Below are 59,074 nucleotides of genomic sequence, written 5' to 3' on the forward strand. Positions count from 1 at the left end.
AATCGAAGTTGAGCCGGTTCGAATGGGACCGGTGGCGTGGCCAGATGTGGCTGGACGGCGAAGATATGGCCGGAAAATGGATTTGGGTTGGGTCGGCTGTTTAGGAGAGAAACTCGAATCGGATTTCCGTTTTTGGAAACTAGGTGTTTTTCTTTTTTCGTTGACCATAACTTATATATACGAACTCCGATTTTCGCTTTCAACATATCCACAAACTCTTATGGACGCGTTCTACGACTTTCGCAAAGGAAGTTTTTGGAGAAACTTAACAAATAATATGTCAACCTCTTGATTCCTCGAAATAAAATGTTTTTGATTAATTATTCATCCGAAACACTTCCACTCCCTCCCCGAACCACGAAATTGTCCAACAATCAACTTAATAATTTTTAGAAAATCATTAGAAATTAATAACGACTTTCCGGGGTCTTATAGAGTCACAAACTAGATTTGGTATTTTTGTTGGGTACCTTTCATCTGGTTACTATATATTGAGGAGCTCAATATCAAGTGATTGTTGAAAATACATTGATTTATCTGGCACAAATTAGATGTCCTAACATTGCCTACGTTGAGTGTTGTTAATTAGTTCATGCATTATCTTAGTAAGACTCATATAGAAGTAGTGATCTCTATATCGAAGTATGTAAAGTCTGCACCATGATAAAGGGCTCATGTTCTCCGAGCATGAACACTTACATCTTAGTGGATATACTTATACAAATTAGATTGGTTACAATACTGATCGAATATCAACTTCAGGATAATTCACTTTTTGGAGGCAATCTTGTTAATTGAAAGAAAAAATCGAAGGTGGTAACTCAATCCAATGCTGAAGCTATAGTGTCATGGTATGACACATGGTATGTGTGAACTCTTGTGGTTAAGAACTCTTCGCTGAGACTTGGGGTTTTATGACTAAACGAGCTATGAATTTGTATTATGATAGTAAGAAGACATTGTAAATAACACATAATCTAACTCAACATGATCAAACTAAGCACATTGAAGTTGATAAAAATAATATTAAGGAGAAGGTTAATGCCAATCTTATTTCCATTTCTTTTATCAACTCAGAAGAACGAATTGCCTGTATTCTAACCAAGGTTATTTCAAGTAGAGCCTTTCATGACTCATAATTAGCAAGTTGGGCATTGTTAGAGATAAACTTCTATCTCAAATAGAGTTCTCACCCTTTATACGATCAACTCATCATCCAAATAAACTTATATGTTAATAATTACTTTTAATGTTAAGTTTTCTGACTATAGATAGATAAGCAGTAGCCTAGCAGTCATTGAAGCAATCCAGGTTGCTTTGGTTCGTCGTTGGACTCATATTTAGTTAGGAACATATTCTATTTTAGTGCTCACTTACATCAAAACACCCAGTTTGATTCCATGGAGATTGCATGTTCAATGGATAGATTGCTTGAACCTGATTACTCAATTAGCCTTTCGTATTTCACATGTTTATCGGGAGGGAAATGCATTAGCTGATAAGCTTGCTAGATATGGTGCAGCGCATGATGGAGCATTTTGGTGGAGATCTTTGCCTAATTCTTTTGCTGCTGAGTATGGCAGGGACCGGGCTTCTTCAATTAATTATAGGTTCTCTTGATCTGGTTATAGGCTCTTGAATGTGCCTCGTTTCCTTTTGTTTAAGTTCTCTGGTTGTTTCTACAAGAGCTAATTTCATTTTACCTCCCTGACCTTTACACATTCAATCAGTTGTGGCCCTGCACTTTTAATTTCATCACATGTACCCCAATGCTCTCCAATTTAATCAATCATGTCCAATCATTTGTTTTTTTGTCAAGTTTATTTTGTAAATTGAAAATGTGGGTTTAATGGGCTCCCATGTATAATGAAAATTCACTAATGTGGCATTCAAAATTATATTGTATGTGACTACAATTTTAAAATACATCACACAATAGTTGGCAAGAAAGCCAAAGGTTAGACAAGATTGATTGAAATTGGTAAGCACAGGGGCACCCGTGATGAAATTAAAGTGCAAGGGCAGAAATGATTTAGGGTCTAAAGATCAGGGAGGTAAACTGAAATTTGCCCTTTCTAGAATGTTCCATCATATTGTGCTCGAATTTTTCTGTAATTTTCTGGGATTGGACTTGGCTTAGTCCTCCACCCCATTTATACTATTTTATTTATTAATAATTTTCCGAGGGAGGACTTGGTTTTTGTCCTCTGCAGTAGCTAGCCAAAAAAGAAAAAGAAAAAGAAAAAAAGATAAGCAGTAGCTAGCCACTGGCAATATAGGTTATTGAACAAAATTATCAAATTCTTTGAATTCTTCAAGCCTATATGTGATTGTATGCTCCAAATTGATGTGGAGTGTCAGCGTGAGTCATACTTATAATTTATTGTACACAATTCTACTTGGAGGAAATATTCTGGTGAGAAGAATAGGATTTACAAAATATTATTCTCTTGTAAAAGTGAATGGGAATTGGTCTACTCATTTCATTTCATAGTCCTTTTATATAGGGATAGAGTTACAACGGAAACATCAATTACAATAATGATATTAAATGTTGATTGAACTGTGATTGTAATTCCTTGATTCCTTCTTCGTCAGTTACTTTAACACTCCCCCTTATGCCAAGTCAAAGACGAAATGGTGCATGAGTTGCTGTCTCACTAAAAACCTTGCCAAGTAACAATAAAAACTCTGTGGGACAAAAAATACACCTTGGACGAAGGAAAAGAGCACAACGCACCTTTTACATTTGAGGATGGCATGTGTGTGTTAGACTCCCCCTAACGTCTACACCTTCCTCTGATTCTTACATTAATCAAGGGAGCTTGGAAAGTCTTTGCATTCCTTTTTTTTCATATGTTTCTCAAATATGGCCTTAGGCAATAATTTGGTGAACAAATCTGCCACATTATCCTCAAACCTTACTTGATTCACTTGAATCTTGAGGAGGGCCTGTTGTTGCTGATTGTAGAAAAACTTTGGCGAGATGAGTTTTGTATTATCACCCTTGATATAATCTAGCTTCATCTGTTCGATGCAAGCTGCATTATCTTCATAAATGAAAGTAGGCTCTTCAGTGGTAGAACTCAAACCACTAGTCCCTCGAATATGTGTAATGATAGCTCTTAACCATATACACTCATGAACTGCCTCATATAAAGCAATGATCTCAGAGTGGTTCGAGGAGATAGCCACAAGGGTTTGCTTGGTTGATCTCCAAGATATTGCCGTGTTCCCAATGGTAAATACATAACCAGTTTGGAAACTACCTTTATGTGGGTCAGAGAGGTACCCAGCATAAGCAAAACCAACCAAAACATCATTTGGGGTTTCAGTGTAGTGAGTGGTGCTTCTGCCATTTACATATCCTTTAGGGATTGCAGTTCTATTTGCAATCCCTCTTGTCTCTCTGTAGGGAAAGAATAGTTCCAAGTCAATGGTTCCTTTTAGGTATCGAAAAATGTTCTTGATACCATTCCAGTGACGCTGTATTGGCGCTTAGCTAAATCTAGCTAATAAGTTCATTCAGAATGTAATGTCTGGTCGAGTACATTGGGCTAAGTACAATAATGTACTTATTGCACTTAGACAGAGAATTTCAGCTCCCAACACCTCTTCGTGATCTTCCTTTGGACGAAATGGATCTTTCTTTGCATCCAAACTTCGATCGATCATGGGAGTACTAGCACGATGCGCTTTGTCCATGTTAAATCGCCTGAGCATCTTTTGGACATACGCAGACTGGTGGATTAGTATTCCACAAACTCGATGTTCTAGTTCAAGGCCTAGATAGAATCGAGTTTTCCCAAGATCCTTCATCTCAAATTTGGATTTCAAGTAGCTTGCGGTTTCTCTTATTTCATCAAGAGTACCTATTATGTTCATATCATCGACATATACAGCTACAATTGCAAATCTAGAACTTGTTTTCTTTATGAATATGCAGGGGCATAATTCATCGTTCTTATATCCCTTCCCAATCAAGTAGTCACTTAGACGGGTATACCACATCCGCCCGAATTGTTTCAATCCATAAAGTGAGCGTTTCAACCTAATTGCAAAAGCACTCCGTGGTTTAGAGTAACTTGATTTGGGTAATGTAAGGCCATCAGACACTATGATATATATCTCTGAATCAACATCCCTATAGAGATATGCAGTAACTACATCTATGAGCTGCATTTCCAGTCATTCGGAAACTACCAAGCTAACTAAGTAGCGGAATGTTATAACATCCATTACGGGAGAGTATGTCTCCTCGTAGTCAATTCTAGGGTGTTGCAAGAAACCTTGCACCACAAGGAGAGCCTTGTACCTCAGGACTTCATTCTTCTCATTACGCTTTCTGACAAAGAGCCTTGTACCTGCCTCTTTGCCACAAAATCTAGTTCTACATGGATTGGTTCTTTCCATTTTGGCCAATCTGCTCTTTGTTGACATTCTACAACAGAGCGTGGTTCGATATCATCGTGGTCTATGATTTCTTGAGCAATAGTGTATGCAAATACATTATCAATGTGTGTGGAAGATCTTTCCATCAACTCATATGCATTCTCATAATCCATTGAGATTTCTTTGTTCTCTGGAATCATTTTATTCATCAGAGCGTTCTCCAGTATTGATTCACGAACACAACTGTAATCAAAGATGATCTCATGGGAGAGATTCTTTACATTGATGATTAATGGATCGGTTTGTACCTTACTCCCCCTCTTCTTCCTTGGGTGAGTGTCAATCAAACCAAGTGGCCTCCCCCTCTTCCTTTAGGGAGCCACGGCCTCAACCACACCTCCATTAAGTACGGTTGCAGCTCCTCTCTCTGCGGTGTCGTGCCCCTTGTTGGGACTTCTAACCTTGCAGGCACATTTGCAGCTGGTATATGTGATCTCGTCACTTTTGTGATATCAGTAAATGCATCAAGCATCGAATCTGCTACGTTCTGAAGGTCGATTATTCTTTTCACTTCACTTTCACATTATGAAGTGCAGGGATCAAAATGAGACAGAGTAGGAACAAACCACGACAATTCCTGTCGTTCCCTTGGAAAATCATTTTTCCTATCTCCCCTTAACGATGGGAAGAATGTCTCATAGTGACAATCCGCAAATCTAGAGGTAAAGAGATTGCCTATCAAGGGTTTCAAATAGTGGATAATGGTTGGAGATTCGTATCCAACATAAATACTTAAATTCTCTGAGGACCCATTTTTGTGCATTGTGGGGGAGCAATAGGCACATATATTGTGCAACCAAATTTGCGTAAATGTGAAATGTCAAACTCATATCTAGTTACCAATTGGTACGCAGAAAATTGTTGGCTAGCAGTGGGTCTGAAACGAATAAGTAAAGCTGCGTGTAATATTGCATAACCCCAGACATATATAGGCAGGTTGGTGTGCATAACTAGTGCCCTAGCCACCATATGTAGTCTTTTGACGGTGGCTTTTGCTAGACCATTTTGTGTATGCACATGGGGTAGAGGATGCTCTACATCGATCCCAATAGACATGCAATAATCATCAAATGCTTTTGATGGAAACTCTCCAGCATTATCAAGCCTTATAGACTTGATAGGGTGATCAGGGTGGTGAGCCCTTAAACGTATAATCTGTGTAGGAGTTTTACAAATGCAACATTTCTTGTGGACAATAATGCGACATGTGACCAGCGTGTCGAAGCATCCACCAGAACTATAAAGTACTTGAATGCTCCTCATTATGGATGGATAGGTTCACAGATATCTCCTTGTATCCTTTGTAAGAATGGAATGTTTTGTTTTGTGTCTTTAGCATAGGAATGTCTCGACCCTGTTTTTGCTAAAGAGTAGGCTTTGCAAAACGAGTGATGTGCTTTTGAAATAGTCAATGAGGCATAATAGGAGGGAGGCGGTGCTTTTGGAACTTCAGAAGGCAATGGCTGCATTTGAGCAATACTATGACCGATAGCATATAGTGTGGCAGATTTTTGTCTCATTTTATTTTTCATTCGAAAGAAGGGATGTCCGTGTGAGTTCTTTAAAATACGGATCATCATGTCACGACTGGGGTGCCCTAGGCGGTCATGCCAAAGCCTGTATGAGTCAGTGTCCCACATTTCATTGTTGGTGATAGTATAGGATTTAATGATCCGAATAGTAGTGAGGTATAATCCACTAGATTGACTCAAAAGTTTCTCTAAAATGTGTTTCCTTCCACATTCATTAGAGTTAATATAAATGTATTCAGTTCCATTCTCACAGTGTATTTCTACATGATAACCGTTGGCACAGATATCTTTGAAACTTAACAAGGTTCAATTAGCTCTTGGTGCATTCAGAGCTTCTGTGACTTTAAATGTTGTTCCGTTAGGCAGCAAAATTTGGCAGTTCCTAGCTCTTTTATTACTTGTGATGATCCAATCATCGTAGTCATACAGGAATTATAGGCTATTAATTCAATGAATAATTGCCTATTCCTTAATATGGTGTGGGTAGTCCCACTATCAACTAAGCACTCAAGTTCTCCTCGACTCATTCCTACAAGTAAATGGGAGGTATGGTTAATTAATTCGAAAATATATCTCATATTCTTTAGATTATTTCTATTTAGGTAGAATGATAATATTTTCATTCTAATAATTTTTTTTTTCTAGATGTATTGCTTTACATCTTTATAGTGCTATTCCGAACCATGTATATATGTGTAGTAAATAAAATCAAATAAATTCAATGCTTCAGAATAAAATCTGAATTTTATTAATAAGCCAACGATAATCAAATCAAGGTCTTGTTCTGAAATCTAATTCATCAAACCATTATTTAAATAAACTTTAAGACCAAACAATAGTCTAATTAAAAATGAGGCATTATGCCTTCACAACTATTTTTGGAAAATAAATAAAGTAGATCAGTTAATATCTGGAGCATCCATTGACTGAGCAAGTTCCTTGTTGCCATTGGACTATGCAATTGTGAGGTTGACGTCTGGGTCATGGCCTTCTTCTTCCATATAGTGAGCCTCTTGTTCTTTAGACTCCCTATACCTCTTGTAAGTGGCTGCTACTCTGTTGCTTGCTTGGTAGTTCTTGTACCAATACCCAATGACTCCACACCTTTAACATGGTTCATTGCCAACTCTTTCCTTTTTGACTGAAGGGTTCTTAGGTGCCCTTTGCACCTTGTTTCCATGACCACTAGGGCTAGCACCACCATCTATGCGCCATACATTGGGAGGGCCTCCACGGCCCATACCACGACCCTCACATCCTTTGCCACATGGTGCATTGTTGCCCTGTGGGTAGGGATCAGTACATCCAACCCCCTTTGCATTGGGGTTCTTTCCACATTTCACTTTGCCATAATTAGCCTCGGGAATTTTCTTTGTCCCAACAGGCCTGGCATTGTTGGTCAAAAGAACCTCATTATGCCTCTCGGCCACTTGCAGAAGGTTGATTAGCTCATTGAAGGTTGTGATTCTTTTGTTGTCATACTCCAGGCTATACTGGTTCGCTAGTATGAGTGCTGAAGTAGGAAAAGTGGACAGAGTCTTTTGGATCATATCATCTTCTGTGAGTTCCCTTCTACTGAAATTGAGACGTGCTTTTAGGCACAACATGTCCTTGTTGAAGTCATTGACCCTTTTGTAGTCAGGCATGTAGACCCCCGTACTTTTTCTTGTTTATTTTAATTTGTCGCATAACGTATGAAACTACGTATTCGTAAGGTACAAAAGTATTCGCTCTTAGGTTAAGACTTTGAGGCCATTTTAAAGGATTAAGAATTTAGAGAAAATCCAATTTGGGTTTAGGAAACTATTTTTAAAGTATCGAGGCTTAGGACAAGCCCGAAAAATTTTCCCGAAAGGATTCAGTGAAGTGTCAGAGAAATAAGGATGTTTGAAGTGTATTTTCGGAGTGGGCTTGAGTGAATTTAAGAGAAAAAGAAAATTGGAGCAGTTCAAGCCCACTTGGCCCAAAAGGAAGGGCAAGACAGACTTTTCACATTAATTAATGGGGGACGTATTTAAACATCACATTCTCCCAACCCTAGCCTCAAACATCACTTTTCTCACTTCCCTCTCTCTCTCTCTCTCTCTCTCTCTCTCTCTCTCTCTTCAGCTCTCTTTCTCTCTCATCCGACTCCTTCTCTCTCCGGAAGCCTCCGGAAGCTGCTGTATCGCCGGCTGCCGCCGTCGCCGGAACCCCAATCTTCACCAAAATTTCCAGATTTTCTCCTCTTCATTCCCTCTTCCCATTTCTCCAACCAAAATCATGAAATTTGGCCATTCAATCCCCCAAAAACCCTAGAACCCGAAGCCAATTTGGGGGGTTTTTGTGATTTCTTCATTCTAAGTTCAAATCAAGGTAATCTTCCACTATTCTAGCCTCTATTCATCCTATCTATACTTATTTCATCCCAAATTCAAGTTTTTGATTTTTATTTCTGATTTTGGTGCAGGAACTCGATTTTGCCTTAACCCATGATGCTAGGCTACGAGTTTGGCAATGATTTGTGGTAAGGATCTATCCCATGCAACCTTGTCTTGAGTTTTTGGTTGTGATGTTGATTTTGGACGGATTTGTAGGTGAAGAAGGCCAAGAAGGAGGAATAGGCCGTGCGTTTTGAAGAAGAAAGGGTAAGGAATGGGTTTTGGACAAACCCTAGAATTTTTGGAATTTGTTTGGTTGATTTTGATTTTGTTGAGCTATTGTTGTTGTTGGAAAAATTGTGAAAATTAGATATTTAAGGAGGGTTTAATTAGTAGGAATTTGTTGGCTTGATTTTCAAAGTATTGGAATTTGGTGTTGAAGATTTTGGTGTTGTTGTGTAAATTAGACCAGAAAAAGAAAAAGAGTGATGCTACGTACCCCAAATATATTTACCAAAATTTGATCCCAAATGATGTGGCAAGTGATGTGTCAACTGCCACATAATGACCTTAACTTGATAATTTCCAACTTGTTTTATTATTTTCACTTTGTGCCTATTATTTTCATCTATTTTCAGGGAAAAAACTTAAGATCATAAACGCATCAAGTTTCTTTCATATGTAGGCCATTGTTTTCTCTCTTTTCAAACCCTAGAATCGAAGACCATTCTCTTGTAGCAATTACTATTGAAAAAGACATTCTAATTGGTTCCATAGATCTTATCTTCCCAATATGCTCATTCTCTAATTGAAGAAATAAAAAATTCTAAACATCTTTAGTTAGAAAATTGATGGGCAAGAGCAGAAGATGCAAAACTATCTCTTCAAAGATCAAGCATCTAGTAAAAGAACTTGCTCATCTCTAGTTGAGCTAGTTCCATTTTTGTGCAGCATATATAAATGTTATTAAATTGAGAAAAAATGAACGTGCTCTTAGGTTGGATTCATGAATCAATGTTCGGGTAGCTAGAACCCTAAATTTGAACATTGAAGATAAAAATACTGGAGTTTTTTTTTTTTTCCAAATGAAAAGAAATTAATAAAAAAGAAAGTGGACATGTCAGAAACTATTGGGATGAAAATGATTACGGGGCAACTGCCACATCATTTGGGACTCAATTTTGGTAAAAATATTTGGGATCCCAAGCATTTTTCAAAGAAAAAGGGAGAAGAAAAGAAAATCTTTGTTTTTGGAAGAAAAAGAAAATAAAGAAATAAGTGAAAGTTGGATTAAATGAGTTTTATCGTGGTAAAGTGGTAAAAAGTGAAGAAGCTGAAAGTAAAGATAAATTCGGTAAAAAGGAGGTAAAAGGTAAAAGTGAAAGTGTGGAGATAAAAATCATGGTAAAAGTGAAAATGTGAAAAAGGAGGAGTAAATGGGTAAAAGTAGAAGCAAAACTTTATTTATAATTATTTACTTATTTATTTTTAATAAAAAAGAAATAATGGTAAATAAAGAGACACTTGGTCAAAAGTCAACTCGAGAGTTGACCAAGGTTGACCGACTTCGTAAAACGAGAGGATCGACTCAACTTTGGTTGCTCGGATTGGCGATACACTACTACAAAAATCGAAACACACAACACTCATCATACAACAAACTAAAATTAATTTGTTGTTGTGTGTTAACACAAACTCTATCATACAACAGTACAAATATGTTTCTGTTGTGTGAATGTAAGCAAATTGAAAACTTTTTTTTTTAGGAAGATATTGCACAACTGAGTTAAGAAGTTTTTGTTGTGTGAATGTGAGGCCTAGATGGAGGGAAATAAGCACATAATTCCTTCCCAGAAGGAGCTCAATTTGAACTATCCACACAAAAGTTTTTTTTATATATGTTGTATAAGAAATGTTGTATGAACTTTGAGAAATCCTCTAGGTACACCTAGTGCAAGATGCACAAATTTGTACAACAGATTGTCATAGTTCTGTTGTCTGAGCATGTAAGCAACTCAGCCAGTTGCATAGCGCGGCAAAGTTTCAATTTGATGAAACATATGTAGGCACAAGCGGCAAATTTTCCCTCCCAGCCTGCTTTTTCATCACACTCTCACATAACGGTCATTTTCATCTGTTGTGGGAGAAACTAGAGACAAATTGAAGTGTCCCACCAAACAACTTAATTGAAGCCCGACAACCACTCTTATTCCTTTACTTCCCCCCCCCCCCCCCCAATTACTCCCACCAAGCCCGACAATCCCTAGACCTAGCCGCATATCAACCTAATTGTAGAGAAAAGAAAACAAAAGCTCTCGACCCTCTCGACCTTCTCTCTCTCAGTCCTCTCTCAATTCTTGAACCCTCTAGGTCCTCTATCTCTTTCTCAGACCTCAGCGCCGATGGAGGTCGTGGCGTTTGTGCTGTGCTGGTGGGACGACATCAACGAGTCGACTTAGTGGCAAGACGACATCTTCTACGCTCTCTGCATAGCCGACCCCCCTCGGCTCCTCTGTCGTTCTGGTCTCTCTTTCTCTCTCTCTGTCTTCTATTTATGATTCAATTTCGTGCTTGATTTTCTATGGATTTGAGTAGAGGTTTGGGATCAGTGAAATTGATGAATAGAAGTTATATCATTGTGTAGTGCAAATTCGATAACCCAAATCCTCTACTCCGATTTACTCTCTATCCTTGAAATCCTAATTCACCGATTGTTCTTGCTCTCCAGCGAGAGATTAGGGTTCGAATTGGGGCTCGCTCTTCACTTATCCAAACCCACCTCCAACTCCGTCTACCCAATTGATAATCGATAATCGAAGCTCCATTTTGTGTTACCCTCACGTTCTTCTTCATCGATTCTCATCATTACTCTCTCTATCTCTAAAGATCTAAATCAATTCAAGGCTTCTCGACCTAGTGATATTGATGAGCGCGAGGTTGTTACTCCTGATGTCATGACCAAGTATTTCATAGGTAAACCAAAACTACTTCAGTTCAATAGTATGTTTACTGTACAACCATTACCCCCAGTCCCCCAAGTCCCCAGCTAAGAGGAGTCTTGACTGGGGTGGTGATTGCATTTTCCAAGTAGAAACGGCGCAAGCATGCATTGGACATTTGGCGAGAATGACTCCCTTAGGGTGACTAGTCCCCCAGTTTCCCGAGATAGAGGTCAGAGGGTTTAGACCAAGGTCTGCTAGCATATGGCAACATATATGCTAGATATACGGTGTACTCATACACTTGGTGTCTGCAAGGATAGCCTTGGCTATGTCAGAGCATTTTTGCATTTGGCGATAGTAATAATTTTGGCGTGAAGCTGATAATCGCTATAATGAATGTAGCCGATAGCGGCTGGAATGTACATGGTGATACCGTTGTTGTTAAGCTTAGCACATCCGTTTGTTTTGTATGTAGTGGCATGCAATAATATAATGGATAAAGATGAGATATGGCGATATTGTATGATGGAGAGAAGACATGGTGATATCTTATCATGTAATGGACAAATAAAATGTGGCGATATCATGTAATAGAGAGATGACATATGGCGATATTGCGTATAAAGGAGAGTATGTCGTGATCGCATTTCATTTAGGCATTTTGCCGTGCTCGCATTTCATTTAGGCATTTCGCCTTGATTGAATTTCATTTAGGCATTTCGCCTTGATTGAATTTCATTTAGGCATTTCGCCTTGATCGCATTTGATCGCATTGGAGCATTTCACATTGAAGCATTTCGCATTGATTGCATTGGCGGAGTATCGCGTAGCATTCATTCATTCGGTCGCATATCGCGTAATATTTATTCATTCATTCGTTGGCGTATCGCGTAACATTCATTCATTCATTCGTTGGCGTATCACATAACATTCATTCATTCACTCGTTGGCGTATCGCATATCATTCATTCATTCGTTCGTTGGCATATCGCGTAACATTCATTCATTCATTCATTCATTCATTCGTTGGCGTATCGCGTATCATTCATTCATTCGTTCGTTGGCAGAGTGTCGCATAGCATTCATTCATTCATTGGTGAAGTGTCGCGTACCATTCATTCATTCATTCGTTGGCGTATCGCGCTTAAGCATTTCACATTGATAGCGTTGGAGCATTTCACATTGATCGCGTTGGCACTACAAGGGTTTGCGACTGATAACACGTATAGTGCTATATCAGCACAACCATGCCTTTAGCGATATCGAATTATATAGCCATTTCAGCTTGTTCGCGTTAATCCCATTTGAGCATTTCTCATTGATCACGTTGGTAATACAAGGGTTTGCGAGTGATAGCACGTATAGTGCTATATCAGCACAACCATGCCTTTAGAGATATCGAATTTTATAGCCATTTCAGCTTGTCCGCGTTAGGCAGTTATTTGGGATTGCTATAAAGCTTGCCCATGCCTTTAGCGATATTTTGGTAGAGAGAGATAAGAAATGGCAATATCAAGCCAATTTCATTGAAAACTGCCAAAGGCAGTGACAGAATATAAGACGATCGTGGGTGAATACATGACGATCATTGGAGGAGACATGGCGGTCATCTGAGAATATATGGTGATCATTGGAGAACACATTGCGATAATTGGAGAATACATTGAGATCATTGGGGAACACATTACGATCGTTGGAGAATTTTGGTAGAGTCCTAGAGGGGCAGGTTTGTAAGAGTATAGTCCTGAGTGCCACTAGGGCACGAGGGGGAGTTAAGAGAGTGCCTGTTGGGGTATAAGCGTGAAGCTAAAGTATAGGCGAGTATATGGCACTAAGGCATGGTGAGTACGTTGATTATGTCACTGAAGTATGGCAAGTGTGCAGTTGAGGCATGGCGAGTGTGTCCTGCGAAACATGGTGAGTATGCCGCATTGAGATATAGCAGATATAGGTCGCCTGAGACATGGGTGAGATGCCGCCGAAGCATGAGTAACATATCGCGGGGCTTGTATATGACATCGCTGAAGTATGGAGAGTGTATCGCTGAGGCATAGGTGAGATACTGCTGAAACATAGATAAGATACCGCTAAAGCATAGAGATGATATCGCTGAGGCATAGGTGAGATACTACTGAAACATAGATAAGATACCGTTGAAGCATAGATAAGATATAGCTGAGGCATAGGTGAGATACTGCTGAAACATAGAGAAGATACCGTTGAAGCATAGATAAGATATCGCTGAGGCATAGGTGAGATACTGCTGAAACATATATAAGATACCGTTGAAGCATAGATAAGATATCGCTGAGGCCTGGATAATATATTGCTGAGGCATAGGTAAAATATCACAGAAACATAGATGGTAGACCACTGAGGCGCAAATAAGATGTTGTTGAAGCCAAAATAAGATACCATTGAGGCGTAGCTGAGATACTGTTGAAGCAGAAGTGAGATATCTCTGAAACATGGCGAGTATAGCATGGCGATATGTCGCTGAAGCATGGAGGGGATGTGTCATACACGCACGGCAGGTAGGATGTGCAAGTCCCCCAGTATTGAGAACATTTATCATGGTGAGTGTATGTCATTCATGCATGGCGAGTGTATGCCCTTTAGGTATGGCGAGTGTGTGACATTCATGCATGGCAAGTATGGTGTACAAGTCCCCCAGTGTGGAGAATATTTGTCATGCCGAGTGTATGCCATTCAAACATGGCGAGTGTATGCCATTCAAGCATGGCGAGTTTGGTGTATAAGTCCCCTTACTATCAAGAACATTTATCATGGCGAGAGCGGGGATTGATCTCGCTAGTGGGATTTCATGTAGATATGAGCAATAGAGGTGCTAAGCATGTAGCAGTATATGGAGCAAGTATCGCATATGTGTATGTAGCAATGTAATCAAGATAAGATCATGGCGTGTGTTTAGAATGTAATCACAGTGGAGATACTAATATCATGGTGCATTTGAGTCATGCTTGATAATCATGGAGACATTTAAAACATTGCATCAACATTAAGGCATAGTAAATATGCTACTAAAATTATCACATTTTGTAGGCATGCTTAGATTGTAGTAATCAATGAAGCATGTGAAGTATAGCATTAACTCAAATTAAAAGAGAGTAGATGAGAACTTATCTGGAGCCATTCGCGAGTGGTGAAGATAGAAGCTTAATTGCTACTTCCATGTGCATGGCAATACAGTATGGAATGACAATTGGAGGAGCCATGGTATAAGCAGCTAAGTGTGTTTGTCATGCACGTATGGCCGTGCCATTCTTGACATGTGTACTTTCTAGGATGATAATAAGCTTGGGCTATGGCTTTGTAGTAAGCATGCCCTTAAAGAATGATCACACTCATATACATGTTGCCTTGCGTGTAGTATAACTAAAAGCAAGTATAGCCATCGCATGGGAAGCATGCTGAACTTTCATAGATCTGAAGAGATTAGTTTAAGCATAATCAAGACAAGGGACTTGTCTGAATGTAGATATTGTTCTGGAGTGTAGAGGAGCACAACGAATCTGAAACCATGAGCGATACCGAGAAGAAGTATAACAGTGATGAGCGATACTGAGAGCGACACTTTGAGAGGGATGAGCGATACCAAGAGCCATACTGTGAGAGAGATGAGCGATACCGAGAGTGGAGATGCATAGTGGTAATACCGAGTTAGAGTGGTTAATTAGAGGCAATGGATAAGAGAGACTTCTGTGTAAAGCAGCTGCCGATTAATGAACAATGGAGAAATCTGCGATGCTCAGAGAAGAACATTACTTAATCCCCGGATGGAGATTGCAGATGGGTGCCAAAATATATATGTATGCACTTTTGAGTTTAGCATTAATAGCTCTTGCTTGTAAGAAGGGGTTGTTGCACGAAGCAAAATGTGTAGCTTCGAGATTCTCGAGAGTTTATTCTGAACTTGGAGAAGAGATGCCTCTTGATTGCGTCTAAAGCATGAAGGAGCATTGCCCAGAATTCGAAGGACTTGGTGTATACTTAGGGTGTCCGGAACAGTTGTCTTAGGTGCCCAGAGCAGACCCGGTTCCTCCATCTTCCTCATTTTTTTTAAATCCCTGATGAGTTAGTCGATGAGGACAGCAGCAGAAGAAGGGTTCAAGGAGGTTCCCATATAGAAGAAGAGACTTCAGATAAGCTGGAGATTGTTTCATTGGCAATACCGAGAGGGGATAACTGTGATACGGAGAGGGAGTTGCTATGTTGAGTTGTTGTCACAAGAGAAGATGCCGAGATGCCCAGATAGGAGAAGTGTGCCATTAGCTAGTGTGTGCTCAGGACAGGGTGATAGAATCACTTTGGCGTGCAAGTATAGCTGCTGTGTTTTCATAAGGGTGTCCTTCAGTCTATGGGTGCCAAGATCGAGTTCATGACTTCCAAAAGTGCTCATCGCATCTGGGTGCCGAGACCAAGGGGGATATCAATATAGGGAGGGTGGGATCACTTGTAGGATACCAAGAGCGATAGCGGCGAAGACCAGAGATACCGAGGTGTGTCGGGGCACCGAGATCCGGATGGGTTGGCGAGACTAAGATGGTTTAAGGTGCCGAGAGCTAGATGGGTCTCCAACACTGAGTGCCATGGGGATTCTGAGATCGAGTTTGCACCATCGCCGAGACCGAGTGCAGGCTTTTGAGAGAGATTATTGGGTGCCGAGACCGAGTGTGGGTACCATCGCCGATACTGAATTGCGACACCGAGTCACGATACCAACTTGGAGTCGTGAGATTGGAGCTATAAAGCTTCTGTTCCTTTGAGATAGGAAGACTTGGTGTAACCGTGTATGACTCGTAAATACCAAATAAGAGAAATTATGGATCGTAATCATCTGATAACGGTTTCACTCCTTGAATCATTGGGTGTCTCCAACACCCATGCCCAGATTGACATGACTCTTGAAAGGAGTCGATACCAGGAGACGAAGAATACGTGGATCAGCGAGGCCAAGATAGGTCTCTGAGATCAAATATGGGTGCGTAGACCAAATATGGATGTTAATCTCGGGCTCTTGAATGAGAGATCTGTTGGGATCAATAATGCAATCTCCTAGGTCTTCTGCTGGGAAGAGATGTTGGGTTGGTTGCCGAGACATGAAAGTGTCGCTGGGAGGTGCTGGCAGCGAGATGAGTAAAGGAAAGAGCTTTGTCGAATAGAGGGAGGAACCAGAGCCCGAACCCTTTTCTACTCCATCTCTCTTTCTTTCATCTGAACCCAGAATTGCAAGATTTGCATATGTAAATGATTGATGGAGAAAGAAACTTGTGACGGTGCTGTGTTAACGCGAAGAGCAGGGAGAACGGATGCCCTGAAGGGATTTGGGTGTCCAAATCAATTTCAGGTGTCGACGGTGCCAGCGCGTGAGTCGTCGCCGGACGACATGGTTGCTATATTGAACTCGTCGGAGGGGACCTGGTACTGTAGTGGTGGAGGTGAGCTACGTTGTGGTGTTTGTAGAGCAGCAATGGAGGAGAGAGAAACTCAGATCTACTTTCTCTCTCCTCAAACTCTCTGTAAACAAAAACCAAGAAGCTAACAGAAGCTTGATTTTTTTATGATAGGTTGTTTTCTGAGCTTGATTTTCAAAACCCAGAACCCTTTGATGTTGAGTTGAGAGTGTGTAGGGGAGGTGAGTTGCGTAGAGACCAATTATGGAGGAGAGAGAGAATCTCAGATCTGCTTTCTCTCTCCTCAAAACTCACTATGAACAGAAACCCAGAGGCTAAAAAACTTGATTTTGATGTGGAAGGATGTGAGAATCTAGAGAAATATGAGCTTTTTGGTGCATTAGTAGAGAGATGTAGGATGAGAGAAAACATCGGATGCGCAAAAAGAAAAATTTTATGGCTAGATGACATTTTTCTGGCTAGATGATGAAATTGCTCCGTGGTGAGCTCGTGGCACCACCGGAGGTCTCCTTCTAGAGCCAAATGTTTCTGTGGTAGAAACGGAGTTGTTATGAGAGCTTCCACTTCCAAGATCCGTACCTGCCAACCATGAACAGAGGTCAGAATGAAGACCGGGTGGAAGACTACATGTAAGAATGTAGTCTAGGTAGGAGTAAATGGAGAGTGGTGGCTTACCTTGAATGTGTGGAGAGACATGTATTTATAGTGTGGGGATGGGCTTGTCACCCCTTTGTTTCCAATGTGGGACTAGCTATGGTCCACCCGATACCACTAATGTATGGTATTGGCATCTTGTCTGGGCATTATCGGCATCATTTCACATAGCTAGTGAGTCTTGTGCTTCCGATATTTGTGCCTAGGCGGTATATATACCAACATTTACCAATGCTCAGTACCCATTTTGTGCTATTCAAGTACTAGTTTTGTTTCTCGTACAGTTGTGCTATGGTTATTGGCTTTATTAGTTTACCGCAAGATAAGCAATTGTTTAACTTGCTTATGTTGAAGATATTGAACCATAACCAAATGAGAAATGAGATGGTTTGGAGTTTGTACAGCTAATGTTTAGTTTTGGTGGCTTGTTTGTGTTTGCTGTTTAGAACATTGGACAAGTTTTGATATTTGCCATTAATGCATAGGTGTCACACTAAAGGAAAGATCTCCAGACAGTGTTGGGACGTTAGTTGATGTGGGCTTGAGTAAGGTATTCTCATTGTCTGGTTTTGCTAGTCTTTCACGAGTTATTGCCTGATACTTTTCTTAAATCCTGGGAGTTAGCGATTAATTGATTTTGTTGACAATATGCAGAATGTCGTCGTTGATCAAGTACTTGATCTTGGAGGAAGAGTTACAGTGGCTATGGGAGACAGCTGGAATTTGGATGTTGGTAATGAATGTTTTGTTATGAATTCTTTTAACTATTGTGATTCCTTTCTTAACAGTTAGTGAAGGTTTCTTTTCATCTTTTAGTATGAATCTTAGATACGTTATGGTTTCCTTTTCCTATGGCATTTATCTAGATATATCCCGGCAGGTTGTATCATCATCCAAACCAAGGGAAGAAGCAGGGATGTATTGGGTTTACAAAGTGCACTATGCTTCCAATATCACTTCAGTAATGACTGAACGTCCATACGAGGTATCCATACATTGACTCTATGCCTCTCTTTGCCTTATCTATTCATGTTGTCTCTCTAATCATTCGGATATGACATTCCTTACCAACTTCTGTTATCTTAATGACATGGTGGCTATGATCATTTGATTGGGACCTCAAAGCATGGTCAGATTATCAATTCCTCCGATCTCATTATACCCACTTTCAGGTACTAACCATTAATTGATAAGATTGTACTTTTAGATGACGCGGGTATTGCTTTTCCTGGGTAGCTGGTCTTTAGCCACAAATGGTGGTTGTTCTCTTTACTAGATGCCTACTGTGTTGTGCGGAAGCGTAACAAACAAGGTATTGATATGAATTCAACAGTAACAAACAAAGCAAAAGAAAACAACTAATAAACAAACCACAAAGAACATCAAGATTTATAGTGGTTCACTCAATCAGTATGATTGAGCTACATCCACTTTCGGAGCCGGCAAGATATTCCAATATGATCAATTTGGAGAAACATACAACTAGAGTTTATGAACAACTCTTTCTACCCAAATCCCCAATACACCCAAACCTATTAACTCTCTTTTGATTCAAATAGAGAAGAAAAGAATACTTACTTCTCATATACAATACATAGCAACACCATCACCTAAGCTCAAGAAGCTTCAACTATGGAGTAGCTAAGTCACCAACAAAGAGAGGAAGGCACAAGGAGTATTCAAGGATGGCTTCTTATGTTTCTCTCTACTTCTAATTGATCCCCACTTTCGGCTGCCAACTTCAAAGTCATATATATATATATATATATATATATGTCTACATATGTGCAATTAACCTAGCACGTGCAGCTCACATGGGATACCAACTTGGGCCAAGCCCATCAAGTGAAAGCCAATATCAACATACTGTGTCCATAAACTAGATTGCTTATTTATAGGGAGACTCTTGATGTATGTGGGACGGGTTTTAAACATCTTTCAATCTGTCGACCTCTGATTTCTTTCCGGGCCAATTGCTTATTTATAGGGAGACTCACCTTTAATATCCTACTAAATGCATCATGCCAATTGAAATTTCAAAAGTTGGAGCCATGACATATTCTTCCTTCAATTTCATTTTTGCTGCATCTCTTTGCAACTTAAGGACTAGCTGGTGATAGCTCTGTGAGGAACATCTCATCTCTTTCTCCATCAGGCTTTCACAATTGAAGAAAATCCTTCCCTCCTGTAACATGAGATAGATAGCGCACCCCACCCCACCCCACCTTCTCCATTTCCTTTTTTACTTTTCTACAAGTGCTTGAATTGCTCCTTTAAAAATTGCTGGTTTTTGTTATTTTCCAATCAAGTAGGTGCCCTAGTAGCTTTTTCAAAGATTTGACGTGAGGCAGCCATTCCTTTTTTTTTTTTTTATTACTTTAAGAAAATATATCTGTATAATATATATATACACACACACACATATATATACATATATGTAAAGATGCATCAAGGTTAAAGGGGTTAGTAGGCTTAATTCCTGTTGAATATTTTGGTTTAACAATTGATTGCTCTGAGTGTATTTAAGAGGACCATGGACCTATAATTAGTATCAATATATCAGGTTCCATTGCTTTTCTTTAGGAAAAATTAATTGAGACATGAAGCTAATGTATAGTTATATAAATAGAGATTTGTACCTGCTTATCCGCTTATACTTGTTATTTGACTGAATGAAATTTGTTAGGCATCTATTGATTGCGTTCGGTGGACTTGCTGGGTTGGAAGAGAGCATTGAAGAGGATCGTAACTTAAAGGTATGGTTGCTTAGGGATTTGGTTTGGGACTTGAATGTTAAACGCTGGGCAGGTGCAAGCCTTTGCTTCCTGTAATGCTAGAAATTAGCTATAAGCTCTGTGAACAGTTTTATGATCTTGGAAATGTTTGCTTGACAACTTGTAATAGTTTGTTTAACTGAAAGTAATAAGGTAGAAAGGGAAAGGTATTTAATACTTTTATTCACACAGGCAAAGAATGTGCGCGAGGTGTTTGACATATAGCGGCCGGGTGGTTATCTTGTGGAACTGAGTTTGCTTGACTACTGCTGTGTTCTTATAGCAGGTTCATTCCTGGGTAAGAAACGATGTAGCGGACTTAGTAATTGTGAGCTTGTGAATTTTATCAAGTTGAATTAATCTTGCAACTTAATACTGATTGAGACTGTTAGAAATATTTTGAAGATTATTGACCATCTGACTTGCTGGTTATAAACCATCTTACTTACAAGATTGTGTCCTTGCCCTTCATGACTTGCAGCTGAATAAATAAGGAAGCAATTTGCAAGCAGTTAAAGATAAATATATGCAAGCAAAGGTAATGTAGTTTTATGTTCAGGTAATTTGCATCTTGAAACTGTCCCATGCAAATTTGTTGATATTCTGATGATGGTTCTGTAAGTGACAGCTGATGGTCATCAACCGCCATTAAGTATACATTTACTAGGTATGTGGTTCTATAACCATTCTTGCATCGTGATTAGCATTACTCTGTAGGAACCTAAGTCCTGCCACTACTAATCATTGCACACAGATTGAGATATGTACTGAAACTTTACTTCAGCTATGCTCAACTGCCCCATTGGGAATTCCATATCAATCGTAGCTCTTCCACTGGTCTTTAATATGCTCTACAAGACTATATGAAACTGTGTTTAAGAGTGATCTCTTGCAGTAAATTAAAGTCCTCCGTATACTAAAGCATCCAAACATTGTGCAGTACTATGGTAGTGAACAAGTCACTGTATATGGTTTTCTTATTAATATGGTAGCACTGTGGTAGTGAAGAAGTCAAAATCTGTGTGCAATAATATATGTGTTCTTTGTGTCAGCCACAAGCTGTGTTCAAGGTTCTGCACAGAACCCCGGATATACTAGAAATATTATCTGCAGAAGGAAAGGAATTCCTCAGTTTGTGCTTCAAAAGGAACCCTGCAGAGAGGCCATACTTGATCATCCTTTTGTACGAAATTCAAATGATCAAAATGTCTTATCTCATACTCGGGCTTTTTCTAGTAAACCTATTGGTAAGGATTTATTTATTTATTCATCTTTTGTTTCAATCTACAATAAATGCAAACAATATGATAAGTACTGAACTACATTAATTAACAGATTCTCCTAATGGTCTATAAAGTAAATTTTAGAAGGAAAGCATGAAACTGGTAACAAAGGAATGGGTGAAAACATGTGCTCTACTTGGCAGTAATGGATCTAAATCTAGTTTTTGTCATCTTATTGGTTGTTGGCCTTTTCTTCTGTTGTCATTGTTGTTCTACGTCCTTGCAAGTCATTTAGCTGACATCAAGAGTAGGTTATGTAGAAGGTATTTCAATTTCACATGATCTTTGTTTTAGGAGATTCTGTTGGATAGCGTTTCATGTTTCTAGACTAGTCCATTCAAACATAAAAGTCTTTCACACCTTGATATATAATTATATAAGTCATATTAGTTTCCTCACTTTCTTGTATATATAAACTACCTACTTGTGTTATTTATTGCATTTACCATTTGACAATATGGAGGGACCTTCTGCGTTGGTTCCTAAGCTCCATTGCCAGTTTGCCACACCCTTGTGATTTTCTCTCAACCTCCAAGCACCTGCTCTTAATATTTCCAGCACGTATGAGGATCCCTCACCGAAGGATGAGATAGTGAGGCTGGCAAAGGAACCAAGCATAGCAAAATGGATGAAGGATGTGAGGAGAGAAATCCATGAAAGCCCAGAACTTGCTTATGAAGAAATCAAAACAAGTGCAGTCATTCCAGGTTTTGTTCAAGCCAAAAACAGCTGAAGGCTAAGAGCCATCGAGAATAATGATGTTTTTGATTCATGTAGCTAGCTAGGAATGCTCTTGTTTGGTGCATTATCTAGTTACTTGAATGTTTGGATGCTTGAATAATGTACTTGAATGATATGGATGTTTATATGGTATTATATCGAGCATTATTTTTGGACGAATGTTTATATGAATGTTCTTGTTGTCCAAGGTTCAGTCATACAACACAATACAAAACAATGTGTTGTATGACTGTGAAAGAGTTCAAAATTAAGGCTTCTCCTACAACAATCATTGGTTGTTAACCAATTTGATTGCAATATTTACACCACAGCTAATCAAATATAGTTGTTGTGTGAACTAACTACCAACTACAAAAGAAAACAAAGTTCTGTTGTCTGAGATTCATAACACACAACAAAAATAAAATTAACTCTGTTGTCTGAATGCATCAACAGACAAGAGAGATAATTTTATTTGTATTGTGTGTTATGTATCTCAGACAACGGAAGAATGATTATAGCTGTTGTGTGTTACTTATCTCAGACAACAAACAAATAATTATAGCTGTTGTGTGTTATGAATCTCAAACAACAGAGAAAGAATTATAGCTGTTATGCGTTATGAATCTCAAACAACAGTTATAATTCTTCTTTTGTTGTCTGAATGGCCATGTCAATGCTACACTTGCTATGCCAAGGAAATGTCTACGTAGAACTCGCACAACAGAAATATAGCTATTCTGTTGAGGTAATGAATATTGCACAACGGTGAAATCTGATGATTCAATCACACAACACACGTTTAGACCACAGTGAGGTTGGTCATCAGACAACACTAATTCACTATCGTCCGATTAACTTATTGTAGTAGTGATAGTTTATTGGAGCGATAAGGACGTTTTCCCTTTTTAAGAAAGAAGTTAGTTTCCCAAATTGGTAAAAGTTGAAAGAAGTAATACATGGCCTCATTGAAATAAAAAGATTTAGTATGTGCAATTACTTAAAGTTGATCATGATGTTTACCTGGATAATTACATACAAACTAGGTAATGGTTCAGGAAACACGATCGTTAAGGAAGCTTAAGCGGAAAGCATCAGAGTGTGGAATACGTCGGCATTTTCAGGTAGGGTGAGCTATCCCTTCCTTGTTAGAGATTTTTCGATATACGTGGAATGCTCTAGTGTATTAGTATGTTGCCCGCAAGTACGTTTTTGGTTGTTCATTAGTCGATGCCTCGTGATACAAATGTTTTCATAACTGATAATTGCTGATTGCAAAAACCGAGGCTAGACTTGCATGTTGAGATACTGTACCCATTGTATGTTTATACTTGTGACCTGAAAGTGAATGGGACCTAGACGCGTTGATTCCTAGGGATCCCACTATGTCGATATAACCGTGAACCTCCGAAGGGGGCTGTGTTCCTATGTTCATCGAGGAAGGGTGAGTACTGACGGTGAACCAGTCATAGGAGACTCAGGGCTAGGAAATGGACACTTTCGCTACTTGTAGTCACAAGGACTACAGAGTAGTTGGCCGGTTCTTGAAGGATGACGAACCTATTTGTTTTAGTTTAGTCGGCATGTAAGTATCTCGGAGCTTCAAGTTGTGTGAATCATGCTGCATATGATCACCTGAAAAAGGGCAACTATGATTGTTTTTGTTTGCATTTGTTTTACTCGATTTTACAAATGCGCCTAATCTATATTCTAGTAGCTATGTTTTACCTATTAGTTTTTAAACCTAACTAAGGTTGGGTCGGCCCGTATTGGGCTAGCGAGGACAAAATGCTCACCCCTACATTTCAGGTTACAATGAGGTCACTCTAGAAGATCTGGACTAGAAGTGGGTCATTGGCTGAGTCCGTGTGTTGCTGATCCTGTCGCTTGAAGTTCTTCCCTTTTGGTATTCTATCGATTTACTAGCTTTTCTTTCCATGTTGAACTTTGTGAGGTCCGCCTACCTAGGAACACGCCTCACCCTTTGTTTTATTGTTGTTGTTGAACTCTTTTCATTTCGGTTATGATGTAAGCCCTAAGGCATCATAGTACACTTGCCCGCTTTATTTTGCTGCATTTCCAGACTTGTTAATTTGAATATTGGGTTGTTGATCGAAAGTACTTTCTTAAAGGTTTTATTTGTCTCCTATTTAACAACAAAAAAAATTTGTATTTCAAAAGGACTTGTAGTATTAAGTTGGTAGGTCTACGGTACGTTTACAACGTATCGAGCTCCTATTGGCTTCATATTACGGCGCTATGGTATACCTACTTGGGTCGCCACAAAGCAAGACGATTTCATTCCACTGAACGGTCAGTTATAGGAGCAAAGTGTCATGAATGTTCCCAAAACGTCCTTTAAGGGCATCCCACAGTTCTTTGGGTGTCTTCAATTGAAGGTACTCCCAGCGTAGGCTAGGATCAATATGTAGCCTCAGAAACATTAAGGCACTTACTTTCACCTTATTAGACGGTACATTGTCTTTGGGATGGGTAATGGTGGCAGTGTAGTCTTTTGCCACAAAGGCAGTTTCTATATTGGAAACCCAACGATGGTACTCAAGTCCTTCTGAGTCCAAAATGTCAAATTCAGGTCGAGTTGGATCGGCCATCTACATAAACAAGAGTAAAGATATATAAATTATGCAGTCATAAAGATATCCGCGTGATTTCAAGACCAAGATTCGTAATTGTCACATTTTTTTTTTTCCGATGCTATGTGAAAATGCTTTATCACGGTAAGTATGTACTTATAATGCGCATGAATTTTCATTATCATGAATTCATGGCAAAACTCAATTTATATGTAGCATTCTTAAATAAAATAATTATAATATAAAGGCATGCATATGGATAATTATATAATCGTAAATAAAAATAACAAAATATGCTCAAAATTTCATAAATAATATATATAAAAAAATATATGGCTTGCTCAAAATAATATATAAACAATAACATAATATAAAGGCAAGCGTATGCATAATTATATAGCGTAGATAAAATAAACAATAAAATATAAAGCATGCTTAAAAATAGTAAACATAAATAAAATTCACATGCTTTAGGTTTCACAAAAATATATAACACATAATAAAATATATAAAAAGTGAAATATAAATAAGGCAGCCAAAAATATATATATGAAAAAAAAACTTGGTTTTGAGAAAATAAAATGATCCTAACTTACGGGCGTGTTAATGTAGGCGTGCGTAGCGATGTTTTTGGACTTGAGAAAACTGGGTCGCTTTCTCTCTTCTTCAGCAGTGAGCCTTGTTCTTTTCTGGGCCGCAGGGCCTGTTTTTTTTTTGGGCCGCAGGGCTTGTTTTTTTCTTGGACCTGGTTTTTTCTTTGAGCCAGGTCACACTTTTTTTTTTCTTTCTCTCTTCTTCTTCTTCTTCTTTTTTTTTGTTTTTTTTTTTTTTTTTGTTTCTTCTTCCTCTTTCTTTTTCTCTCTTCTCCCTCCTCCACATGGATTGCAAATGGTGGCTAGCACGCGCCGAGGCTGGGCAGGGGCAGCGATGGTGGGATCTGCGCAGCGCAGCAGGTGAGAGAGCATGCGCTGAGGCTGGGCAGGGGCGCCGGGCAGGTGAGTGAGCGCCGGGGCTGGGATTGGTGGCTGCTGGGATCGGTGATGTTGGCGCGGGGGCTATGCGTGCGAGGGGCCGCGCGGGGTAGTGGGCTGTGTCTGCGAGGGGACGCGCGGGGTTGCTGCAAGGATGGAGGCGTGCGCGCAGAGGGTTGGGCTGCTGGAGGCTGGAGGTTGTGCGCAGAGGGCTGCTGCTGGGATTTGCCGGCTTAAGGCGCTGGGGCTGACCAGCTGTGGGGCTGCACGGCCGGGGAGAGAAAGAAATATATATATATATATATATATTTTTTTTTGTTTAGTGTAGAAAAAAAAATTTCTAGGGTTGGGTTTTTTTTTTTGTTCTTCAAAACTAGGGCTAGAGACTCATGCAGTCATGCTAATAACATGTAAAAGTAAATGAGAATTGATCTACTCATTTTCATTTTATAATCCTTTTATATAGGGATAGAGTTACAACGGAAACATAAATTACAATAATAATATTAAATGCTAATTGAGCTGTGATTGTAATTATTTGATTTCCTTTTTGTTACTTTGACAGAGGCAGATAATATGCTTTTCCTTTAACATCTTAAAAATAATTCTCTTATTTTTCTTTTGACAATGAAAAAATTATAATTTTTTTATTCAAACATAGAAGTTTACAAACATAGACCCAACTTTTGTGTCAAGATTACAAAAAAGGAGAAAGTAAAAAACACCACAAACCCAACTAGAGTAAAAGTTCAACTGGAGTCCAATAAGAAGAGGAAACCCTCTAAGGGATGAGGAGAGAGAAGCGAGAGCCTCTCTCTCTATGGAGCGTATTCAAACATGAATCGTTTCATCCGGCAGCAAGTACTAGCTGTCTTGGAAACTGCTTATTTTACGACAACGAAGAAGGACTTTATTTTGCAGTCAAGAGAACATGTCCAGATTTTAGGCTTATATGGGCACGGGTTCGATAAAGAGAGAAACTACATGACCCTTGAGCACATTTTCAGAATGAGTAAACACATCTTCACCCTTGTATAGAACTTCACTAGAACGTGCAAGGTTCAAAATCAGCAAGAGTAGGGGCCTAGGGATAGAGGTGGCATCGAGCCACTCTTCGTTTATGTCTTGCCATGCGTCATTCACTTGTTTAGTTAGCTCGACTTCTGCTTCTTCTTCTGTGACACCATATTGCTTCATGTAGCATTCCACTGCTGATGCAATGTGTTCTCTCTTTTGCTCAAACTGCATATAAATGTTGACAAACAAAGAAGGTTTAAGGTAAACCAGAATGGCATTGAGGGTGGAGCTAATTCTGCATTTATCTTTCAAATCTGCAGGTTAAAATTGACACAAAGTTAACCATGATTACCGCGTACCTTATGGCCTACAAGGTCATTCATGAGTCTGCCAATTATAGATGCGGCCTTTGAAATCTTAGGTTCACTGAAAACCCAATCCATGGAGTCTTTTGTAACAATAACTCCCATTCCAACAAATGACACTACTGCCAACATGAAGAAGGATGTATTGCGTTCCACAGACATATACTCTTCCATTGTTGGTGTGTACTTTTGTTTCAACCATTTCGCTTCCTGGAAGTAAGCTCTGACTTGAGCTTTAAACTGAGAGACACATAGAAAGCCAACCAACTTATAATTAATGATTAATCCTATACTCACTCTGTTTATTTCATTGCAACATATCACAAATATATATCTTGTGATGGAAACATGCATACTGCTTCTCTCGCATAGTGGAGGCGGTATAAGATTCCCTTATTCGCTAGACTTTCTTCAAGTTCGGTGAAGAAATTCAACAGCACTTCATAACACACTTTCATATAATCTGGTAGTTGATCAACGACAGAAATGTTCCACCTGATGATCAATTAATAGAGTTAATATATAGGAGTAATTACAAGATATATATATATATATATATATATATATCATAGAATTCATTAAAAAATATCTGGTGAATAATTTGTCAATTTTGAACCTCTCAATAGCTTCGGTAAAGCTCTCTAGTTCTTCATATGTGCCATGCACATCGTATATGTCGTCAATGACTGTAATTATAGCAACAGCTTTTGCTAATACCATCCTGGCAAAGTAATATTCCGGCTGAAAGTAGACTGCAAAAGCCCAAAAATAGGCCTCAACTACCTTGTCTCTTGCAAAAGGTAGCTTGGTTGCAAAGTCCAAGTCCTTCCACCACCTGATTAGTAATTAATTACGCAGGCAACGATTAATTTTGGTTTAAATCCAACTTTGTATACGTTGTAATAAGTGATCAATTTTTAGTGCATGTAATATAATATGTATACAACCCATATTAACCTCGTAATTTCGCTTAGTTCTTTCTGATGAACTTTCAGCACAGTGTTGAAATCCAGCTTTGCAAAATTCAGGAGAGTTTCATTATATGAATCATCTTCTTGGTAAATAGACAAGTAATGCCTCGCTTCAATCCTGGGCATGCCGTGCCAAAGTGGTTGATACAAGGCATGAGTTACTTGTTTCCAAAGCAGAGACGATGAGCTTAGGCGGTATCCTGCAGACTCGAGATGAGCGGTGGTGAAGGTTAGTGCCTCGTTCAGTATATCCTCCCCGGGCTTCTGAAGATGTGAGGCTTCATACAAACTTAACAGGCCGAGTACATCATCAATAAGCGATTCTTTAAATCTTCCATCATCATCCTTGAACTTGTTAAACATATCTGCACGGCCCAGGCACGGCCAGTGAATCAGTAAAGTGATGAGAGAGAATATCAGGAATGGTAAATTACATAATTGACACGGAGCTGGAGATCGACTGATGACTTACTGCATGAAATGTTATAACCCTGTTGTCTAAGCAATCGAAAGCTTAGAGCAGTGGTGCAAAGATCATCATATTCTTCTTCTCGGTGAACTTGCTGCAAAATTTGGTCAATCTCATCTTCGAAATGGTATGAGACACCTAAGCGCTGAATGTGGTCGATGAAGTGCAATTTTTGTGAAGGCCTTTTCGCTGGAGCCATTATCATCCTCTTCAGCTCTTCCTTCAAGTCTTGGATATGTTTCTTACTTTTACCATCTGCCGCTTCCTACACACACGTGTATATTTTGAAGGTAATTAAAACGAGCATGACCTAATTGATTAGTTTCTTGGTGTGTGCAAATTCATATATGAAAAGCATTGTTCTTTCAAGACACTTCATAAATCTTTCTTACTATGGAAGCATATGACAGAAAATGATCACCCCAAATGCTGGGGGAATAATTAGCTGAACGTCGAGTAACATCAGGCGTGGCAGTAATATTCGGGGTTTGAGCTATCTCAGACACTAAAACAGGGACAGACATTGTATCAACTATGGTTTAGGGTTTTCTTGAGACCAATTAAAGGCACATTTATTCGATATGTACGTAAGAAATTTCATGTCTGTGAACATTTGATCTGCTAGCTATTTATAGAACTTTAGAAAGAAGATACCTGAACGGCATGAGTACCTCCGTGGATATTTAACCATGACAATTTATAGAATTACGTAGAATCGTCAGATTCATCTGTTAGCATGTCATCAAATCAAACACGTGACATCGATGACTGAACGTGATTGGTGTTCATAGATAATTGCAATTATATTTGAAAGTTTATATTTACCCTTGGCCGGAAATGAATTATTTTTAGTGGTGGTGTTTCTTCTTTAAGTAAACACTATCATCAGTTTTGTGTCTGCTGTATTATGTAAAGTTAAACTAAGGGCACGTTTACTTACTTTGAATGGAAGAGAATGATTATGGAGTAAAACTATTTCTACGTTTACTAACACATAAATGAATCGGAATGATTCCGGGTAAAAGTATTCATGCGTTTACTAACACATGCAGGAATCGGAATGGGTGTAGGTCCCACCTCCTTATAAGGAATCGATTCCTGAATACTCAAGAATTTGATTCCGAATGGGGGAGATGGGTTTATGAATCAACTCTTCCAGAATCAAAACCGATTCCTTTCTTCTCTCATTCCAATTGTCTCTGATTCATGATTAGTTTCCATTCCAAGTAAGTAAATGAATTGGTTGAACTTCAATGGATTTTCTTTTATTTTTTGGGTTTTCAGGTAGAAAGAGGCAGAGATTGAAAGATATCATATGGTAGTAATCGACTACAATACATGTTTCTTAATCAAACTGTTGATTAGTGACTTAGTGTTGATTTCAGCCACAGCCATGACGTGTAGCCATTACAAGTTGCTTGTTTAATTGCCTTGAGCTAATCCAACCTTGACACATGGCTCTTAATTAAACCACTTTTTTTAACCACTTGCAGCCCATGTTTTCTTTCTCTTCCTCGAGCCCGCACGCAAATCACGTGCCTCCAACCCATTCTTCTTTTATCTCTAGAGAACGCGGACACCATCATTCATCCTCTTGGCAACACCGGCACCACCACTCTTCTTTCACTTGCATACACGAAGTCTTCACAATTTTTTTCTCAAGGAGTATCAATATTTGAAATTTGGTAAAGATGGGAAGCTATAAATTAAGAATTCCCATAATTACTCCATAGCAATATGTGCTTGTTCTTGTTACTTATCTCTTCTTTTCACATTTTTCTCTTTAATTTGATGTATATTGCTGTTGATTTGTTAATAGATAATGAGCAGTCTATTAGGAAACTAGGGTTTCAGCTCTAGCATGGATTTTATGTAATAAATATGTTTTGATTCAATGGTTTTCAATTTCATGCATGGCATATGTTCAAATCTATAATATTTGGCTTAGATGCATGATTATGGACCTGATTAACTCTTAAATGTGTAAATGAATATATATATAGAACAAATTAAGGAGCTTAATCACCTTTCTAATTTATGGTTATGACACTAGTTTAGAACAAGGTTAATGACAGCACCAATTTTGATTGCCGTATTGGTTAGCTTGAGAACCTTGATTCTAGAACTCTTCTCCTTTTGGTGTAACTAGAGGCCCTAGCACTGCTCTAGATTGTTCCATTTGAGTTTCTACAGCCTTTGATTCAGAGTAGGAATACCTGCCCATTTAAGGAATCCAATGAACCATGAGCCTTGAAAACCTTAGGTATGGTCCTTGATGCTATTATGAATTAAATGACCATTGTTGGAACATATTTGTATATTAAATTTTGCTAGGAGGATACCCTATTGACTTAATTTCTTGATTTTCTCGCATTTATTTTCTAGCATCTTAATTTATAATTGTAATTTTAATTTTCAATTGTCAATTTATTTTTCAAAATCAAAATCAACTTTCACCAAATCACTTTTCATTGTCCATACCACTTGGTTGTGAGTTTCCGCATTTATTTGTGGTTCTCTTATCCATTTTAGGTTTGGTTGTTTTGAGCCTGGAATGTAAATAGCTTGGTGCTATTTTTTTGGTTTTAAAATTGTCAGTGACTTAGTAACTAACATAATAAAGGATTGAAGTTAGCTTTTCAGTCCCCGTGGTACGATAATTTTGGGTTTAAATATTTTCCATTCTTTGATGACTGTGTCCTTATTGCTTGTAAATTGCATTTAAGCACCAAATCAGTACCCCTATCTCGATCAACTTTATCAAATATAAGATTTTGCACTTTTTATTGCAAAAAGATCATAGTAAGGAACCAGAAAACTAGGCAACATTTGATTTGACACAGTATTGCGCTATGTATACATCTAACTACTATCTCTTCCTACCATAATTGATTCTCAAGTGAAACTTATAATAGCAAATTACTCATAAGTGTATTTTTGAGACTCAACTTATCAATTAAGCTATCATATATTTTTATCTCTCATAAAGCAACTTACTTGATAGAGAGAAGAAAAAAACTCACAGAGAAAGAAAAACATTTACACCAATTCACCATCAAAAGGTGGCTGGATAGAAGATATCCAACTGGGTCCGGTTTGGTCTGAAAACAGGTCAGCAGCCGCCCCCTCCCCACCCAAGTACTCTTTTTCGGATCCAGGTAATAGCCTCCTCTAATAGAGTCACAAACCATATTTGTATTTTTGTTGGGTACCTTTCATTAGGTTCCTATTGAAATTTGTATTTTTGTTAGGTACCTTTCATTAGGTTCCTATTGATATTTGTATTTTTTTGGGGTAACTTTCATTAGGTTATTTGTATTTTTTTTAGGTACCTTTTATGAGGTTCCTACTGATAGAGCTCAATATCAAATGCTTGTTGGAAAATACATTGATTTAACTAGCTCATATTATAACATTGCCTATGCTTTAAGTGTTGTTAGTTAGTTCGTGGCTTATCCTAGCGAGGTTTATACTAGTGATATGAATATCAAAGTATCTCAAATCTCCGCTAGGATCAGAGCTTATGTTCTCTAACCATGAACTCTTCCATATTAGTGGATATACAGATACAAAATTGGATTGGTTACAATACTGATTGAAAATCGACTTTAGGATATTTCACTTTTGTTGGAGGCAATCTTGTTAATTGAATGAAATAACTGAAGGCGGTAACTAGACCGTATGCTGAAACTGTTGCATCATCGTATGACACATGGTGTGTGTGAACTCTTGTGGTTGGGAAATCTTTGTCGAGACCTGGGGTTTAAAGTTTAACATTAAACGAGTAGTCAAGAAATGTCAAGGTTGAAAGGTCAAGAATTCGACCAGTCAAGTTACTATTCACTGCCACTGGGCATGGGTTTCCACCTGTTTTTTTTCTTGACCGGTCAAGACTGTTCATTTTCACTGTTCATCCAGTTGGTTTACTGACAATTTTTACTGTTCATTGAATTTTTTTTGGATTTTTTTTTTTAAAAATAACGTATATTTGATGATAATAATGGAGATTTATGGATAATTAATGTAATAATTATGCAATTTACTTTTTTCAAAAATATTTTCGGTGGACAAATTATGAGCCACCGACAATTTATCTTGAAATGAGTGAAGACACAACCGACAATTTTCCTTGAAATGAGTGAAGGCATCACCGACAATTTTTTTGATATGCTTGAAATAACCACCGACATCTTTGAACGGACCAGATCATTTGCATACTATTCAATCTAACGGTTATTGTTTATGTAATCTTATCTAAGATTTCGGATCAGATTACTTCGAACCAGGAGTGGACACGTGTCCTCGAAGTATGATCATGTTTTATGTGGTAATTGTAAATAAATAGAGCAAGAGGCAGAACACCATTCCTCACAAGCCGATATTCATAATTCTCATTCTTTATCATATCTCTAGATCCAACACATTTCCTCTCCTTCCCTCATTACAATGAAGAGATTGTGGGCTAAGTATCGACAATCTCGAGATGAAGATCATGAATAGTTGTGTACCACTAATGCTCTTGTGGTAGCAGCAGTCGCTGAAGCAGAAGCTTCCTCCGAATCACGACGACGGGGTTCTCAACCGGGGCGTGCACCAAATGAGGAGCGATTTAAGGAATCAAGACGGAAAAACATGATGGAAGATTCCTTTGTGGAGCATCCAGTTTTCAGTGAAGAGGTATTCCGGATACGGTACAGGATGAGTCACAATGTGTTCAACCGCATCTCTAGTGACCTTTGTCGCTATGACCAGTACTTTGTCCAGAAATTAGATGCTGCTAAGAAAGTCGGACTACTTCCCCAGCAGAAGCTGACATGTTCCTTAAGAATGCTTACTTATGGTGCTGGGGAAGATCAATGTGCTGAGTATTGTCGGATGGCGAAATCTACCTCCATTGAGGCTCTGAAACGATTTACACGAGGAATCGTTAATTTGTACTCGGCAGAATACCTTCGGGCTCCTACTCCGGCCGACCTCAGAAGACTTCTCACCAAAGCTGAGAGAAGAGGCTTTCCTGGGATGATTGGCAGCATCGACTGCATGTATTGGCAATGGAAGAATTGCCCAACAGGTTGGGCTGGAGAATACAGCGGTCGAAAACGTGTGCCCACTATGATCCTCGAAGCAGTCACTTCTTATGACACATGGATATGGCATGCCTTCTTTGGAATGCCTAGATCATGCAACGACCTTAACGTGCTTGCTAAGTCCCCGTTCTTTGACGAGCTGACTGCTGGTCAAGCCCCTCCGATCCAATTTCAAGTGAATAATAGGATTCACAATTTAGGGTTCTATCTTGCTGATGGTATCTATTCGCAATGGGCGACTTTTGTGAAATCAATTCCAAGGTCTACATGACTCAAAGATCTGAAGTTTTCCCAGGCTCAAGAGGGGTACAGAAAGGATGTGGAAAGATGTTTCGGCATTTTACATACGCGTTTTAGTATTGTTCAAGGAGCGGCTCGTGGCTGGGATAGAGAAGATCTTCAATACATCATGTTGACTTGTATTATATTACACAACATGATAATCAAGGATGAAAGACCAGATGACAACGATGAGGATTTGGAGTCCGATGAAGAAGAGGATAACAATATCAGGCCCAGGTTGGCCCAGGTTTGGGAAGGACCGACCGGTGATGACTTCGATCCTGTTGGTAGAGATGGTTATTACTTCAACGGATTCAGGGATTGATATGATGCCATTAGAAGTGCAAACAGTCACTCAAACCTTCAAGAAGATCTGATAGAGCCACTACTACACAAAAGGCTTCACACGACAGTTTAAAACTGTAGTCTCACATTTTGCATTTCCGTGGTCTATCGAGGCGTCGTCTGATGAAACGTCGTCAGACGACAGTTTTCAACCGTCGTATACCGATCATTGGGTCGACGGTTTGCAGCTAACTCCGTCGTCTGATAGATCGGCAGATCTGTCGACATGCTATCGACAAGCTATCGACATAAATTTTTCGTGATGTGACTTTTATTCATACCATGGTTTTATTTTAAAGACGTTGTGCAAATTGTATTCACACGACAGTTCTTCCAGTATAGATGTGGTGTGACGACTTAAAAATTCAGTGCATATGTGCTTTCACACAATAGATATAACTCTAACCGTTGTACTGTGATATTTGAGACAATGGTTTTTGCCAATACTTGTTGTCTCTGTGTGTATCCAACAATGATATCAATAAGAACCGTCGTGTGAATTGTAGAAATTTTGTTTGATTCCACCCTGTAATCCTCATCAGACGACATAATTTTCATTTTTCCTACTGTTGTTTGATTTTGTAATTGCAAGATTCAGATTTTGGTACCAAAAATGACCAAATGAACAATAATATATTCATAATAGATAGCTGTTATAATCCCATAGCACATCCAAATGGATCTGATAATGCTAATATTGCTATTCATCATACTAAATGAATCCGATAATGCTAATTGTATCCACAAAATAAAGATACACATCTATGGAACTCTCATAGCAAAATACTCCCACGACATGACTGCTCCATTGGGCAGGGCTAAAAACCAAGTCTGACCCAGCAAATGGCAGAACACTAGATGCATCATCGTTCCTTTGCATTAAGCTTGGCCAATAGGCAGGCAACGTGCGGGTATGGTGCGGATACCGCACCGGTACTGTAGCCAGAGGCAATTGATATTATTTCCCATAAGAGCATATGAAAATCTTGGCTTCGCAGTTGTCAACATCAAATAAAAGAAATAAGGCTCAGCCTACCTTAGTTGAATCCATTCAATATAATACCAGGAATATATACTCCACAAAAGCTGGCAACTTTCAATATGAGGGTATTGACTGGTTCTTACCGCTGTATTAAGCAATTCTGGCTGCTTGCTTAATCTATCATTCACTTTCAAACCTCATACGTGAAATAGAATTAGATGCAAAATATTGCAAACTGCAGAAGAACAAGGCATTGGCAGAAAATGTTTCTTCCTCACAATATAGCTAGGTTGCATCCTTGGTCCAATCTTTACACAAAGCTGAGTTGGACTCCAAGTGCTAGGCATTCTACATAAGAACATTCTTCCTATGTTACTGTAAACACGAAAATCTGAAAGCAAACAAGATACAGACACGTGTACAAAAATAATATATTTTATTAATTCAAGTGCGGGTTACAATCTTTGGTAATCCTCTGATTCGATCTCCGACGATGAATTTCACTCAAGGGCTTGACGCTTGATCTTGAGTTGGAAGATGGTCACGAGAGTCGACACGTGACAAGTGCTTTGGCTTGAGGTTGGTGATGAACCGGCTATTTGGCAGCTTGAGGGTTCTTCACACGAGCTTGGGAGGCTTCAGGAATTTTGAGAGTATTTCCTTCTCTTTTCTGGCTGAAGTCCTTCTCTTGATTTAAGAGGGGGTATTTATAGTGTCGGCGTCTCTCTCAATTTGGAATGCCTTGATGACACGTAATTAATTGTATTTTCCTTAATTACGTAATCAAATCAATCAGTCTTAATTAACTGATTTAATCACGACTATTAAGGAATTAACCAATTAATTTGATGGCTGATTTTAATTGTATTTCGTTAATATCACAATTAAATCAATCCGTTTTGGTTAACCGATTTAATTATGACTATTAAGAAATTTAGCCAATTAATTGGATGACTGATTGTCGTCTTGTTCAATTTAAATAAATTGATATCTAGTCAACAGACGAGATTTAATACTTGATTTGACTCGGAATCAATTGATTTAATTTGATTGATCCTCTTTAATATCAATTGATTTAGCCGGAGCAAATTCATTTATTGCCGTCGGGCCTTTCATGTGTCGCCAAGTGTCATTCTCTGAGTTTGCGTGATTTTGCTGACTCACAAGCCACGTGAACATTTTGTGGGACCCACATGCCGACTAAATTTGTTCGGTCATAATTTTGAGTGTTGACCGAATTATTTAATGAATTTATTTTCATTAAATTTTTAGTGTCTACAAATGCCCCCACTTCAAGGTGCACAGTAAACATGTTGTCACGTGTTGGAGGTGTGACTTGAAGTTTAAATTTTGACTTTTTTTTTTTTTTTTTTTTTTTTTTTTCAGAACTTGACGTGGCACTTTGCTTCACTGCAGCCAACTTCTAGAACTTCGAAATTGTAGAGATTCCTTTGAAATCTTGATTTAATTTTGTAGAGATTCTCCCGAAATCTTGATTTAATTTAATAGAGATTCTCTTACAATCACAATTTTATTCCACAAATATGTCCATGACTTCAAATCAGCAGATAAATTTAGGGAATGAATCCTTCTTTTTTTTCATATATTGGCGCAAATCAATATAATATACCCTGATTTCAGCAATTAATCTAACTTGACGCCATATATAGCAGAAAATTCAGAATTTCTGCCATATTTTCCTAGTCCCAACTAGGAAATTTACTCTAGCTTTTTTATATAAATAAAGGCCTCCTCAGACTTGATTGTCAAACCTGTCATCTTCAATACTCTAGACTCGGCTGCCAACTCTCAACTTCCTTGCTTGCTTCGTTGCCTCTTGTCTTTGGTGTGGCAGAAGACCATCAAACAATTAAGGTTATTTGTCTTTACGCGTTTTTTCATTAATAATTGAGACAACCATCGGCTTGTATTGACTTTTTCTTTCTATATTTCTAACAGGAGCTTCTGTTGCTATTGCAGTAAAGAACCAAAAGACAACCTTGATCTGACGCGAGCAACCTTGATCTGATGCCAGAGCTGTTGGTAGAGGTTTTTTTTTTTTTTTTTGAGGAGCAAAACAAAAATTACAACCGGAAGCCCCTAGGGCAACCGAAACTAAAAGAATCAAAGTTGAAAGCAGAAAGGGCCGAAAGGGGGAGTCTTCCCTTCCAAGTAGTTGGAGTCTCCAAAAGGTGACCTTGTTGGTAGAGGTTGGTAGGCCTGCTAATCTTCCTTTATTAATTAGTCCTTTTTATTAGTTCTTTTATATGTGTCATGCCTTTCTGCTATTGAATTAGCCATGATTCCATATTCCACTTCTGACATGATATCCACCATGATTCATCCTTTATATATGCATGCACCTTCCGACATAATTCCATGAATCGTCGAATCCCTCTATTCATTTTCTTTAATATGGCCATATTCATACATATTTGCACGTGCAGCCAAGCATGATATTTTTTTTTTTGAAACTTTGACTGTTTGACAGTAGCAAAGAAAAAGAAAATAACTTTTGGGATAGGAAGACTATTTGTTAGCCAAGCCGTAGACTAGGAAATCAAGGATAATCAGACAGAGAAATAATAGCGACCCAATTAGACAGATGATCAACCAAACCGTATTCAATATATTTCCAATTTCCTTCCTTCTTTCGACCCAAACAGAGAAATAATAGTGAACATCCTCCACACCTAGTCTGTCGTTTACGCTAGTTCTTTTTTTTTTTTTTTTTTGTCTGAGTTCAAGGGAAAGCATGATTCCCGAGTTCAAAGCATCAGTCAAAGCATGATTTTTTATGATTTTTTTTTTTAAATCCAGCTCTGTCATGTGCCATGATCTCATTGCCCCCTTCGTTTTTTTTTAGATACCTTGATCTTCATCAATCCTTGGTCAAATGTGGAGTTCTGACAATATATATACATACATAAATGCCCCCATGTGCTCTTTGTCTTGCTGACGTTAGCGCCCTTTTTTTTTTTTTTTTTTTTTTTTTACTTCGGACGTGCATTCTAAAAACAAAGTTTAAATATATATATATATTTTTTCAGGGCTTTAGTGATAATTGAAAGACCCTCACTCCTGCTTTGCTGCTTCTGGTGTGTTTGCTTCTCCTGGGGCCTTGATTGGACGCAAGTCCTTGGCAGTGGCAAAGGCAAGTTTTTGGTATCTGTCATTGATTCATTTGATTAACCTTCCTTTTAGTATTATTATTTTTTTATACATGCCATGACTTTCTTTTCTCATGACGTCATTGCTTTTTTTTTTTTTGATGTCGCATAGTAAGTACATGCATTCTGAAAATTGTTTTAAATGTTATTTCTTCTTTCTTTCTTTTTTTTCAGCGCTTTGGTGACAATTGATGAGCTCATTCCTGCCTTCTTTATTTCCTACTTGCTGCTGCTAATTTCTTGCTTTGGGCTCCGCAAATTATAAAGACTGAGGTATGACTTTCTGTTCTCTTCTGATGAATGTTTTATATATATATTTTCATAATCTACCTCAATCTTTGTTCAACTGTCCATCCATGCTTTAACAATGTATGTATGCATGCACATGCAATTAAAACAGGATTGATCTTTTTTTTTTTTTTTCGGCCTGAGTTTAAGACATGATTCTTCTTTTCCTTAATCATGCTTCCTTCACATGCCATGATGTTAATGCTTTTTTTTTTTTTTTTTTTTTTTTTTTTGTTGTTGCACGGTTCTGAATTTTTTCGTGATGTCACCTCCTTTTTTTTTACTGGCGCACAATTTCATATGTATTTCAACATATATATATATATATATATATTTTTTTTTTCTTTCTTTTTCAGGGTTTTGGTGATCATTGAAGAACACAGACGACCTAAGCGCTTGGATTCCTCCACTTTTGTGCGTGGCAGGGTCCGTCAAAAGCAATTAGGCTTTGCGTGTTTATCGACGTCGAGAAGAACGTGAACGTCCTAAACGCTTGGATTCCTCCACCTTTGCTCGTGGTAGGGTCCACCAAAAGCGGTTAGGCTTCGCGTATTTGGCGGCTTACGGAGAGAAGAACGCGGACGTCCTAAACGCTTGGATTCCTCCACATTTGTGCGTGGTAGGGTCCACCAAAAGTGGTTAGGCTTCGTGTACATCGTCAGATACTTGCGATCGCGATTTCCGTCCTTTCGTGGCCATGGCCTTCTTCAAGTGCTTCAAGAAAGGGACAATCACCATCCTCGAGGATCCGGAGGACGCTCAAAGTGATGGAACTACTCTGCAAGTGCACCCATCGTTGACTGGGCCTCAAGCAATCGATGTCCCTCCTTATGACCCTTCAGCTCACATCCTCCAGTGGACTCATGTAGTACCTCGCCAGCTGGCTATGTTCCGACAACCGAGATCCAGAAGAGACCAACAAAACTCGCATGTACTGTTGCTGAAGTCTTCGCATCATGATCAGAACACTCCTCAGACACCATTCAAGCTTCTCAGCGATCGTGTACACAACGGTTCAGTGAAGTGGAGCAATGCATTTCGCGCAAATGGAGGCTTCTCTTACACAGAGTTCTACTGGGAATGGGTAGAAGATATCTTAAGCAGGAATGGCAAGCTTACCCGGGAGACTTTTTAACTCGCACAGATTTCTTGGCTCAGGCATGTCTTGAATGGCCTTAATCTTTGACTGGTCCACTTCAATGCCACGATGTTTCACAATGAATCCAAGAAACTTGCCTGAACTAACTCCAAAAGCACATTTGAGGGGGTTCATCTTGAGCTGGTACTTGCGTAGTCTATCAAACACCATTCTTAGGTCTTGGAAGTGATCCGTCCTCCTTTTTGACTTGACCACTAAATCGTCGACATAACATTCCACATACTTGTGAAGCATGTCTCCGAAGATTTTCTGCATAGCACGTTGATATGTTGCACCAGCATTTTTCAACCCGAATGGCATGACTTTGTAGCAATAAATGCCTTTGGGAGTACGGAACGCAGTAAGCTCTTCATCTTCTAAGGCCATCCTAATTTGATTGTACCCAGATGACCCATCCATGAAGGAAAAAGCTTCATGCCCTGTTGTTGCATCCACCATGAGTTCAATGATGGGCAAAGGGAAGTCATCTTTCGGACACGCCTCATTTAAGTCGCGGAAGTCCACGCAGACACGGAGTTGTCCGTTCTTCTTCTTGACAGGAACAATGTTTGCAATCCACTTAGGATATTGAACCTCTCTAATGAAACCTGCAGCAATCAACTTATCAACTTCAGCTTCAATTTGAGGAAGGAGTTCTGTCCGAAAGCGTCGTTGCGTTTGCTTGATCGGTAGAGCCTCAGGCTTAACTGCGAGTCGATGAACCGCTACTTTTGGGTCAAGGCCAGGCATTTCTTTGTACGTCCATGCAAAGACGTCTTTATACTCAAGCAGAAGTTCATAGTATTCCTTTTCTTCTTCGGGACTTAGCGAAGCGCTCACGAAGATAGGTCTTGGATCTTCCTCAGTTCCCAAATTGAGCTCTTTAAGCTCGTCGACAGTAGCTTGCCCTCCGTCTTCGAGTTCTGGAGGAGCTTCATCTACTTCATCCTCGGAATGATCATGGTCATCTTCTTCAAAAGCCTCTGCTTCTGCTACCGTGATATGATAGGCAGATTGAACAATCTCATCTTCATCATTGCCATCAACATCACTAGTTCTGACTTGGCCAGTGAGTACGATGGTGTGCTCCTTCACTTTGAGTTGTTCGTTTGAGCTCACCTCTAACATAGAGCGTCGCTTCATGCGTGACGGAATGAGACTTCGGATCTCTTTGTTGTTTCCTTGGTCGTCAATCTCCTTTCTCTTTCGCCTTTGCTGCTCTTTGGGTGCTTGTATCCTCTCAAGTGCTGACTTTCGAGGGACTGACTCAGATTTCTTATTTCCTTCATCGGAAGATGTCAACCTATTGAACACGGAAGCTCAAGTGGTCGTTTGGGTGATGCGGTTGAAAACTGAGACTCGGCCTGTTGACGTATCAACAAGATCAAATACAAAAACTCGAGGCGCCAACTCATCAACTTGTTCAGGCACCGCAGCTTGAGAATTAGGACGAAAACGATCAAGTGCAGAAACGCGAGAGGTGGATTCAGATTCCCGAGTCTCTTCTTCTATTACTTCGACACTAATGTGTTGAGTGCTTGCCTTTGCAACTTTTCTTCTTCCTGATATTTTGATCGGTTTGCTTGGTACAAAACCAAGACCTGCTTTAGCAGAGTCAGTTGTGCATCCTTGCTCTCTTTGAGATTCATTAAGCTCATGCACCTTCTTACCAGGGATGACTTGATCACCTTCCTTGCTTGACGATCTGAAGTCATATCCAGCCTTTGCTAGCAGCTTGTAAGCGTTAGGGTCAAATCCTTCCTTTGTCCTTTTCTCAGGAAGGGTACCATGTTCTGTCTTGCCTTGAATCGGTTTGACAAATCCTTTTAACGGCTGCTTGGTGGGTGTTGCGTTGCTCAACTTCGTCAACGGTATGGTTGATGTTTCTTTTAGCAATTCTACGTCCTTCTCATCTAGCTTTCGCGGACGTTCTTGCTCATTTGCCTCTACAAAAGGAGATTCCCCTTCTTTTCGCCTAGACCTTGGCACGTAACGAAGAATTGGAGCAGAGGAGCTGATTTTGTTCTTTGAAGCTGTCACTTTAGTTTCCGACGAAACTTTATGTGGTTCCTCAGCGGAATTTCTTGCCATGTTGGATTCCACTTCCTTATTAGGCACCTCTGCAGTCTTCCCTGTAAAGGGTACTCCAACTGGGAGAACTTCCTTTACTGTTTCATCATCCATGTAGAACTTAGAATCCGCAAAGTAAGATTCAGCTTCAGTGAATGGCTTAGTATCACCTGCTACCGTTTTTACTCCGCCATCGTAAAACTTGAAGCATTGATGAAGAGTGGAGGGGACGACACCATTTTCGTGAACCCACGGTCGTCCTAACAACAAATTGTAGGAGGTCTTCACTTCGATCACATGGAACAAAGTGTTCGACTTCATTTCTCCAATTGTCATGTCTACTCTGATCATGCCTATGGCTCTTTGCCCCCCTTGGTTGAAGCCTTGAATCATGAGACGACTTCGAGACAACTCTTCTACATTGATGCCAAGCTGCTTCATGGTCGACCTAGGCATAATGTTTACAGCAGACCCTCCGTCTACAAGCATGCGGTTTATCTTTTGATCTCGCACATACCCTGACACGAAGAGAGGTCTATTATGCGGCTTAGAGCCTAACTGAAGGTCTTCATCCATAAAGTGAATGGCATCACAATCTGCAACACACGCGACGCATTCCTTCGGTTTCACCTTGTTAATGTCTGTGGAGTTCTTGCCCATGTCAATCAACACCTGTACCAAAGCACCTCTTGTCGATTTTGGTAGTTGTAGTAGATCAGGGATGCTAAAGTGAAGTGGTAGGTCTTCTAGCTGCTTCAACACCTCATTCTCCTTTGATGTTTGGTTAGTATTGACTGCGCTTGACTCAGCCTTGGCAGAATCCTTCGAACCAGATTCGTAGCTTGTGGTCATGTGGGCAGTTCTCACTTTTTCTTGTTTGTTGCCTTTCTTGGGAAAGGCTCTTGTTGACGAAGCCACACCATGGGGTCTTCGAACAAAAGGATTTCCCCTTTCCTTGACAAATCTTGTCTTACCTTTCTCGAGACATTGACGATTTCCTTGTGACTGCTTGTATTTTGCTTGAATGATAGGTACACATGGCGATGAGCTCTTGCGTGCCTTCTTCCGAGTGACAAGTATCCATCCCTCGTCATCAACAACTGAGTCAACTTTAGGAGTAGCAACAGGTGCGAGGCTCGCTTTCTGGATTGGCTTGACTTTCTCTAACTTTGACTTCGTGCATGGCTTCCTCGAGAGCTGATATGGTGCTTTCATTGGAAGAGAAGGCAATGGGGCAGGCTCGAATGACCCAAACACGATGGTAGTGCAGTTTACCTCAGCAATATCGTCGATGTCCAGCTCAATCCTTCCTTGCTTAGCGAGATTCATTATTAAATCTTTCAGAACAAAGCATTTCTCCACTGGGTGACTAACGAGCCGATGGTACTTACAGTATTTCGGATCCTTAACACGATGCATTTCCTCGGGTCGCTTGCATTCTGGGAGTTCTATCACCTTCTTCTCAAGTAAATCTTCCAACATACCTGCCACGTCAGAATCTGGGAAGGGGTACGTCTTTTGTTGCCATTCCTTCAACGAACGCTTTATCCTGTCATAGGTGCGAATTGACTCTGCTTTCATTACCTCCTTATCTCGTGTAGAGATTTTGACTGGTGCAATGTTGACGGCCATCGATTCTTTTGTAGGTTTCTTCGGTGCTTTGTCAAACTTGCTTCCGAAGACTTTGTCTTTTCTTTGATCAACAATTGACTCCTTCTTCCTTTTATGGCTAGCTATACTTAACTCCATGTCGTGCGCTCGCGTAGCCAGCTCTTCAAACGTACGGGGCTTGATTCCCTGTAAAATATATAACAAATCAAAGTGCATACCTTGGATGCACATTTCCACTGCAGATACTTCTGACAGTCGATCTTTGCAATCAAGACTCAACGAACGCCACCTGTTGATGTAATCAATTGCGCGTTCATCCTTCCATTGCTTGGTGCTAGTAAGTTCCATCATGCTCACTGTACGTCTAGTGCTATAGAAACGATTCAGGAACTCACGCTCCATCTGATCCCAACTGTCGATTGATTCAGGTTCCAGATCAGTGTACCATTCGAAGGCGTTGCCTTTTAATGAACGTACAAACTGCTTAACGAGATGATCTCCCTCCGTTCCTGCATTGTTGCAAGTCTCGACGAAATGAGCAATATGTTGTTTTGGATTGCCCTTCCCCTCGAATTGCTGAAACTTGGGCGGCTGGTACCCATAGGGCATCCTCAGGCTATCCACCTTTTTGTGTATGGCTTGGAATATGTGAGGGAATCACGAGAGGTACCTCCATACTGAGCTCTAATGGAGTTGTTGATCATGTCTTGCAGCTGCTGGATGGACAAAGAACCAAGTTGGCCATCACTGTCCTTGTCATTTGCCTTTGACGTTTCTTCTTGTTTGTCTTTGTCATCCTTGTACGGAATCCTAGCAGAATCCTCATCATTTTATTTCTCAAGCCTACTCCAAAGTTGAGCAATCTGCATGTCCTTTTCTTCGACGGTATTGGTGAGCTTTTGAATCGCCTCCATCAGATTAGCTACTTGCTCCTCGAGCGTGGTTGCCCCAGTCATCATGACTTGCATTGCTAAGGGGTGAGACGCACCTTCTGACTGCATCTCAGAAGTGTTCTTTTCTTCAGCATTAGGACTTCCATGGTATGATCCAGTGCTTGAGTGATCATCCGAGGCAGGTGAGAATGATCGTTCCCTTGGTTTTGTGTTTGGAGCTTGTCTCTCTTCACTTCGAGGGACATGCTTCCCTGCCCCTAGACTTTCTAGGGTGATGATTGGTTGGTGAGGCTTAGATGGCAAAGCCACAAATGTTGTAGGCTGAATCTTCGCCATGCTTCGAGTGAAGTGACCAGATGAGCTGCTGCTCGATTTCGAGGTCGTTGTCTTGGATTTGTTCTTCAGGATGACTTGAATGTTCTTGGAAGCCATTGCTCGAATGGATTTGTTTGGAATCGTCTTACGGAGAAGGAGATGAGAGGCAAAGAGGTCCCACTGGGCGTGCCAATTTGTAAACACGAAAATCTGAAAGCAAACAAGATACAGACACGTGTACAAAAATAATATATTTTATTAATTCAAGTGCGGGTTACAATCTTTGGTAATCCTCTGATTCGATCTCCGACGATGAATTTCACTCAAGGGCTTGACGCTTGATCTTGAGTTGGAAGATGGTCACGAGAGTCGACACGTGACAAGTGCTTTGGCTTGAGGTTGGTGATGAACCGGCTATTTGGCAGCTTGAGGGTTCTTCACACGAGCTTGGGAGGCTTTAGGAATTTTGAGAGTATTTCCTTCTCTTTTCTGGCTGAAGTCCTTCTCTTGATTTAAGAGGGGGTATTTATAGTGTCGGCGTCTCTCTCAATTTGGAATGCCTTGATGACACGTAATTAATTGTATTTTCCTTAATTACGTAATCAAATCAATCAGTCTTAATTAACTGATTTAATCACGAATATTAAGGAATTAACCAATTAATTTGATGGCTGATTTTAATTGTATTTCGTTAATATCACAATTAAATCAATCCGTTTTGGTTAACCGATTTAATTATGACTATTAAGAAATTTAGCCAATTAATTGGATGACTGATTGTCGTCTTGTTCAATTTAAATAAATTGATATCTAGTCAACAGACGAGATTTAATACTTGATTTGACTCAGAATCAATTGATTTAATTTAATTGATCCTCTTTAATATCAATTGATTTAGCCGGAGCAAATTCATTTATTGCCGTCGGGCCTTTCATGTGTCGCCAAGTGTCATTCTCTAAGTTTGCGTGATTTTGCTGACTCACAAGCCACGTGAACATTTTGTGGGACCCACATGCCGACTAAATTTGTTCGGTCATAATTTTGATTGTTGACCGAATTATTTAATGAATTTATTTTCATTAAATTTTTAGTGTCTACAGTTACAATATCATAATACACTATGCCACATCTGCATGATCTACAATCTATTATATTAGTTAATCAAAAAGAAAAGATAAAGAAGTATGACATACAGATAATGAAAACAAACTAGAACAATATAAAAATTATCCTTCTACTTTGAATTTTCTAACATGTTCTTCAATACAAGCCACTAACCGAGAGAGAGAGAGAGAGATTAAATACTCTCTCTGGGATTAAAGAATGTTTCTACTGAAGAATACGGTAACTAAGAAGCATGATGGGGAGAGAGAGAGAGAGAGAGATGACACCGCATGTATAGTGGTTCACCTTGCTCTTGAGGTAAGGCTACGTCCACTTAGATATTTTACTATGAGTGAGGTCAAGTGACCTTTGTAGTGATACAAGTGTGGGGATCATGGATCCATCCCTTCTAAGAAGGGGAGGACTTCCTTTTATAGCTAAAGGAAGTCCCCATCTAGTTTACATTTCCGATGTGGGACATAATACACATATTGCTTCTCTTGAAGCCTCTTGAAGATCATGGGAGGGTGGCCTCCCTACGAGGTACCGGCCGACCTCCACCATAACGAGGTAGCTCGGGTGTCGAACTATCGGATGCATGTCATGGTTGGCCCTACCATGGCTCGTGGGCCCCGTACAAGGTCGTTGCTTATGCTTGGCGGTATGTGATATAGGCGGTATGTACAAGTCCCCCAAGTCCCCGAGTAAGAGGCGCTTATTGGTTGGGGAGTTTAAATATGATGCCGCTAAGTATGAGTGATGACCTTGTTGAACGCCATACCCATACTAGTCCCCCAACTCCAGAAGTAAGAAGGGACTCTACGGGTATGTTGGTGCCCCGGGGCTCACATCAAGCTAGTACCTGCAAATAAGATGAGTGCACACAAAGCATATTGATTGCGCTAGGGCAATCTAAGTGACATTTGAGTCAAATGCATCGAGGTGCATGAATGTTTATGTGAAATGCATGTTACACATGGTGTGGATGCTCATATTATGTAGTGTTGATATACGACGTATAAGTCAAAAATGTATGTGGTTGTGATAGCATACAAAGTGCATATGATGCAAAGATGTGTGATGAACACGATGACACATAATGATATGTAATGTTGTATGCACGTGATACATATGTGTTGGGATCGGGAGTGTTATTACTCGCCGAGTCCCCCAAGTCATGTAGTTAGTAAAATGGGAATTTTGACTTAGATTATGTTCGACGATACCGATGAGGCTGAGGATGAAGCTTCAGTATCAAAGTAACTACTTGTCATACTAGCGAGACTATAGCAAGACCATGATAGTCCCCCGAGTATGAGTGTGTAAGAATTGTGCTCGCTCATATTGAGCGAGTGATAGGTTGTGTGAGTTCTGTCTTATGGTCTTATTAATGGGATGTAAAAGAAATTTAATTGTTGCGATCAACAATAGGCGAAAAATTTCAATATTTCCATTAATAGACCATAGCACGAAAAGTATGAGCGTGAAGCCTGATGATAGTCCCAATCGGGTACTATCTCCACTTGTGATATGTGGTATGAATAAGTCCCCCAAGTGTACAGAACGCTCGGGAGGTGAGATGACTCAAAAGAAATGGACTGGACCTTGGCTTACCCCGCCTCCGGTACCAAGTGGGGTTTTCTGAGGGCTTGAGCTTATGGTACCTGATGGGGTAGAATGAGGATTTGGGTCTCTGATACCCGGAAGAGTAAATGAGGACTTGAGCCTCTGATATTCGGAAGGGTAGATTGAGGACTTGGGCCTCTGATACCCGGAAGGGTAGATTGAGGACTAGAGCCTCTGATACCCGGAAGGGTAAATGAGGACTTGGGCCTTTGGTACCTGGAAGGGTAAATTGAGGACTAGAGCCTCTGATACCTGGAAGGGTAAATGAGGACTTGGGCCTCTGGTACCCGGATGGGTAAATTGAGGACTTGGGGGTACCTCACCCGGGGCAAGGATTTGGATGCAAGGGACTGGATCTTGTTTTTTGTAAGGGAGCTACCCTTTAGTGATCCCGTTGGGATACCTTGCTCGAGTAGAGGATTTATTAGGGCCTGTGGGCCTTGTGTATAATGACTCTGGTACCTATTGGGGTAGAGTGAGGGCTTGATGCCTCTCGTACCCTATGGAGTAGCATGAGGGCTTGATGCCTCTAGTACCCGATAGGGTAGAGTGAGGTCTTGATGCCTCTCGTACCCGATGGGTAGCATGAGGGCTTGATGCCTCTCGTACCCGATGGGGTAGCATGAGGGCTTGATGCCTCTAGTACCCGATAGGGTAGAGTGAGGTCTTGATGCCTCTTGTACCCGATAGGGTAGCATGAGGATTTGATGCCTCTCGTACCCTATGGGGTAGCATGAGGGCTTGATGCCTCTAGTACCCGATAGGGTAGAGTGAGGTCTTGATGCCTCTCGTACCCGATGGGGTATCATGAGGGCTTGATGCCTCTCGTACCCGATAGGGTAGAGTGAGGTCTTGATGCCTCTCGTACCCGATAGGGTAGCATGAGGGCTTGATGCCTCTAGTACCCGATAGGGTAGAGTGAGGTCTTGATGCCTCTCGTACCCGATAGGGTAGCATGAGGATTTGATGCCTCTCGTACCCTATGGGGTAGCATGAGGGCTTGATGCCTCTAGTACCTGATAGGGTAGAGTGAGGGCTTGATGCCTCTTTTACCCGGTGGTGTGACCCCGGATAGAATGATGTAACCCCGTTGGGGTAATCGGTGGCCTTGGCCTCCTGTACCCGGTGGCGTGGCCCCGGGTAGAATGATGGCATTGGCCTTGTAACCCCATTGGGGTCGCCGATTGGAGAGGATTTATGTAATGATATGACCTTGACTTACCCCTTGGGGGTACCGCACTCGGGTCGAGGATTTATGAGATGCATGTTGCATTTATTTTAGTGAGTGTCACATGTGTATATGAAGCAATTTAATTGGATTGCAATTAAATTAAGTATTAACACGTAGGCATAATAGATATGATGTTGAGAGTATCATATTTTATAGGCATGCTTTAGATTATAGAAATCGTTATTTGAAGCATGGAATAATTTTCAAAATCAAAGTACTTGAAGAAGTAATGTGAAGAAAGAAAGCAAATGTGCTTAATTAAACTTGTGTTGTATAGTGTGGCGAGACCACATATATATAAAGCAAGTGTACGTGCATAATTGGTGTGCCTGTGCTATGCAGGTGGGTACGGGATCATGCTCGACATGTGTACCGGTAAGACGGCACGTATGAAGTATGTGTCTTAAGAGTCATGGCATGGCATATAGCAAATAAAAACTGAGTGCAGTGAAACTTGATTGTTGAGTTGTCATGTAGAAGGATAAACAAATAATAACGTTTCTTGTCATGTAGCCCAAATGAATAAGCATATACGTGTAGATTGTGCCAAATAACAGTTATGTTTGACATTTGACGTGAATCACATGCACACATTCACTAATATGCACCACGTAGTGGTGAGGACAAGTAGAGAAGCTAACACATGTCATATATACGTAAAACATGCTTTGAGGCTTTGAGCTTTCATAAAGGACAGCGAAAAGAGGAACTTATCTCTGAAGAGTGGGCGAATAGAGTAGATATGAGTAAGCCCAGAAAATTTTTGTTGTCAAAGTGGACCTCGTTCCCGCTGGGATCAGTATTTTCGTGAGGATAAAACGAAGTTGCCGGGAGTGAAGAAGCTACCGGTGATGTCAGCGAGGTGAAGAAATTTCCAGGTTAGTGGGGAGCCAACGGGTGCCAGAGATTGTTTCTGGTTTTGCTCATCGAGAGGTGAAGGACGAGCTGCTGGATTGGACCACCGAGTGTCCGGAGCTCTTCCTTTTTTTTTTGAATGCCGGAGCGTCTCTGTTGCCCATGCAGGAGAACAAAAATTGGTGGAGACCAGCGGGTGCCGAAAGTCATACTGAGTTTGGAGTTCAAATTCTGAACCCGGGAAGGAGCTATGGTGTGATCGATGGGCTTGGCCCGGTGGGAACTAATGGTGTCCGGGAGTCCAGAAGGAATCCGGGTCTTGTGAGCTTCGCCAGTTCAGTGATGGTTCCAGCCGGGAAGATGGTTTCTCAAGCATGCATGGGTGCCCAGAAAAGATTTTTTTTTTTTTTTTGAAAGACTCGGGAGTTCTCTAATCAAACTTGAGGTGGGTGTTCCCGGTGAGAAATCAAGTCGATGCCCGTGGTGGGTGAAGTGTTGGTGAGAGGCACCGAGATGTCGGCCTGAGAAGAGTACCGGTCGGAATGAGCCTCCACTGATTCGAAGCCGGAATTGCACTTTAAAGTGGTAGACCGAGGTCAGCGGTACCAAGCAGGTGTCCAAAGCAACTTTCCGTGTGCTGGTACCTATCTCGGGGTTGGGTAGCTGGTACCAATGATAGTCGACACTGCTGGTACCGGAGAGGGCAGGGGGTACCGGAGAGTGCAGGGGTACCGGTAAGGGCTGCTGGTACCAATGATTCTTTAATTGGTAGTGGAGTGTTGCATGGCTCAAAATGGAAAATCAAGCTTCAAATTGGAAAATCAAGCTTCTAACCAATATGGTTATGACAGTCGATCAGAGTCATGCATACGTGATATATTGCATGAATCATGCTTTGATGTTTGAACTTGATATAATAATATCATGCTTTGATATGAACTCGTTCCCAGTGAAAAGAATCACATGCATACTCATACAAACATATATTTGTCTCAACTAATATGACAAACATACAATAAACTGGACGTGGCATCCATGTTATAGCACTTAAGCTTGTGCATGTGCACCACGTTGTGGTTTAGCTTAATAATTAATGAAAGGGAGCATTTGATCCCCAGGAGATAAGGTATATGCAGTTGCTATATTTGAATACCGACATACGTGGTGAGCAATGCAGCTCGATGGGATCACGCAGCTTGGTTGAAAATGGAACACGTACAACTGATAAATATTCTATCTAAAAAAGTGGTAGTCGTGTTTTCGCTTCGAAAGAGAAACAACATGAACTATGCAAGTATATAGCGGTGGGCATAAAAAGGAATTCCACAAGCGGTAATTGCATGAGCAGTAGACATATAGGGATATGATTACTGATAACTTTGAGAAATGGTAAAAGTGCGAAGACTTAGCTTTGCTTGCTCGTAGAAGTATACTGCCGGGAGTAATACAGAGTTCTGGGCTTCTGGCAAGGCTCCGAGCCTCCGAGTACCCGGACAAAGAAGATTCCTGGTAGAGTAGATCGATGAGTACCCGGGTGGGAGTTGGCGTGCCGGGTCGAAAACATGTTCAGGTGATCCCCGGTGGCCTGTGCTCTCCGGGTTGGTGTCCACACCAGCTACCTGGTTGCCAAGGGCAATTGTTTGGGTGTCCAAGGACAGTTTTTTTTTTTTTTGGTGATAGCCGCTGCTAGTGATTGAGTCTTCTTGGATGTTCCGGGTTGAGTCCCGGTTGCTGCTATGGTCATGAGTGAGGGCTGGTGAGTCTGAGTGAAGGTTGACCCGGTGGACTGATGAGTTGTGTCGGCGGGTCTCGTAGTGATACCGCACGGGTTGGCAATCTCGATGGGTCGCCGGGATTTGTCGTAACTCGTAGAGTTCCCAGATGGAGGGGGATGATGATCGAACTTCGCTCAATTGGGTCTGAGTTGACACCGGTGAGAGAGGTCACGACCAGGTCGGGTATGGAGTTGGTTACCGGGTGCAAGAGATCGAGGTTGGATATCTGAGAAGTGATGCTCAATGATCGGGACCTTGAGAGCCGATCAAGACTGACGTTTCTAGGTACCGAAGCTTCTGATCTCTCCACCTCCAAGAGCTCATAAGACCCATGAGTTTGTTGTTGCTGTTGGTCTAAAAATGATGTGAAGTGAGTACGAGGGCTGGGTGCAGAGATAAAGATCCGGGTGCAGAGAAGAGAAGATCACGGATCCGTACAGTTGTACCCATGCATTTTAGGTAGAAGTTAGTCTCCTGGGCTTCTTGATGTGCGAGACTAGCTCTACATGTAATTGGACATCGACTACTAGGTTGGTGGCATGGCAGCGTGATCATAAGAGTGGTATCGGAGACTTGGCCCGATGATAGTCACCGGGAAGAATATGGTCCCGGGGGTATGAGTTCATGGGTGTCCAAATAGGATAATCCATACCTTGGTGGGTTGATTGGTGGTACCCGTACAAGATTCTTGGTGGTACCCGGTGATTACTATGAGGAGAAGGGTGAAACTTAGGAGTGGAGTTGAAGGTACTTGGGAGTGGGATGTGTACGTACCCGTACATGACTCAAAGTACCCGGATGGCTCCTCTGGGGCTTGGGTGAGGCCTTCATGTACCCGGATGGATCATGGTACCCGGATGGCTCCTCTGGGGCTTGGGTGAGGCCTTCATGTGCCCGGATGGATCATGCTCAAGGTCGGAGGCTCGTACCCTAACTCCTAGGGACCCTCCTTCTAGCGCCAATGTTTCTACTGAAGAATACGGTAACTAAGAAGCATGATGGGGAGAGAGAGAGAGAGAGAGAGAGAGAGAGAGAGAGAGAGAGAGAGAGAGAGAGAGAGAGAGAGAGAGAGAGAGAGAGAGAGAGAGAGAGATGACACCGCATGTATAGTAGTTCACCTTGCTCTTGAGGCAAGGCTACGTCCACTTAGATATTTTACTATGAGTGAGGTCAAGTGACCTTTGTAGTGATACAAGTGTGGGGATCATGGATCCATCCCTTCTAAGAAGGGGAGGACTTCCTTTTATAGCTAAAGGAAGTCCCTATCTAGTTTACATTTCCGATGTGGGACATAATACACATATTGCTTCTCTTGAAGCCTCTTGAAGATCATGGGAGGGTGGCCTCCCTACGAGGTACCGGCCGACCTCCACCATAACGAGGTAGCTCGGGTGTCGGACTATCGGATGCATGTCATGGTTGGCCCTACCATGGCTCGTGGGCCCCGTACAAGGTCGTTGCTTATGCTTGGCGGTATGTGATATAGGCGGTATGTACAAAGAAGAAAATACCTTCTTGCGCTTTCCAGTAACCTTAAGCCCACTGCGATCCAATTTTCCAACATTGAAATCAATGGCTGTGATACCCCCTTCTTCCTTCAGAGCCACATGTGTTCTAGCCAAACCAATCACACACAATCTGATATATACGGCAGTAATTCAAGAAAAATTATCTGACTGCTTCATTCAAACATTAACAAACAAGCACAACGGAACAAAAGAACAAATTTTTTTTAAAAAGATGGGGTTGTTACCTATTGGGGTGGCGATAAACATATTGGTCATGTTCTGGTTTCATAAAATCTGGATATTGGTCGTACCTAGCATAGAGTGATCAACAATGGACAGTATCATAGCGATAGATCACTCAAAAACATAATGACAGAGACTAAACAATAAGCAACTTGTCATGATATCAGCAGCTATTCTTTTGCAATTGATAGATCAATGCTTATATGTGCTACAACAACCAACTATAAGACCAGCAAATTTTCTTATCAACATTGTTTGCAAAATACCTGTTATAAGAACACAACTGCACAAGTCGGCAGTTTTGAGGTCAGAGTATCCATTTGCCAAACTCATAACTCCAACATCACCTTGAAAATGTTCTTGTTACACCTGAAAAAGTTGGAAAGAACTAGTTACATAACTCCTACACTTACAATAGGAACCTGATGGAAATTACATGACTAACCAAATCTCTCCATTACTGTTTCGTGTAACACTTGGTCAAATTCCCCTTTCTAGATTGTATATGATAATGGCTGAATAGACCAATTAAATTACTCTAAAAGTCATCAACCCAAAATAGTTGACTAATTTCAGTTAAAGTTTCAATTTTGGAAATCAAATAGCAAGCAGAAGAAGAAGAACAAGGACAAAATCCCAATATCAATTACAAATGCCAAGTAAACGGCCTTTTGCTGAATAGTTAATTAGTTAAAAGACACTGGTCTTGATAATTCCTAAAAGGAATTTGTATATATACTAAATAAAGATGAGTTCAAGAACATATAATCAAGCTCAAGGGATTTAAAAATCTCAAATACCTGTATACGAACCAAGTCATTCAATAATATTACAAAAAGTAAAATTTATGCCATATTATTAACACACACAAAGAAAAAGCATCAGATAATATTAACTGAATTGGATTGAAACTATGCCAAAGATATCGATTGAACTACTACACAACATCATTGGACCAACACACAGCATAGAAAGCCCTCCAAAATATATAATCTGTGTGACCTGAGGAATAAGTGCCTTCATTTTCTTCTTTTTCAAATTGGTCGCAGAGGTCAGTGTAAGCAAGCTTCTTAAACCTATATTCTCCCACAACTCTGCATTGCTTGCTTTCACAAATAGAATTGCAGGGAGGACCTATAATACGTTTATATACAAAATGACCAAGAAAGTTCAGAACACACACAACCAAACCACTAGAAACTATAATGTCAATGCAAGACATGAAATTGAGTGGGATTTAACACAATAAACAAACCTCATTCAGATAAGCAGACAGCACAGCAGTGCTGAGCTGGACCTTGTTAGATGTCGTTGGTGAGTTTCTCACTAAGATAAGCAATGACAAGAGCCATACATGGAGTCACCTACCAATCAACCAAAATCCAAACCACAATCACAAACGCCCTAAACCAAGCACATAACCAGGGACTTTACACGAACAAAACTTGCTCACCACAGCTGAAATCCCAGATAAAATAGGGCTGATGACCACTATCTTCGCCACCATAACCGATATCTGCAGAGCATTGGGTATAACAGTCTGTCATTTTCACAAAAACAATAAAAAACCACATAACAAATAACACACCCAGCCATTCGAAAATTGAAAGACTCAACTCACATTGAGAACAACATACATAGTATACGCAACATCCGAGGCCTTAACAGTGATCCTATAAGCAACATCCTCAGTCTGTTTCACCTTGGTGCCTTTAAATAACACCAAGTCGCTCTCCAAAACCTTCTCCCAGGCATGAACCAGAACCCGAACCCGAACCATAACCCAAAACGCAGCGTTCAATGCAGCCTCCCATAGTGACGCCTGCTGCCAATAGATGGTGGACGAGCCTCGCCAGGACCAAAACCCCCAAAGCCAAGCCCTCATTTCGCAATCGCAGAAGATGGTAAAGCCAAAACCACTATTGATCTCTTAATTGAAGTAGTGCCAACTTAGTTACCTTCTTGGCCCAAATTTTGACATTTTTGCGTTCAATCTCAAATCCACAGCTCCAATCTTAGAATCCAATACTGAGACCACAAAATTCAACTGAGACCACAAAATTCAAATCCTAGTTACCCATAGCTGAATTTAAAAATCAAAATCCTAAAGCCTGTCGAAAATCGACGCAAATCCCTAACCCTAATTAATCCGACTCCGATTTCAAACCTTGGTAATTCGAGGTCTTCTTTCTCTGAATCAACTCCACCCGAAAGCAATAACCACCATCGGCGAAAGATCTGAAGAACCCTAGAGGCTACCCATTAGGTTTTCTTGCCCTTCACTACTTCCCAGATCGAGTAACCAGATCGCTAGAGGTAGAGATGGTTTTGGTTGAGGTTTGTCGAAGAGAGAGACAGCTTTGGTCGAGGTTTGTCGAAGAAGAGATAGGGTTGGGGTCTATTGAGAAAGGGTTTGTCGAGGAGAGAGAGAGGTCAGGGTTTGTGAAGAAGAGAGAGAGCTCTGTCGAAGAAGAGAGTGTCGGGGTCTGTCGAAGAAAGGGCAGGGCGTTTGTGAGGCTCTCATTGTCGGGGTTAGTAGCTAGCGTTCACTTGATGTCTTGGCCGGGTAGTTGTGGAGTGAATGCCGCTTTCCTCTAGGGCTTTGTTTTTTCTTTTCTTTTTTTCTCAAGTATACTTTAGTCTAAATGGGCTCATTTGTCATGCACACATGTATAAGCAATTAGTTGATGAATATGTACAGGCCATCAGACAATGGTTTTACATATACGTGTGGTTTGAATGCCCACTTCAAAATTTTCAATTTTGCCTCACCTTGCCTGGTGAGAGGGAAATAAATTTGGGGGGAGAGAATGGAGGGAAATGTTGGTGGGAATGTCGGTGAACATGTTTTGGCTTGCAAATCTATAGATTCACACCACAGTTTTAAAGTAACCGTCATATAAACACTACATGCTGAGGAAATTTAAGTGGTGCCAATTGGTGCGAAACTTGCCACCTCTCTGACAATTTAACCTCACACCACGCTTCCATTTATAAGCGTCTTCTGAAGCAATACATAATTCCAGTATGAAAAACACCCGTTGGTTGAATTCATATTAGAAGACGGAAATTTTACAACCGTCGTCTCAATAGTGAGAAATGATTCATACCACGGAAAACAGTGTAGCGTCGTATGAGAGGTGTCGTCTGATTCATTTTCTGTAGTAGTGAGCATTTCTGGAATGTACAAGGCAACATGGAGATCTAGATCATGTTATAGGTTTTTTGGAATAATTGACTAATATCTATGTTTTGTTATGTTTGTGTGCTTTGACCAGTATTTGTATTATGATTTGGGAAGTTGGTGTGTTTTTAATTTGGCTAATGTCTATGTTTTTTTATGTCAGTGTGATTTTCATTTGGTTTGTATTATGTTTATTATGTGCTATGATTTTGAATATAAGGTTTGTGCTTTAATAAGAGGAATTTTAAAATACAACTTTTATTTCATTAAATTGTCGCTTACATAAATGATAAATGAAAAACTAGGAATAAGTACAATACAATTACACAACATGCATAATCACCTAATTATTCAAATCATGATCCTCATCCTCTCTAGGAATCCAATTTGTGTTTGAAGGTTCATCATTAGGGTTAGGGTTGGTGGACTCACCCGTAGAGAAAGCTGAAAATAGTGGTTGTGTAGTATATCCCCCGGGGTAAGGTGGTTGCGGATAGTATCCACCGGGGTAAGGGGGTTATGGGAAACCACCGGTGAATGGAGGTGGTGGGAATCCACCGGTGAAGGGAGGTTGTGGGAATCCATCGGGGCAAGGTGGTTGTTGATAGGAGCATTTTAATGCGACGTTTTAACTGTTATTTCCCTATATTTTCTGCGTTATTTCCTTAATAAAACTCTGTTTAGGAAAGTTTCCATTCTTCGAATGGGAAAGTTCCTAATTGTAGAAAGTTTCCGTTTTGTAGTTTCTATTTTCCATTTTTAGAAAGTTTCCATTTTAGTTTAAGAAAGTTTCCATTTCTTATTTTAGAAAGCTTCTATTTTCAGGTTTTTGGAATAAATAAGTTGAATTGAGTTCATAAATGGAACGAGAAGCTTCATGAAGATGACATGGCAAGGAGAGAATCAAGGAATTTTTTTAAAAAAAGGAAAATATATTTTCCTTGGGGATTAAATTTGCCGTGTAATACTTAAGGAAAAACAAGGTGACAACGTGGGAATTGAAGATGATTGATTGAGGATTTCAAGGAGAGATTTTCTTGGGAGACTTTTATGGAAAGAAATATTGTTGGAGGAATAATTTGGTGTGATTGCCAACGTGAAAATCAGAAATAATCAAGGAGATGACGCCAAGAGAGATTCAAGGGAGATATTTATGGAAGGAAAATATGTGTGCACCAAGGAAAAGCTAAAAAGGCGTCTAGATTCATCCCTAAATTCCCTAAAGGAATGTTGGCCGAAATTCATGAAGAAAATCAGAATAATTTCAAGGAAATTTGGCAATTAAATATTAGGGAGGTATTTTAGAGAATTATGATTGGTTGGAACACATCACAAGGCTTACTTGGCATTCTATGATTGGTTGGACCACATCACAAGCTTACTTGGCGAATTATCATTGGTTGAAGCTATGTGGAAAATTCTGATTGCTTTGTGAACCCTAGCCATGCTCCTATATAAAACTCCCCCTTTCTCAACGTCATGGGTTCCTCTTCTTTTACAATTTACACTTTAGAAAAAATCAGAAATTTTGGTCTTGTTGCCGTGAGGTTTTCCTCTCCTTTCTCCATCCTCTAGTCATCTCCACGAGTTCAAGCAAGGCCAAGGGAGAAGAAGCATAGCCGTGAGCATCCATTATCCATCTCCAACCTTGAAGCTTGCTTTCGAGATTCAAGAGACCACCACATCAATCGTTCATCACCATCTCCATCTCACGGTGTAATCCGATTCTCCTTTGTAACCTTTGCTTTGAATTTCGTTGGTTATGAACTAGTTGACATATGTGTTTGAACAAATATTAATTTCTGGAATTTTTATGATTAATTGAGAATCTTCAGATTCATATTATTGTGATTCGAGAGTTGCTTGTGTGGGTTTGTTTAATTAAATTTGCGTTATAGATAACTTTTGTATTTTAATCTTATGTGGTTGCAAACACTTAGGGTTTCGATATAATTGGTGCTAGGTTTAAGAGCATGAAATCGACTTTTCGTTTTGTGTAAACTTGAATCAAAGTAGTAAAGGTTTTGTACAAAGATCGAATTTAATTAACGAGGATTGCAATTAGGTGGACTTTTCCATACTAAGTTGTACACTTGAGTTGATAGCCTTTCTCTATGTGTAATGCGTTAAACATGACATGATTGACTAGCTTTCTAGGGTTTAATTGCATGTTTGATAGGATTAATCTAGGTGCTTTCGCTTAGGTTAATTAGCATTGAAAAGTAAAAAATGGGAATTCATTTGCTTTCGAATGTTTCACATGATCAACTCCTTTCTCATGACTTAGATGAACAATATTAGGGTTTGAATCAATTTTAATCATATGTTTCGATTTTGATCTTTGTTCTCTCATTCCATTTGTGTTTTTATGTTTTTGCATTTTAATTGTTTTCTTTACTTAATTTATTTTCGAAAAACCAAAAACAAAATCCCCCTTTTTTCGTAAATAATGTTTATACTTGTGAATATCTTTGTGAATATTATACTTTGTTTTAATTTTAATTGTTTAATTGTTTGACAATGACAGGTGTACCCTCAATCCCCGGAATAGAACGATCCCTATTTATTCTATACTGACAATGACATTTCAGGGTTAAATTATGCGCTGGCTTTGAGCGCATCAATTTTTGGCGCCGTTGCCGGGGATTGAAAAATCATTTGTCATATTGTGACTATTTGTTTTGTTTATATGTTGTGTTCGAAAAAGAAAAAAAAAATTTACTTGTTAATTGTTCTTAATTTGTTAGTTAATTAGTTAATTAATTACTTAGGTTGTTATTTATATTATTGAATACGAATTTTAATTGTGAGTTGTAAATTAAAGAAGT

At 40.0% G+C, this 59,074-nt stretch overlaps 2 protein-coding genes and 1 long non-coding RNA gene across 3 annotated transcripts; 2 read left to right on the top strand and 1 right to left on the bottom strand.

Annotated features, from left to right (window-relative positions):
* Positions 1-19,964: 19,964 nt before the first annotated feature.
* On the top strand, positions 19,965-22,262 carry LOC112201902. The gene is made up of 6 exons (XR_005806141.1): positions 19,965-20,131; positions 20,342-20,447; positions 20,631-20,687; positions 20,778-20,816; positions 21,202-21,396; positions 21,896-22,262. It is a non-coding gene; the product is annotated as an uncharacterized LOC112201902 (long non-coding RNA).
* Positions 22,263-26,665: 4,403 nt separating this feature from the next.
* Positions 26,666-29,063, bottom strand: LOC112187154 ((-)-germacrene D synthase). Its single transcript, XM_024325823.1, has 7 exons — positions 28,932-29,063; positions 28,543-28,804; positions 28,057-28,435; positions 27,716-27,934; positions 27,456-27,594; positions 27,094-27,339; positions 26,666-26,959 (listed from the first exon to the last, which is right to left on the bottom strand). Exons 1-7 carry the CDS (start codon positions 29,061-29,063, stop codon positions 26,666-26,668), a joined length of 1,671 nt encoding a protein of 556 aa, XP_024181591.1.
* Positions 29,064-33,171: 4,108 nt separating this feature from the next.
* On the top strand, positions 33,172-34,233 carry LOC112201912. The gene is made up of 2 exons (XM_024342838.1): positions 33,172-33,887; positions 33,984-34,233. Exons 1-2 carry the CDS (start codon positions 33,172-33,174, stop codon positions 34,231-34,233), a joined length of 966 nt encoding a protein of 321 aa, XP_024198606.1.
* Positions 34,234-59,074: the final 24,841 nt, after the last annotated feature.

This window comes from Rosa chinensis, chromosome 1, assembly GCF_002994745.2.
Source record: "Rosa chinensis cultivar Old Blush chromosome 1, RchiOBHm-V2, whole genome shotgun sequence".
NCBI lineage: Eukaryota > Viridiplantae > Streptophyta > Magnoliopsida > Rosales > Rosaceae > Rosa > Rosa chinensis.

Coding starts and splice junctions, on each gene's coding strand:
- LOC112201912 (XM_024342838.1), top strand. CDS start 33,172: ATGATGGAAGATTCCTTTGTGGAGCATCCAGTTTTCAGTGAAGAGGTA. Junction 33,888..33,983: donor TTTGTGAAATCAATTCCAAG/GTCTACATGACT, acceptor TACGCGTTTTAG/TATTGTTCAAGGAGCGGCTC.
- LOC112187154 (XM_024325823.1), bottom strand. CDS start 29,063: ATGTCTGTCCCTGTTTTAGTGTCTGAGATAGCTCAAACCCCGAATATT. Junction 28,805..28,931: donor TTCTGTCATATGCTTCCATA/GTAAGAAAGATT, acceptor ACGTGTGTGTAG/GAAGCGGCAGATGGTAAAAG. Junction 27,340..27,455: donor TCCACTATGCGAGAGAAGCA/GTATGCATGTTT, acceptor TGTGTCTCTCAG/TTTAAAGCTCAAGTCAGAGC.